Raw genomic sequence first — 68482 nt, 5'->3', positions numbered from 1 at the left:
CAAAATTGGAGCAGTCGCAGCTGCACGCTGCCGGAACGCTATATGGAAAGCGCCCAGCGTATCCATGCCTTTGAGACCCGCGACAGCGATGTGTTTGTGGTGACCTTTATGAAGTGCGGCACCACTTGGATGCAGGAGCTGGCGTGGTTGCTCCTAAATCAGCTGGACTTTGAGGCCGCCAAGAGCAGTTATGTAATGGAACGCAGTCGATTCCTAGAGTGAGCCGCCCACATTACAATTTATTATCCAATTACTGAGCATGCCTCATGTCCCATCTTAAAGGTATTCAGCGATCACGCCGCAGTCCTATGATACGATAACAGCATGCGAGGAGATGGTCAGTCCACGTTTGATAAAATCCCATTTGCCGGCTCAATTGTTGCCACAGCAGGTTTGGCAGCAGGGCCGCAAAATAATCTATGTGGCTCGCAATCCCAAGGATGTTGTGGTCTCCTCGTATCATTTTTTGAATGGGATCAAAATGTGGAAGGGCGATTTGGATACATTTGTGAATGAGTTTATGAAGGATGAGATTTTATACACCTCCTTCTGGTCACATATTGTGGATTTTTGGAGAATGCGCAACGAACCCAACATTTTCTTTGTAACCTATGAGGAAATGAAGCGGGATTTAAGAGCTGTCGTTAAGAGACTATGCAAGTTTTTATCTGTGGATGATGTTAAAGATAATCAAATGGAACAATTGCTGCAGCATTTATCATTTGACAATATGAAAGGTAAGATATGAGAGTAGTTTCCAAAAGACATACGTATTCAATGGACACTTTTCATGTCTCAGGCAGCAAATACAGCAACCTGACGGGTCTTTTAAGAACAACGCAAAATACTACCAAGGACTTTGAGTAAGTTCAAGATTTGATGTCTTATGCACTAAGATTTATACTCTATTTTGCGGCATTTCTAGATTCATGCGTCGTGGAGTTGTAGGTTCCTACAACGATGAGCTGAGTGCCGAGCATAGGCAAAAACTAGATAAATGGACCAGCGATTTTTTGAAGCCATACGATATTAGTGAGTCGGATATATTTGGTGAATTGTAAAAACATTTTAGAATGTTTGCTTTTCTTTGTGATCAGCACCAAAGATAATTTCAATAAATTTGCATAACAATTTGATTAAATATGCAAGCTTGTGCTGTTTTAATCTTTTGCCTTATCCGCATTACTCAATTTAGCTTTAGCTATTAAACTGTCGTAGAATATAAGATCGCATTTGACGCGTATAAGAGATATGCTTGGCGCTACGATTCGTTTCAGTTGCTCAGTCTTCGCCAAAACATGCACGGAGAATGCAAACTTAGGGGTCTACAATTATAGAATATACTTAGTATAGATCTAAAGTTCTACAATAACGAACCTCGTGTAGATGATCCGTATGTGCTATTAAGTTTGCTGCGCTTATAATCTGTTATCGAAGAACAATCTATTTGCCTAGCGAGTAGTGCACAAAAAAATAATTGATAGCATTTTCTTAACTAAATATAGTTTTAAGCTATTAAAACAACCAAACCAACCTAGGAGTGCACCGGCTATAGTCATGTACGAGACCGAACCTCTTCAGACGCAGGCCACACTGCCCATGGTCCGGATACGCTGCATGGATGGCGCGGTCGGCAAATGGCTGCCACTGCAGCAAAATTGGAGCAGTCGCAGCTGCACGCTGCCGGAACGCTATATGAAGAACGCCCAGCGTATCCATGCATTTGAGACCCGTGACAGCGATGTGTTTGTGGTAACCTTTATGAAGTGCGGCACCACTTGGATGCAGGAGCTGGCGTGGTTGCTCCTAAATCAGCTGAACTTTACGGCCGCCAAGAGTAGCTATCTAACGGAACGCAGTAGTTTCTTAGAGTGAGTCGCGATTCACAATTTTGTTTGCACATTACTATCCCGGTTTCATTCATCTTATAGATTTTCAGCAACCATTCCGCTGTCTGTTGATACGATAACAGCATGCGAGGAGATGGTCAGTCCACGTTTGATAAAATCCCATTTGCCCGCTCAGTTGTTGCCACAGCAAGTCTGGCAGCAGGGCCGTAAAATAATCTATGTGGCTCGCAATCCCAAGGATGTTGTGGTCTCCTCGTATCATTTTTTGAATGGGATCAAAATGTGGAAGGGCGATTTGGATACATTTGTGAATGAGTTTATGAAGGATGAGATTTTATACACCTCCTTCTGGTCACATATTGTGGATTTTTGGAGAATGCGCAACGAACCCAACATTTTCTTTGTAACCTATGAGGAAATGAAGCGGGATTTAAGAGCTGTCGTTAAGAGACTATGCAAGTTTTTATCTGTGGATGATGTTAAAGATAATCAAATGGAACAATTGCTGCAGCATTTATCATTTGACAATATGAAGGGTAAGATATAAGAGTAGTTTCCAAAATAAATGCATATTCAATGGACACATTATTTATTTCAGGCAGCAAATACAGTAATGTGACGGACCTTATCAAAAAAAGGCTAAATACTACCGAGGACTTTGAGTAAGTTCAAAATTTGATTCTCGACAAATCAATGTTAACATAAGAGTTTTAGATTCATGCGTCGTGGAGTTGTGGGTTCCTACAACGATGAGCTGAGTGCCTTACAAAGGCAAAAACTTGATAAATGGACCAGCGATTTTTTGAAGGCGTACGATATTAGGGAGTCGGATATATTTGGCGACCTATAAGTAGATTTTGAAAATGTTGGCTTGAGAAGATAATTTCAATCAATTTAAATAAAAATTTGTTGCAATAACCAAGCTTCTGTTTGAATCTTCTTATCCGCATAACGACAGCTTATAAACTTTCACAACGTATAAGATGACATTTGGCGTGTATAAGATACATGCTTGGCTCTTAAATTTGTTTTAGCTGCTCAGTCTTGGTCGAAACGTGCGCGGTTTAAGCCGCTTAAACTCGTGTTGAGTGTTTTTTTTTATGATGTTGGGCCGTGAGCTTTTATTAAGGCATAAAAAAACTATTTTAATGCTGTTGCTGTTCGCTGTAATTTGCAATGTTATCATTTATCTCTACATAATGGACACGAAAACAGAAGCTTCAACAACCAGAACAACATCAACATCAACAACAGCTGCAGCAACAGCAGCAGCAGCATTTGGCCCAAAGATGGCAACAACGCCACATGAGCTCATTCAGTCGGAGACGCTAGTGATGGCCGGTCTGGGCGCATTAGGTCGACCGGCGGAGAGCAACTGGACTGCTGAGCAGCTGCTGGCCATGGAGAGCAGCCAGCGCGAAACGGGTTATAATGCCTGGCTCTCAGAGCGCATATCGCCGGCGCGTAAGCTTTTCGATATGCGGCATCGCAGGTGAGTCGCGGCAGCCAAGTATAAGAGCTTCACTCTCATCAACTGCGCTAACTGTTGACAGCTGCAAAAAGCTCAAGTACCCATTGGAAAAGCTCCCAGCTATCAGTGTCATTATCACCCAACACAACGAACAGCCGAGTGTGCTGATAAGAACGTTGAACAGTCTGAGGAGCAGAACGCCGGCGCGCCTACTGCGAGAGATCATACTGGTGGATGATGGCAGTGACCTGAAGCAAGAGTACCTTGCGAGAATTCTGGACGTGCAGTTTCGGGGCTTGGTGCAGCAGCAGCGTCTGCCAAGGCAGCTGGGCCTGATGCAGGCGCGGCTGGCGGGCGCTGAGAAGGCGCTGTCGAAAGTTCTCGTATTTCTTGATGCCCATGTGGAGGTCACTAGGGGTTGGCTGGAGCCCTTGTTGGCACCGCTGCTCGAGAACAATAAGACCTGCTGCACACCCGTCGTGGATACCATAGACTATGAGACCTTTGCCTATAGGCGCGGCAAGCCATCGCGTGGCTTCTTCGACTGGGACTTTAACTACGTGCAGCTGCCGCTGCTCAAGGAGGAGGAGCAGGCGCTGCCTGCGCCACATGACAATCCCATCATGAATGGAGGTCTGTTTGCCATAGATCGCAGTTGGTTCTTTCAACTGGGTGGTTATGATGAAGGACTGCGCATTTGGGGCGCGGAACAGTTCGAGCTGAGCCTCAAGATATGGCTGTGCGGTGGTCGTCTGCTGGAGGTGCCTTGCTCCAGAGTGGGACATCTCTTCAGGAATGGCGGTTTCCATGCGCAGTACATGAAAACCGAAAGTGGTAGCAAGGCGGTAGCTAGGGTAAGGCCCTCCAAGAAAGTAGACTTGACCAAGTGACTAATCTCATAATTCCCATGTCCAGAACTACAGACGTGTGGCTGAGGTGTGGTTGGATGAGTACAAGGACAAGCTTTATGCGAATATGCCGCACTTGACCCACATCAAGGTGGGTTCTTTGAAGAAGCAAAAGGCACTACGTCAGCGTCTACACTGTAAGCGTTTCAAATGGTTTTTGGATCACCTGGGTCGCGACTTTTTGGAGCAGTATCCAATGGACGAGCCTTTGGATTACGCCTTTGGCGCTGTGCAAAGCTTGGCGGCGCCCACACTGTGCTTGGAGCGAACAGAGACTGCGGAACATCCGCAACTGCTGCCTTGCGATGAGGATCTCATGTATCCCAAGTTGGAGCAAAAGTGGTCTTTGAGCCATTTCCGTGATTTACATTCGAGTTCCCGTTGCCTGGAGCTGCACCAGCAGCATCCAAATGCTGAAATTTGGCTCTGGCAATGTCATCATCATGCTGGCAATCAGTTTTGGTCCTTCGACCCCAATTCCAAGCAGATTATCCATGGCCAGAACAGAGCTGAGCAACGTTGCCTCGAAGCTCTAGTGGAACAGCGCAAGGTGGTTGCCAATATCTGTGATACCAATAATCTGCGGCAGCAATGGAAGTTCGGATATGCAAATGAGAAACTGCTGGAGGACTTTTGGAAGAATTTACTTCAGTAGAAGAAGTCAAAGAAGGGCTGATTGACTGACTGCAAGACCTTTTACCTGACCATGATTTGAAGATACTCATTAGCTTTACAAATAATTGGCAAGTAATTCTAATAAGTCTAACAATACCCTGTCTCCATGGAAAATATACTAAATGGGTAGCTTTCTACCTGTCTGTCTGTCTGTACGTCTATCGTGCCGATCTCAGAGACTGGGTGCAGGGTATCTGCTAGTCGGCCATTGCCGAATAGAGCATTTTGTAAGTACAATAAAAAATTTATTTAAAATTTACTTAATTCCTCTTTGAGTTTGATTAACGGCATAGCTTTATTTTTGATGTGGTACCTTGGATTTGGCTTGGACTCCTTCGAGTTTTTCATTCCATGCTCTCGCTTCGGAGGCTCCAAATATCCTCACCTGATACGTTAGATAATAAAAGTTGTATATATGTGGCATATATTCGAATTTTGTGCAAATTAGGCGCAAAGAGGCTGGCACGTTGAGCTAAAAAGAGATTTTATTATAGCCGAAAAAGTGGTTCAGTGGCCGGAAAAAACTTACATCGACCACATCGTAGTAGAACCGATCGAGGAAGTATTTGTGATGCTCCAGCGATGCATTCAGTGGTCTGCCCAGGTGTTCTTTTAATACGAAAGGTATAAAACGGTGATCGCCCAAGTGATCTCGGCTATCGCCAGCTAGAACATTCACATTGCTGAGACAACGGCCCAATTGCTCAGTTGCGGCGTCGCCCTGTGGGCTTGAGCTGCAGATGGTCTCATTAGGCATGGCCTTCAGGACGAATTGCCTAAGTGCAGCGCTGCTAAAGACAATACCCGATCGCTGGTACATGAAGGTCTGAAAGTAGAGGGAAAAGCTGTTCTTATATGTATAGTCTCAGTTTGGGTCAGCACCTGGTTGGCGGCATTGCGCATCTTGCAGCCAAAGTAAATGAGCTCCTCGGGCCTGTAGGGCTGCAGCATGTAGCGTAGGTTCTCCACCACGACAAAGCTGCGAAGAGTGTTAGTCAGTGACGGACTTAGTCGTAGAGCTCAGCTCGTACTTATCATCATTGGCATAGAGAAACCAATCGCCCTCGTCGAAGTGATATTTGTACACGTACTCAAAGTGAGCACGCATTTGCATCCATTTATCATTCAAATTCAGAAAAACGGCGGGCTCCAGCTCCTCGTGGGCATCATCGCTGACAAATAGATACTTATCACAGTGCTTGGACCAGGTGCGTTTCACATGCACCGCCGTCGACTCTTGCCGATAATAGTAGGTGGAGATAATGCAAAAGATACGCGCTGCTGGCGGAGCAGCCCTTGCAGCTTTTGGCTCTGGAGCCCTTTGCAGCAACATCATGACCAGCAGACAGATCAGTCCGAGAATCGCCAATTTCTGGATGGTACGGAGTATGGAGCAGACCATCGCAGAGTAGCCGCTGCACGGATTTATGATGCTAATTTTATTTTTGCCACTCAGAAAGAAGCGTCGCGTGCCTAAGAGCTGTCTCATTTTAAAACTGGTACTGAAATCAGCTCGAAAGATGATGATGATGATATGTCGGCTGTCTCGGCTGTGAACCGTGGCTTGTGGTCTGTACTGGCTACAATTTAATTATATTGAGTGCTTTTGTCTGTCTCAGTTTCTCGGTTTCCGCCACCTCAGCCCAACTCTCGATTGGCTCGCCGCATACAAATTGCCTTTTTCAATTAGAAATATTAACTCACCTGCCGGGAGCTGTCTCGGGCAATGCCTTTGCGTGCCGCGCAAGTCGAAGCTGATGCAAAACTTTGGTTACGCTTCGTTTGCAGTTTGAAATTGAGAATTGACAAGTGCAGTTGAATGCGGGAAGCGTTAAACGAGCCAAAGGCGCAACACTAGTCAGCTGCTGGGCGGGTTGAGCTATTGGGAGGAATATCTCCAATGTTGAATTGGTAATGTACCTAATGGGCTGAGCAGCAGCTGGCGAAGGTGTTGAAAGCATGGCAACGTAAGCGAGTGCTGACAGTGAGAGTTGTTGGTAACGAAAGGGTTAAGACCGAAGTTTACATTATTGAACGGAATAGTGACATGCTAAATTTTATGGAGTTTATATAAGACGGAATATACATAGGGTTACATTTAAAGAGATTACTATAGTCGACTTCTTTCACTTACTGAATTTCCCATGAAATTATGCAATTTGCTAACGAAATTTGTAAACAGTAGTCGATAAAGGTGAACGAAGAAGTGAAATTTTATGGAAGCTTTAAAGATTTAAAAAGCTTACTATTTTAATGTTCTTCACTGAACTGAGCTTCTCTTCAATAACTACGATTTGGTAACGAAAGGGTTAAGGAAGTTGTTTATATGAGTAATCGAAGAATTGACCTTTTGAATTCATGTAGTTACATTTAAGAGTAAACTTTTTAAGAGATTTTAAAGATACTCAACTCCTCCCAAAAACTGCAGTTTGATTGCAAAAGGCTTGAGAGCGAAGAATATAACTGAACGAAACATTTACATTTACATTTTCTTTAATTTACTTCACTTGCCTGATAATCTGCAATTTGACACCGGAAAGGTCGAGTTTATTGACTTGCTGTATTTTATGGAATATTTTTATATAAAGTAATGGAAATACATAGTTACATTACTTCATTTACCGAACTTATCTTGAAAAATTGCGATTTGGTAACGAAAGTGTTAAGACGTAAGCTGATATAAGAGAATGCTGATTTTTACGGAAGATAAAAAGCTGACTATCTTCATGTCCCTCAACTCTACTCAACTCCCCTCAAAAACAGCAATATGTTAGGCATTTCATGCGCTCTGGATGTTATTAAGCCATCAGTCAGTTCGCTGAGATGTATGCCAGATTTGCATAGACATGTGTATCTTTACAAATTCCGTTGAAAAAAACACAGATAACTGTCGCATTAGATAACAAATGTCAGCTATTGTTTGATTTGAAGGTGTTTTGCAACCCAAAAAATAAAAACAACACACGATACAATAACTTATATAATAACATGTGAGCCGATTCACGTGAAACTGTCAAAAAAATACGTATAAATATAAGTAAAGGTAAGCGATATTTGTTCATATAGGGCATTAATGTCTCCATTTACGTGCTCAAATTACCAGATGAGTTGTCATTGTTGGCTAACAGGTTGGCAGCACAAAATGGTAAACAATAGGCCTACACACACACACGAGTACAGTGAGGCACAGGAAACAGCAGCCGGAGCAGCGGCAGAAAAATGCGCAATATTGCATACAATTTGCCTTTCGCCCTTTGGCAAGAGACTCCAATAGCGATTCGAATGCCGAGCCCGAAGACAGTGCCAGGCATGCTGCAACAATGACACTTTGCAGTTGCAACAAAACGGAAGTAATTTTGCGCAGGCAGCCAATGGAAACAAAGGGCTTAGGAAAACGAAGACCTGGCTAGACAGGGAGACAACTTTTCATTGATGAACACGTATCTCAATCCACGTGTGTCTGTCTGTGTGTGTGTGTGTCAGTGTGTTTGTATGTGGGCTGAGATTGTGGACCCGTATGTGGCATGAATTATGTGAGAAACTGTTGAGCTAAGTAGTTAGATGATAGATGATATGTGGGTTACACGGAAGTAAACGTCGCCGTAACCCAAGATGCTGCCCTCTACACGTAATTGAAATATCCGAAATACGGAAATACTTTGGCCGATTTATAGCCAACTGGCAGCTGCGACAGTTTTTGGTCCCTTTATTAAGACAACAGCTCCATGGAATTGCGCAGAGGTTTGCCAAAAATACGTACATGATACATAAAGTAATATAAATCAAATATTCTGGGTGGATAAGACACCTGGAATGTAATTGCCCGTCTTGATATGGGGACCGTATGCTGTTGTAAGTATTTAAATTAAGAATTCTTCAAAAGATTTTTCCAAAATACAATAATGAGCAATATTTACCAAATCCGTGGAGTGCCAACTCATATTCCGTAGCCAGGGAATATACTCGTAGCCCTTTATAAACAGTTCGCTTGTTACGATCGGTATAAAAGTCTCGTGACCGAACTCATCCCGAGTATCGCCTGTGACCACGCCCACATTCATTAAACAGCGTCCAAGCTCCAAATCCTCTGTGAAGCCCTGCATTTTCATGCAGTGCTTCGTATCTGGCTTCTCGGCCTCTACTGTATAACGCCTTAAGGCCTCTCGGCTCAGCACGTAGCCACTTTTCCAATAGTTGAAGGGCTAGCGAGAAGTATTCATAGACTTGGTAGGTCAATTGCTAGATTGTGGAACTTACCAGGTTGGTGCCAGGATACTTGAGCTCATAGCCCAGATAAATGGGTTCAGAGGCAGAAAAGTTTTGAAGCATATAGCGGAGATTTTCAACGGCTACAAAACTGTGGGCACAAATAGAAAGATATTTTATTTAATAATATTAAAACAATATAATAAGACATGAGGACAATCTATCCTACAACAGGGGTATAGCTACCTCTACAGGGGCATAATAATTTTGTGGTGAAATGATAAACTCATTATTATAATATAATAAGATATTAAGGATCCTAAGCTTATCTGATTCGAATTACCTTTGAGAACATATAGTTATACAAATGTTAGGTTTCAATATTTTTGAATTCTTTCACTTGGAACTTTAAGCGTATAAGTTCTACAAATTAACTATTATTTTAGCCCAATTAAATTGACTTATGAAAAAATAATAAAAATGTTTAATTTCAGTTCATTTGAGCTTGTTCAGTTAGAACTCTCAGCGGAATAGTTCGGCAGAACAAACTCTCCATTGAAGCCAACAAAATCATATTCACAAATATTGCAAACGCTGATCTGTTGTGCATACAAAGAAATCCATAGGTAAGACATCGAAGATAAAAACTACAAATAAACGTAAAGCCAAATGCAAACAGTTATTATTTGAAAACCGTGTCAACAAGATTCGGCAAGTGAAGATCCGAATATCCGTTTCTGAATGAATGGCGACCCAATGCAAACAATGCCAAGTTCAAGCCGCAAATGTGCGCGGTAAACAAACTAAACAAGAAGAAAACAATAAAAAAAAAAACTAAAAATAATAATAAAATGAGAAAAAAAAACACATTTAACACGCGTACACTTAAACAAATTCTATGCACACACACACGTCAGCTCGAGGTGTGTCTGCGGCTAATTGTATGTGTGTGTGTGTGTGTGTGTTAGTTGCCAAACAAAGAGCCAAAATAATAGTTGATAATGCCGATAAGGTGAGGTGCTTACACTTGATTTTAGTTAGATGTATTTTTTTTCCCACCATATAACAAACTAGAACCGGTTCGCAGCACATTTGTTTGAGGTTTCATTAGAGTATGTGCTCAGTTGCGATGAATATAGCTAATTAAATTTTGCACAACGATTTTGGGGGCCTTGCCCCTAACCCAGAAACTGGTAAAGGCTTAAGAATGAGCGCATAAGCTTTGGTAATAAAATATGAAAAAATGTTTTCATTAGAAGTCGATAGGTCGGCAAGACGCCCCATTTCAAGGTCCATTAAATTCGATATTTCATATTCCCTCAGCAACGCCCTCTCCCTCTCCCTCTCTCTCTCTCTATCTCTATCTCTCGTGGTGTTGACATCACTTGTAATAAATTTCCAATTATGTGTGTCGGCATAAATTAAACGAAGCATCCATTGACAGCGCACTAAGACTTAATTGACCCTTTAACACTAACTTTGCCTCGACAAAATATATAATAAAAAATAATCAAATAAAAATGTCAGCGATAAGCGCAGAATATGACGTCGTTAGTACATTAATCTTAAGCGTCGCTTATTTTACAGAAAATATACAAAAATTTAAAACAGATTAGAAATGAATGCTACATTATTTGTTGCATTTTGCATTGCAATTATTTATAGAAAAAATGAATGTTCAATCTTGAAATGCTCTTTATATGAAAAACACAATAAAATGATAATAATTTCGCTTGTAAATTATACTTATAAATACATTTTTTATTTGTGTCAATGTGCAACTCAACCGAAAATATTTGCATTTGCTGAACGTTAAATAAATGGATTAAGAAACGAATGTGCATATAATTATAGCTTTTAATATATGTATATTCTTCGATTTAATTTCAGTTAGTAGTTTTGCATTTTGCTAATCAACATAATCTTCATCTACTGCGACTTGGGTCTGGGAAAATGTTCAGTTTGAATTTCAAAGAGCTGACAAAATTTGTACCAATTATGAAAGAAAAACTCCCTGGAGTGCAATCAGCTAAGCGCATATGCATATACTTGTTGTTGTTGTTGTTGTTGCCTGAATATGACGACAAAAGGCAGATACAGATAAAAACTGCTCTCAAAAGATACTTCCTTGCTGCCGTGGCGCAGTTGATAAAGGAAACGTTGTGTGAGCCAAACCACAAAGCAGCAAAGGAAGCACAAGAAAACGAGAAAAAAGAATGAAAATAATGATACTGAACGGAACGGAACCGTAAACCCATAGCCAGAGGCTGATAACTTTATCAATGAAAAGTCAAATGCAACCGGAGTGGGGGGCAGCACATAAAGAAGTAAAACGAATGTTTTGAATGTCATAACATATGCAAGCGATAAAAAATAATGACAAAGAGTGAGCCGGCAATTTATGAATGCCACAATTTAAATAAAGTTATGGATACCTCCAGTCCCCGATTTTGAGAAACCAATCGACATCGTGCTGGTAGTATTCGAACGCGTAGATAAGGCCCTGCCGCACCAGCGTCCAATTGTCTGTTGTGTTGACCAGTGGCACATAGGGCTCCAGCTCCAGATCCGCCTGCCCACTAACCAGCAGCAGCACATTGCAATGCCTGCCCCAGGTGCGCTTCACATACCTGGCCGCATCGGTGTACCAATATTTGTAGGTCACCAGGCAAAGGACACGAATCTTATCGTAGAGTGGGTCAGCGACTATAGATTGTGTTGCTAATGACCCACTCTTGGCAATACGCCCCACCCTGGTGGCCTTCAGTTTCGCCTGGGTCTTCCAGTAGAGCGCGACCAGCAGCAGGAGTATAATGCAGATGTAGAACACATGGAAGCCACGTCTATGCGAAACCATTGCTGACAACTATACTAAATGGGCTTGTGATTAATGACACCCACTAGAGCAGCAGAGCAGCACATATGATAAGAAATTAATCAGACCTAACATACAAATTTGACATGCAGATATAGGTTCCAATTCTAGCTGGTTACTCGTCTAAGTTATCAGAAGTTCAGTTAGTTTCCTACCCAAGTTAGTTGGGCTTGGCGATGTGCTCAGTGTGGCGTGTTGTTCCCTCGCAGATTCTTACGGAAGCAGACACCGTAAATTGCAAACCGGCTTTCCTTTATGGCTGAGCTATTTCCTTAATTTCGGTTTTTATAACAAAACAATTGTGCTTTGTTGAAAGAACATTGAACTTTGTCAAGTGAACCTCATAATAACCCATTATAATGATGCTTATAGTTTTTATCTGCTTGGATTAAGTCTTATGTTTCCCAGCTAAGCTGTCAGATAATTTAATTTCCTACATTGTTTTTAATTGGCATATATTTTGTTCTTATAATATTTTGCAATAGTCAATGAATGATTTGCGTGCACTCAAGAGCATATCCGATTTGATGGGCAATTACATACATTTAAATTAAGTTTAAATGATAATTGGATCAAGTTTAAGACGGGTGGCAGCTTTAAGATACAACTTTTAGAATTAACACAACTAGTTTGAGCTGATTCTGTAAGCAAATGCTAAAAATATGTTACCAATACAATAAAAGCTAGCGGATCGTGCCCTTCTGATGTTCGCTTTTATTTTGCATTGTAAATATTATATAATCCCAGCTTAAACAGTCGACTTCATATTGTTCTCATCTGTTGTTAGTTAAGTCCAATATTGCCACAGCAAACAGACAGCTTAAGCACTACAAATAGATACAATTAAAGACCTGCCAGATTGGACCATAAAACCCAAATCCCTGAACCGAACTCCAACTAAACGGAGCATCGCGGCTTTAGTGTATTTCTCTTGAAATCTGGCAACTAAAGCAACAGCAACCTGCTGCTCCAAAGCAATCGGAGCCCGGCCAATCCAATTCAAGCCAAGCTAAACAAACATTAAGTTACAAAATAAAATCTTTGGGCCATAAAATTAAAACACAGCAGAAGAGAGCATAACAGAAAGAGACGGAGCGCGTGTGTCAGAGGGAGTGCGCAACACGTTAATCTTGCGACGCGAAGCTTATCAGCAAAACAAACCTGCAAGCAACCTACTTTATATGTGAATGTATCTCTATCTGTAGCTGTGGCTGTGGCTGTAGCTGTATCTGTGGCTGCATCATCTGTGTATCTGTAACTGTGGCTGTGGCTGTGTCTGCATTTGTATCTGTCTGTATCTGCAGCTACCTCGAAACCCTTTACCCCTTGGCCCGAATGCTGCGCTTTGATGTCTTCTGATGCAAGCGCCGAGATAGGAACAGTTAGCAGTTGGCAACACTCTTAAACCTTCTTCGACCCTCTCTCTCTACCTCTCACTCTCAATTTCCCTGTATAGTTCTATTTTTTATGAGTTGGGTTCACGTTTAGGTCTGGCGAGCATCTTGCTGCATGCCCATAACTTTGACTCTCATCTAACTTTTATTTGCATTTTTATTCGTTCTAAGAACTTTTATTTCGCTGCCGGCTGAATCTAATTTGATTTGTTGACTAAAACAAACAGTTTTTAAAAATGCCTAACTGGCATCTACTTTTTCGTTTTGTTTTTACTTATTTAGCATAAATTTGAACTTTATTGCGCTTGAGTATTTATTCGATATTTTTAGCGTTTATTTACATGTCAAACTTGATCCAATCCGAGATGATAATTTGCATATTTCGAGTGAGTAAACTTTCAAGTATTTTGCCAGCTGCATTTATAGCCAAGTCAACATTGTTCCAAGGCTTACCCATTTGCAATGCAGGGTATACAGTGCATTGCAGCTACCCACATGTATTAACCTAGCTAAATGCCAGTAGTAGAATTCAGTAGCCAGTTATATTTAAAAGTCAGGCTACTAGTTTACAACTATCCCGTATTCTGTTAATAATAATAATTAGTTACCTTTTGAATCTGTTGATTAATTCAACTATTTGCGAGATACCACGAGTGCTCGGGTTGTTACATTTGTTACATATGCATTAAGTGGTTTTTTGCATGCCTTTCATTAAAATGAATTTGTTCTTAGAAAATATTCTATTGCACTTTTAATATAATAAATATTCATTTTATATATTTATTCGAGCGCCACATTTGCCGTGGCACATTGCAAAGGCAAACAAATCAAATGGCAAAATCTTTATAGCCAATGCCCATCAATTCACGTTTACTTAGCAGCTTTTGTTTTTAGCCAAACCTTTCATTCACCTTGTGTGGCCATAAAATTTGAGTAGAACGTTAAATAAAAGCCATGTAAAATCAGCAGCGTCGTGTGTTCCGAAAATGTTTGCTCAAGTCGAAAGGAAAGAGATAAATATTTCAAAGCTGAATATTTAAGCACAATTAACGCAAGGCTTTTAAAAATATTAAATAAAAACAAGCAAAAGCTGACACGAGTCGCAAACATTTTGAGGCAGTGTGACTTTTAATGCGAATGCAAATAGCTGTGTTTAAAGAGTTTAGTTACTTTTGACACACGACAAGGCAGCGAGATAGACACAGCTGGATTCAAATCAAATGAAATGTGTAAACTCTGAAGAAACAAATCTCTCTGGAATGCCTTAATATTATTAATGTCAATATATCATATGCGATTGCTCAATTAACTGTCTATAAATGCATCGGGTCTTAACAGTAGTAGGTATGTTATAAATATTAATTATTTTAGTCAGCGTACAAGTCAATAGTCTTTTTAATTAAGTCAATATACTATTTAATAAGACCTTTTCGATTATATAATATCACATTTTATGCGGCTAACTAAGTTAAATATTTCGTTGAGGCTTGGGCCTTGGCAAAAAACGCAATATTTGTATTTTTTGCGTAACCTTTTCAACGAGCTTAAACAATTTATTAAATATTTATTATATATATTTACAGATGCATTTACTTGGATATTTATTTGCCAAAATACCATATGCACGAACCAAACTGACCCAATATAAATATTTGTACATATGTATGCATATATACATATATCTATATATTCATTTATTTATGCACCCGCTTCTAGCAAATAATGTGAGATAAAAAACAACCAAACTGGCTTGCCAATTTTTTGCGCCACCTCCTGAAAAGTGGGTCAAATGTTGCGTATGACGTAGTCGAATTTGGATTCGGATTCGTCGTCCGACCGGTTTTCACTTTCAAACATCGTCGGCGGCGGGGCGTCTGCAGCTATTCCAGAGCTTTGGCCAACGAATTTGGCGGTTAATTGAAAATTCATTCAACTAAATACCGCTGCCGTTGGAGGGACTGAGGCCAAGTTTTAGCTTGGCCTAAACCGTGGGCTAATGTGCATTTTATTAATAAATTGTTCGTTTCATTAGGCTGGCTGGCTAGCTGGCTGGCAGACTCCACAGGGCAACTTTCTCCCCATCTGCATCTCGTGGATGGTTTTTTAATAAATTGTTTGCCCTTTGGTTGCGCTTTCTTTCTCCCGCCCATCATCAACTGCCTCTGCCTCTGCCTCGGACTCGGCATCTGCATTTAGTTACGGATTTGGGCATTTTATTTGAATTGTAAGCTAATTATGTTGTTTATGTTGTATAATATTTTGATATGCAGTCCGGACAACACATGTTTTCTTGCTTTTGCAATAAACTTTTTGAGGCGTGCCCTATCAAATGCAAATGAGATCTCTTAAGATGATATTGTGATACGAGTCGATTTCAAAGGCAGACCCAAGGCGTGACTAAGGCATTAAGCCAGTACCCAGAGTATAAGGCAACCTTTATAAAACCATTACGCTTCAGCCCATTAGCCGATCAATTAGTTAGCATAAACCGAAACTCATTAGCAACTATTTCAAGTACACACTACAAATATTTGCCCGTTTTGTGAGCAATTAACTATTAGACTAAAACGCTAAAAATACTTGAAGAATTCTCATTGTAACACATGTTGTTAATAGAAACAGCAAAGTCTGTTAACAGATTGATTTAAGGCGGAGTTTTTAGAACAAAAGTAAGTTCTGGAACGGGGTTTGTTTTTTTAGAGCATAAGCTGGCAATTTCTTAAAGATATTTCAACTTCTGCCTTAATGCTAATGTAATAAGGTATTATGTATTAATTGTCAAAGAAGAAAGACGGCAATCGAAAGTTTTTCTCCTCTGAACTCCAAGTTCTTGACAGAGAATACAGTCTGTGCTCAAAGTAACAACACGGCAAATGACAGAGAATGCTTTTATAGATGCGTATGTATGTTGGTTCGAGAACTGGAAACTTAATCGGTTTTGGTAGTATATGGAGCCTACGTGAGAGGATTTGTTATGAATGACGGCAGACGGGAAACATAGTCCGGGCACGCATTGATAGGCACGCGCATGCGCAACATTTTTGGCATATTTTGCGTTGTTTGATATCGATGCCGGCTAATGAATTAATTTGCACACACTGCGGCACACTCTACAGTTTGACAAGTTTGCTTTGTTTTGGGGACAGCGAAAAGTTCACCAATCGATATAAACAGAAACAGAAAGCTAAAGCCCCGCCACCAAAGGAGGCTTTGGCAGTGAGTCATTTATCCATTTCAGTTTTTGCCCACTTAGAATGCATAGAAAATATCATCAAGTGTCAAATAAACTTACTGCTGTCATAAATTGCAATTACAATTAAAATATATTATTTGCGCGACTGGAACACACTGCCACACAATATGCAATATGCAAATGGCAAATGGCAAATGGCAGTTGGCACCTTTTCGCGCATGCATAGCAAGCGGATGGATACCCTGCCCCCTGAGTACAGGTGCGTCTGCTGCTGTGGCAGTGGCTGCACTCGTTTCAGAGCCGGCAAATACTATGTTGAATGTTAAGTTGTAAAGTGAATAATTTGCGCCATCCACTTTATAGTTATGGAATTTTATTTGCCTGCGCGCTCACCTGACCTGCCCCATAGGTGCGCTGGCTGGCGACCAAGCATTTTCGCGACTTTCATAGCAATTTGTTATTGCCATTTGCAGCAAACAAATAATAATTGCGAAACGTACGGCAGAGATAAGCGTGGAAATTGCAATTGGGCAGATAAAAATACGTTAGTAAAATAAATAACGCCTAGCCACAAATAAATAAATTAAAAGTGCATTCAAATGCATTTCGATTGCAAATGCTGCGATTCATAGGCACATATGTTTTATCCTACAGATAAAGTTGATTGTAAAATTAACTATATTTCTTATCAAATTATTTGCAAAGTCCAAAAGATATTACATTTTCCGTTAATTTCAGAGTGTTTCAGTTGAAAAGAAACCGGTTCTCGAACAAAACCACATTTAGTTTTATTCGAACCACTTAGGAGCAATAAATGTAAGCGATCTATTAACATTGTTTTTCACTTTGCCGCACGTTTCGTGCCCTGTGACTTGATTTTTTTGTTTACTCGTATTTGTTGCACACATCTTTACGGCTTCGAAAAACGAAAAAAGAAAAAAACACATTGTAACATCATTATTTATGTCCAAGTTGAGCTGAGCAGAGCACAAGTAAACAAATTTGCATAGCTGGACCGAGTCTGGCGAGCTTATCAATACAAATGACAGGAACAATTGCATTGCAAGTGCTCGTAGAAGCGTGTATAATAGCATATACTCTTTCCAGCTATATCCAGCTGGCTTCTCTATGCAGCTTATCACGTGGCACGTTCTTTGCCGAATGTCAAAGTCAAACTGTCTCCATCTGTCCGCCCGTCCATCTACTTGGGTGGCAACTATCTCAATCTAGTCGGGCATCCGTTGAGCTGTTGCCGCTATTTATAAAGCTCAACAAAGAGATGCCTGGGAAAGCCCTTGACGGGACACGATGGGGCTGATAGGGACTCGGAATGGTTTCTGATTCAGGCGTCAATCAAATCAAATGCAGCGACTGCAAATCAAGTTGAATGCCACTTTGATTGATAGCAAAATAATAAATGCGAATGCAAAGGGCGTTGATAGCAGCAGTTGAGGTGAGTTTGTGAACAATAGAAGACTAGCGATATTAAAGTATAATATTTGTATAATTTATTATGCGTCACATTGTTGTCTACTTAGAAGCTAATAACAATAAAGCAATAAAGCTGAACAAATCTTTATCGAGCATATAGGTATTTTTATAAGTACAGGTAGTTTATATCATTTGTTGCGAGTTGTCTTTCTTTCCTTCTTTTTCTATAATCACAGCGCTTAGTTGAATCTAAGTACATAAATATCATATCGCATCGAATCGCGGCCAACTAACTATTTAGCCACAACAGCAACAATTATCACAGAGCACATTTTGGTTGGTATCTTTGCGATCTTGACCATCCAGCTAGTTCAGATCTCGGTGTTACACACACCCTGGAGAGCCATATTTAGCATTTATCGCCTTGGCCTTTCGATGTCTCGTCTTTCGTTTGGTTTTGGCCAAGCGGAGATTTCTTCTTCTCGTCTATGGTCTTAAAGCCAAATACCTCAGCGTAGCTGGGCACAAAATTGGACTTATTGCTTTCGCATGTGGGTGTGGATGTTGCTGCTGCTGCTGTTGCTGTTGTTGTTGTTGTTGTAGTTGTTGGCAACAGCGGAGTTGTTGCCTCACACAAAGGCAACGTCTGTGACCGCGATGTGCTTGTTGTTGTTGTTGCAGCTTCTACTGCGTCTGTTGTTGTGGTTGTTGCCGTTGCACATGTTGCTCTTGCTGCTGCTCCTCTTTCATGCTTATTGAATATATTAAACACGCTTGGATAGACAATCAGGCACGACGATTGCGGGGTTTTTTGCAGCAACTCCAAGGCAGCTTCATAGCTGGGCAGACCGGAGACCAATGTGTATTCCGGCACCGGATCCTCCGCATCGGGCTGCAGTTTCAGTGCCTCGATATCAATAATTGTGCACTGCGATGAGCTATTGGCATTGTTATGATCTGTACACGGAGAGAAAGGCAGTTAATTAGTTGACAGACTTCATGGATGGCGAATTGCATGTGTGTGTGTGTGTGTGTGCCAAGTCGCTTTGAGAAATGATCCAGTTCCATTTAGACATTTGTATTTTGATGAAGTGTTTTAATTGTTGACTTTTATTTATGTGTTACCCAACAATATTAATTACAGGCACGCCGCACTGAAGTTTGTATATAGATTTGTGTGCATTTAATATTTATTTTAATTTCAACCTGTTTGCCGCTCACAAAATGCACTTGGCATGAATCTATTTTGTGCTTCACTTTTTTACTTTTATTCATACATTTTCTGCTTGCACAGCAAACATGGGTATTAAAAAGAAAAGAAAAGTTTAGAACAAGAAACCATGGCCTCGGTTCATGTGCCAATTCTTTTGAAGGCCGAAACAGTAAAAACAAATTAGAACTTGACGAGAATTCAGAGTGTGAATAGCTCTCAAAGAAAGTCAAAGTCTATTCAAATTAAAGCTTGCACGTGTCTAGCCTTAAGTAGGAGCCGAGCTAATTGCAGGCATTAGCTTGTGTTTAGGCCAACTTAGTTCAGGCCTATTAAAGCGGCTCGCAATAGCTGATGCGATTAGCATTTCAGTTGAAGTAAACTTGGTTATTAGCCTTACGATAATTCCCATTCAAGACTGTTTCTCAATTTCATGGCATTTCTGATTCATTCATGAATATCGCCCGAGAGCTGCTTGAAATTGTTCTCTACATTTTAGCACGTAGACCTCAGTCGATGTTTGTGTAACTTTCCGTGCCCCTGGACGCTAATCATAAATGCCAACCAAAGCAGGAAAAACCTTTAACTTAATACTAAGTTGTTGATGTTGATTGATAAGGCCTAATCGTACTTATATATAGTACACACCCCACTTCCCATTCAAAAAGCGATTGCTCTGGAGGCGGCGGCGACTTGTCACAGCTGTGGAATCCGTTGGGGTTTACTTACAATTTCGTTTCCAGGTGCGAAACTGATGGTACAGGAAGCAGGAGCATATGCAGAAGACCATGGAGATCAAGATAAGGGTGAACACAATGCCGATCCACACCTCGTTCATGAACTTGTCGTACTCCAGCTGCTGCTGCAGTTGATCCACGCTGCTGCTGTCCAGCACCACACGGTTAGCGCTAAAGTCGTAATCCATGGTCAGTTCGCTGGAATTCTGTGCGATCGCTTCGTTGAGCTTGTGATGCTTCAGCTGTATCGAGTTGAAGATGGTGGCTCCAATCTTTTGCAGAAAATCGCTATTGGCCAGCGCATCCAGTGTGCTGATCGTGGGTGTTGAGGCCTCCGCGGCGGCGGGGTTCTTGCCGTTCTCTAATATTTGTTGTGCGGCGCCGCCGAAATGATCGAAATGCAGATCGTGCGACAGTTCGTAGTTTAATGCGCGTGGCAGGCCCTCCATTGTATCTTATATATCGTTGTGTTCTGCTCGTTCTAGCTCTGTACGCACTCGGATCACGTTCAGTAATTACGAGTATCTTTTGCTGCGGCACACTTTCACTGTAACCGTATCGGTATCTCTATCTCGATCTGTATCTGTATTTGTATCTTGGCTCTTGGCGCTGCACACACACGTCCGGCGGCGGCTACGTCTGCAAATAAACTGATTAGCGCTCAGCACGCAGAGCACAGCCGAAGGCAGCTCGGCTCGATCGTCAAGCGCGCTCTGTTAACTCCACTCAAGAGCGAGAGAGCGGCAACGCATGCGATCGACCGGCGAGGGTGGGAGAGAGCGCGCTACCTGGCCAAAGATGCGCTCAAATGTGCTCAATGCGCTCAGCAAGCGGCTTTTGCTCATTTGCCGCTTCGTTACGCATCGCCAAGAACTGGGCCTGAGGCGTGTGCATATGTGTGTGTGTGTGTGTGTATTGGGAAATGATCTTCTTCTTCTCGCTCGTGTAATGCTCGCTCAGTTCGTCTTTTGTGCTCCAGACAATGCCTTCGAATTATGGGCCCATAATTGGCGTTACAAAGCGGCGCACATGTTGCCTGCCCAGTCTCAGTTCCAGCGCAGTCCCAGTCCCAGTTCCAGTTCCAGATCTTGTCCCAGTCGTACTGTTATGTAGCATCGATCTTCATTTCGGTTCTGTTCGTTCTGTTCTTTGATTTCGTTTTGCCTGGCAAATGACATATCTCTACATTTGTATTGTTCGGCCGTTTGTCTGAGAAAAGAAATTATTGCCGTAGGATAATACGCGTGTGTCTCTGTCTGTATGTGTGTATGTGTATGTGTGTGTGTTTGTAGGTTTCGGACTGGGCCTGAGACCATTTCTCGTTCTGTAGTTGTTGCTTTTTTTAATTTTCTTCTTTTTTTTCACTGGTGGGGTTTTAAATTACAGCTACGTGCAGATATCTTATTTCGGTATTTCGGGACTGAAGAGCAATTTGTGGGCGCACAAGCCTAAGCAACAGCGGATTCTTTATGCATTCACCTGGTGGAAGATCAAGTTTGGTGTTGCTGTCAGGTAGGAGACAGCAATTGGTACAGCACACAAAATGCAAGAACTGCTCGTTTTGGGTTTGATGGATATGTAATTATGTGACGAGTCAGTTGTAGATTAAAATGATTATATATATATATGTACATATTAGCGGGTATTACCCGGCCTTGCCCGTGGTAAATTTTGTGCTAAAATAAAATGATATATTCATCCGCACGAAGGGCGCATTCGAGATTGATTTTATCCGCTGAAACACTTTTTCACTAACTTTTTTTTGTAGATTTTTGAAAATGAGTTTTATGCCGATCGGATGGTAAACAGAAAAGTTTCATACAAACATTTTCGCCATTTTTCCACACATGCGGGTGGAATTCCGTCATAAACTTCATCACCAATCACTCACTCAGTTAGTCAGTCAATCAATCAGTCAGTCATTCAGGACAAACACTTTATATGGACATAAACTGGATTTAGTTTTTTTTTTTTAATTCACATTTATCTTAATGTATGATAAATACGCACATAAATCAACACTGATCATTGCCACTTTTTGTCAGGATACCGATAAGAATTCATATAGAAAACACATGCACTCATAACATATCCAGGATAAGATCAGTTTCTCATAGAAAACAAGCATTGAAATAGCCTTTCAACAAGCTTCCTCTATGATAAATTCCATTGCAATTTATAAAGGGTTGCTTGGCTCTGTTGTTAATGATGAGCTCATCGACTGCACAAAAGAACATTCTTATCATGATCAGCTAATCTTTACGGCCAGCGAAATGAATCAGCACAACAGACTAAGATGATGATGAGGCCCTTTTGCGGCTCTGGTCCAGGGAGGGAACCCAGCTGATTGTCTATTACGAGGGTCAGATTAGCAAATCTTGCCGGGTAGCTGCATCTTCTGTCACAATTGATGACGTTTTTTTTTTGCAGCTCATTTAATGCGAAGACTTGCGGCTCTTGCGGCTAACCATATGGGCCCAGATCTTGGCCAGGTACTCGCCTGTCTGTCGCTAGACCTATTGCAATAATTTCTGCCCAACTGTCACACGCAGTAAGACAATGGCCATCTAATTAGGTGAGCTAAGCCCGCGTACCCACCCTGCCCCGGGCTACCCATAAAGCCCTGTACGGTGCGGTAGCTGGTGGCAAGACGTGTCTTTGTTGCGCTGTCTTCTGCCGCTTTCTTTTGGCTTCTGGCTGGGCTGACCCTTGGGGCCCAGTTGACCGACTTGTGTTAGCACAGGCCAAGTGGCTTTAATTTAAGACCCTAATGAGCCATTTAGGCATTCTGCATTCTGGCTTTGTATTCAATGCCGACTACTGTGCTGAGCCCCACAAAAATTAATGAGTCCACGGCCAGACGGTGACTGAAGCCGGGCAAGCGGCAGAGGCAGAGTCTCCGAGACTCTGTCTTTGCATGCGGGTGATGGCACTGATAAAGCCGCTTAATTTTTCACTGGCCACGGGGTCCAAGTCCAATACCAAGTCGTTGCGCTGCTTTGCATAATGCAGCAGCACAACGACCAACAAATTTTCCATAGGTTATTCATTTTTTATATATTTATTTTAATCATTCCAATCCATTTGCGTTGGTCATTTACCTATTGGCTGCAGGCTTGTCAAGCGCTTCTGACATTCATAAATCGGCTTAAATTTGATCTTGAACAACGTATTTCATTCCTTAACCTCCCATAGCTAAATTGATTGTGTGAATTGACCTTATAAAGCCAGATTGTGTATCCCTCGCTTGCATTCCACTCAAATTTGGTTTCCCCCTCAGGCCCAAAAGCCTCATTTGCCGTAATCGCAAGAATGCAGCTTTAATTATATGAATAAAGCTGCCGCCGACTTTTTCTAGAAACAGACAATTAATCGCATCTCACGTTGTTTTTAAATTTAAATTTAGACTCGGCATATAAATATAACAAATTATAACATATATTGGAAATGCAAAAATTAAGCGATCATTGCGGAACTATATAGATTACAAAAGCCACTTATCCTGAGATGTCAGCTAAATATCTGCATCTACCCACCTCGTCCCAATTTGGCATGTTCTTCAGACATTTATAGATTTTCTTAAATAGATTTTTTTATATATTATACTATTGCATTTACTCAGCTGCACAGCTTTTTCCACTTAAGAACACAGCGTGAACTACTTTCCACTTAGCATATGAAAATTATTTATGACGGATACTTCCTCAAGTTTATTGTTTGTTTCCTTGCAACTCGAATCGAGTCGTCAGTTGTGCACTTTCGCACATGTGAAAATCTATTCTCGATTTCCGCATAATTACATGCTCTCAATGCATTTCACACACTCTAATTGAGTAATCAGCTGCAGCATCAGTCAGCCCAAAAGGGAAAAAATTGAGTCTAGGAAAAACTAGATCTTGCATTGCGATAACTCCTGCGGTGAACTGTGCGCCATAAAGTCATACCCTGACGATATCCTGCCTGGCTCTGGATAATGGAAGCACTTGTTCCCTGAGCCCGAAGATTCAGTATCGAAGCACAGCTCTGGGCTGCAGACCAGGGGCTCATTTCTTTTCTTTTTTTTTTTTTTGGTATGAAGCTCAGCAAGACGCAACGGACGACCAACTGAGCTGTGACGCCGGGAGGGATCTGAGGAGGAACAACAATAATAATAACAACAACAACAACAACAACAACAGTCGCATAGGCAGGTAATTGCTGCAGTCGGAACGCACTGATGTGAAACATTTGTCATATGGACCGAGACGTGCCGTGAGATGCCCTGGGAAAGTTGTCGTCAACGTCTTCGAAGTCGAGCTGCTGCTGCTGCTGCTGGCAAGCCTTGCCTGAGCTCTAAACTGTGATATAGGTCATGCAACCCTCAAGGTTCCGCGTAGTACCCTGCCTCAAGCCCCCGTTGCCGCATGTTGCATGCCGCATGCCTCTGCATTGTCTTTGGCTTTTGTAACTGCTCTTTGAATTCGTAGAAATTACGCGTGAGCATGCAGCACTCGAGGCAGCGGCGAACCAGCTACAGAAAGTAGCCTAGTCCTGGTCCTGGTCCTGCCACTAGCCCTAGTCCTTATTATGTTTCTGCCTGATGATTCCCACTGTGTGTGTCTCCTCTGTGTCTGCTGTCTAACAAGTGCATTTTGAGTGCCGCTTTCATTGCATGCACAATTAAAAACGCAGTTGCACAAAACAAAACACAATCCAACTGGAGCTCTCTCTCTCTCTCCCTCACTCTGCACACAACTCCCCCGAACGAGCCAAGATCCGACGTCAACCAAACTGTCAACCCATTCAATGTCAATGAACCGCAGCTGTAATGACACACACAGATACACACACACGGTTGCAGTCCACCTACCAAGAACGTTGTCGTTCGGATTGAATTTTTTCCTTATTTGTTTATGGTTTTGCCCGTCTCAGATAATCTTGGGGCGCGTTAGCTTCAAGTTCGTTGCGCTTGGCCAGGTTACTCGTGCCCGCGCCTAGGGCCCATACTCGTAAATATGTATCTGTATCTGTATATAGTACTTATGATGTTATTTCATTTTATTGTCGTCTTCAGCTTGGCTGTCGTCGTCGTGGTCGTCGTCGTCTGTCATAGTTTTCAACAATTTTGTTGGTTTATCGCTTCAAAGGTTCCTCAATACTCGTACAACAATTCATTGAACATTATTAGCACTCAAGCATACATTTTTTCGACATTCTAGACCGCTAAGTGGCTTTATAAGTTTGTTGTTGTTGTCAATTTTTTATTATAGGTGCAGCTAAACTTTGCAGTCCCTCCTTTTCAGGGGGCATGGGCTACCATATGGGTCTTGATTGGTTCGGCAATTCGTGTAATCGATTTGCGGCATAGGTGAAAATGTCGTAATGCAACATTAACTACTGCGTATATGGATTCGATTGGTCATACTTCAGATAGCGCAAGAGTTAACTTATCAAATTTCAACAGAGTGCTAATCGCAGAATAATACATAATAATATAATAATCTGATCTAATACAAAAATCGACGCCAAAGTAGTTATCAAACTTGTTCTACCTAAAAATATATAATTCTAATCAAAAAATTAATTTCTCAATAAATTTCGACTGATTGTTCCTTTTGTTTTCACATTATATGACATTCTTATATAAGTAAAAGATAACATGACTGATTTGCCTTAACATAAATTCTAATTTACCTATAAATATATATGTACAAAACGACTTACCCAAAAATTTACATAGTACAGAAAACAATATGTTCACATATCTGAAAGAAAAATAGAAGTAAAAGTAAGTTCTGGGAACAGCAAAAGAAATAAAAATATAATGAGATATACTACAGGAGAGTAAATTAGCGTAAGAGTTAGAGCAGAGATTAAGTTGTTAGATTGTCACCAAGACTGGTAAATATAATGATCGTAATAAAAATATTAAGTCTTTATGGGCTTACTTGAATTCACGAGAATCGCATAGTAGGGTGGTATTTAAAAACAATTGTATTTATATTCTCAGCACAGTAAGAATTAAACTACAATTCATGAGAATCGCATAGTAGGGCGGTAGTTAAAAATAATTGATTTATATTCTAAGCGCAGCGAGAAGTACAATGCGCTTTCTGCATGCATACATACACAAATAAGTACACACATATATACATACATACACACACATTCATGCAAAAAGTGGCTATCAACAATTTTCCGCCCATGGGATGGCATAACTGAGCACATTAAACCGAGTATTAAATATACAATTATTCATTTCAGTTTAAAGCCATACGTTCAAGTTCAGATCAAAGATTAACTAAATATGGCTTAAAGGCTTTAAACGCCGTTGTTGACCACTTGAATAATCGACTGGAAATGTTTTATAAAAATAAACATCTGGTTGAAATCTGCGGTATACATATCTTTTATTGAGCACTTGCTGACATTTACATAGGCAGAGATAATTTGTATCGATTAGAAATTGATCGTTAATATCTGACAATGTGCGAATGTGTAGAATCACGCTATAAAATCGAGGAAATAATTGAATAGCTATATATACATTAGAGTCTCGGCTTATAGCTATGCAAATGGCAACACGATTAATTAGAAATGCTCGCGGTAGTCGTGCTATAAATCTAACAATAAGCGGATTATTTAGACACCGTCTGATCATATCTTACTCACTGTGCATCTATAATAGTCGTGTTTATAGCCAAGAAATGCAACTGGTTTTCGTTTGAATTTTTTGATAATTTATCTAAATTTTCAAATATGTTCTCCAAACGCGTGTGTGCTAATTAAGTTTAGTCCGGGTGTGGATTTTGCCAGTCATTGAAGCTGACCTCATGTGGCCCATTAGCCCCGTAATGTGCAATCAACAGTTAGGTTCTAAAAAGCTTTAGGATTTTCAAGTAATTGTCTATTAAAAAATATATCTCAATTAACCCTAATTTCGCACTTGGCGCCCAGCCCCAACCGATCGAGGGATTACTTTGGCGACCTCAATTGCCTTCTCTCGATACCCGCACAGAGAAAAACAGGGTACAACATTGTAACTGGCCAATCAATAAATGCGTTTTATGATTCATTCCAGATATTACGCTTGACTTGCATTGGGAAACCACTCGACTGGCTTATCGGCGCGTTCTTATCGCTGCGAGGGGTACCCTAAAATGATATGCAAGGTGCTTGGACGGCTTTCTGGTTGGGTAATTCATCAAATCCATCAGCCATAAACTTTCAATTTCGAGAACTGCCCGACGACGCCTTGTCGGGCTTGTCATTATTGACATTACAAATGTTATTGATTGTACTCCGGAGAAGTGTGTAAGAGTGTCGGGTGGAGGGGGGGGAGCTAGTCAGTTGTGGCTCCATTTCGTTTCACTTTTCCACGGGCTGCTTTTCTTTTCGGGCCTCCAGACCTCAAGTCACGAAATCGAAAGTACATGTTAATTATTTCCACATACAAGCAACAATCACCTGCATTCATTGTAGGAGACGGTACGCTCGCGTAGGCCCGATCAATTTTCACTGATAAGCGCATTAGTTTTCGAGTGTTACCTTGTACAATAATTTCCCCCCGCGCCTGCTTCAGCCACGTTTGCTGTGCATCTTGGTGTCAATCAGTTCCAATTCGAGTCCCAGTCTGATTTTTTTCTTTTTTGTTGACATTTCTTTCTGCCTCGTCAACGTTGTTGCATGCAAACAATGAAATCGGTTTTTTTTAATACACTTTTGTGGGGCAACAAGGGTTGGGGCGTCGAGTGCAGGCAACGGGGGCAACATCATCAGACTGGCGACAGTAGCATTACAAAGCGTTTGCTTTTGACTTTTCGAGTTAGCAATTCTGGGAAAGTGTCACAGCGGCGCTTTGTTTTGCGCTGTAAGTGATATGGCCAAACGACACTGGAATGGGGTAAATGGGGCATACAAAGCCTTCAAATTTCTTGCACGGCCCCAATGAAAGTAAATACACACAGTGTAACATTTCTAAGAAAAAGAATACCTTTATATCAAGGCATAATGTTTAAGCATTCATCTCTAATTCCCAAAAGGTTTGGGCGCAACAAGCTAGATATAGACATAGACTTGACTTAATTGCATTTGCCACTATAATAATAATATATTCGTCTTTTTTGAGCTGTATTCTAATTTTTGTATTTTTCATTTCGGTCATTGTTTGAAAGCCCACATAATTTGCATTTCAAATGAGGTTAGCAGCCTCTAGCACTTGGCACACGCCCGCTGCACTGCTCTAATTACATGACTTACATGTCTTGGGTATCAAAGCAATGGCTCCAGCCACCCTACTCATCCATCCATTCCACGACATCCCATTCCATGGCACTTGCTGGCGCTGAAAGCATGTCGAGCTACAATTAATTGCACGCCAAGTTGTTGACGCTACCTTATGAAAACTCGTGTAAGGAAAGACTGCCCCAGGCAAAACAGCAACAGCCAGTTGGAGGTGGCGGCGAAATGAGGCAGTCGCGTATTTAAAGTCCAATCTGCAACAATTCAATTAAGCCAATAACAAAACCAATTTGTAATGCGCTGCAGCTTTTTAGCTACTGCCACAGAGAATGGCAAATGACGAAGGCAATGGCGATGATGATGACGATGACGATGGCTCCCAAGTCTTGGAGGACTGGGGGAAAGTAAGAGTAAAGCAACGCAGCCGGGCAGAGACTGGGACGCCAGCAATGGCAAAGCTAATGCCAAAGACAAAGACAAAGGCAAAGCCACGCGTCAGCGGGGCAAATCCAATTAAAGTGGTGACAACGATGTTGCAGCCACTAAAAAAGGGGGCACTGGAGCGCCGAGTGCGGGGCATGGTATGGGGTGCGCATAAAAATTGAATAAAGCGCAATTTCAAATGGCTCTGTGGACCACGGACTGGCGGCCACGGACCACAGACTATGGACCATGGAGCAATGCCACCTGCTGTTGGTTTACATTTGCAAAAGTCGACTTCAAAGCAATTGCGACATAATTAAGTTGACAACAACAACAACAACAACAACGACAGCGACAACAGCAACAATAACAACATCAAGCAGAACCAGCTAACGATTGACACCAGTGACCCAGTTAAACGGGCCGGATAAAACTGGACGTGACTCCAACTCTGGCTCTGGCTCTGGCTCTGCCTCCTTCGCTGTTTCCATCTGCGACTGGAGCTGACTAAAAGGCGAACCGTGTGACGTCGTCGTCGCCGTCCACATCCACGTCGTCGTCATCGTTGTCGGCCCCATTGTCCGTCGCAGTTAAAATTGAAAATTAAAATTGTTAGACAGCGTGTCGCGCTGTCGCCTGTCAGAGGCATTTGCTCAGCATATTACGTATACGTATGCCCTGCTTTGAACTTAAGGCAACGATTTTAGGCCTCATAAAAAAGGCTCAGTTTAAGAGGAGCTCGAAGTTTGGAAAAGAGCCTACAAACGTGGCCAAAACAGGAATTAGATTTAAGTTAAAATCGAAACATAATATTTAGCAGAATAGGCTAAAAACGTAAACAATTACTAAATACAAAGTGTAATTAAATTTATTGAAATTTTTCAAGAATTCCACATTAATAAATTACAACTAAATAAGAGCCCGTGTTTTAGAATTTAAAGAATTGAATAAAACTTAGCTGCAGCGTATGCCGCTGTTTATGAGACTGAGCCTAGTCTCAAGTTGTGTTCATTTTTTTTTGTTTTGGGCGCTATTTTAACGGGTTTTACCAGCTGCATGGTACACTGTTCACTGTCCACTGTCCGTCTGGCTGTCTGCTTGTCTGGCTGTCTGTCCAATTGTCCGGCTGTCTGGTTGGCTTTTGTTGTTTTTTTGCTGGCTGCTTCTTAATTTCACACCGACGCCGCCAAATGGCGAATGTTTTTGCGGGCGCTTTTAATGCGCGTGTTTGTAGCCACGGCGACAAAATCCAATTAAAGAAATTATATTTACACAAACAGAAGTAGTATAAGAAAAACCTGGTCACATTTGTGGTAAATTGTTATTAAAACCCATTACACAGTAACCGGGCAGAGGGGCAAGAGGCAGCGGGGGCAGAGCACAGCACTTAAAACGTTGACGCCTCAACCGCACGAGCAAGTTGCAAGCATATTTTTTCAGGCAAGTGGTTTGTTAAGGATCTGTGATTGTTTTCGGAGGATGTGCTGCTAAAAGCAGGAATAACATGCAGCCGCATCTTAAATAAATCCACATCCACACATGCTTAACTTGAGAGATGCTCAACAACAGTTTTCAGCGTAATTCCTATGAAAACACACAGCAGCGTTCGCAAACAGTTTGCCAGCTCTCCAGCACGAGATGCCAGATACAAGATACCAGATACTATTCACTGGCCGCTGGCCTCATATTGTATAAGGCAGAAGGTTTGCTCGCAGCGTTGTTTATGAAAACAAATTGCTCAAATTACAAGAGGTTCGCCTTTTTGTCTTGCCAACGCTTCTCTTTTGCTTCGCTGCTCTCATGTTCTTGTAGTTATTTGTATCTTGAGGATACATGTGGGAGGAAGTGAGCTGCTTAAGTGCATTGTGGTATGGATTACGCCGGAGCCAAAGGACAATCGCATGCGCCACAAATGGGGAAGTTCGATTACCAAAAAATAGATGCAAGTATGTCAAATGAATCAAAAGGCGAAACAAACAAATTGTTAACATATCCAAATAGTAACATGCATAAGATTATTTTATCTCCTTGTGATTCACACACTAAATTCTGTAAGATTTAACACTTAGTATGAAATATGCATAATAATTGTAGATTGCAGACACATGATTCATGTTGTCTAGAGATAAGAATCAGGAAACGCAGATCATCCGCAGACGTCATTTGGCTGCGTAATAATTACTTAAGGTATTTCAAAGTATTGCCTAATCTTAAAGTTAAAGATTCACTTCACAAGTGCAAATATTGTGGAAATGTATTTTTATACTTTATCCAAATTTATCCAAAGAAAAGTCAATTAGTATTTTATATAATCTGTTAATGCACAAGATACTAACTGAGCTATTTTATATAATCTGTTAATGCACAAGATACTAACTGAGCTTCGTAATTGGCTTCAATATTCCTTGGATACCCGGCATAAATTGTATATCTAATTACCATTTACTGACCCCAGCCAAAGGACGAGCAGCATTTGATTTTTACTGCCCCAGTCCCAGTCCCGGTTCCGGTCCCAGTCCAGCCCCAACCCTGTGACCGCCATAAAATTGTAAAATCTCCGAAAACGCATAAATCTAATTTGGCTCTGGGTCTTTTATGATGGCCGTGCAGCGGATCATTTGAAAAACAGAATTGCCAAATGCTATTCATGATGATGATGGCGATGGTCTATCTAAGCGCCCAAAACGAAAAGTACTCAAAATCCATTTACACACCTGCGCGTAAAATAACAAGCTGCACAGGATACACTTAACAATGCTCAACTGACAAATACCCTGCATTCACAGTTCAAATTCATCTAAATGTACTTTTGTATTATTATTTAAGCAATCAAATTGTCAATGCCAAGACCTAGACTCGCAGCAAATGATTCTTTATTGCAGAGAGTAGAGGGTACAAAGGTTAAAAGCCATTCAACTTGGCTGGCAATAAAACGGCAAATGCGAGCGCGAAAAATGTTCAACGTGCACACGAAAATTATTTTATGATGCTTTTAAACTAATTTTCTGGAAAAAACAACGTGCGAAGGCACTCAAAATTTGGAAAAACAGTTGACGGGACGCGTGAGCACGTAAAAATTTTATTTACCTGCAACCAAATTTCGGGCCAGCGAGCGTGGCAGTCGCGAGCTTAGACTCGTGGAAAGCCAATTTAATGCCCACATGCGGCTGGCGTAACAGGTTAGCACAAGGACTCCCTTCTAGTCCTAGTCCTGGTGTTGGCTCTCGTCGAAGTCATAGTACAGGTACTTTTTGTGCTCGGCCATAGTTTCGGTCACGAACTAGCCATAAAATTAGCAAAAATGGTTGGCTTTCTTGAAGGACCGCGCAAATTTGTCGCTTTAATTTTCCAGACACTTTCGCTTGTCCTTGGGGCCATATCTAAATGGCCATCAATCTATATTACCGTGCGAGCCGTTCAATTTCTTTTAAGCCGCTTTTGGCATTGACTTTGGAGCAATAACAAAAATATTTTCTATGTATTTATGCCCTGACACTTGGACGACAAATTGATTTATCCGAGTTGAGTTGCTTTGATAGATCTGTGAATTGTCCTGCAGGAAGTGAGCAGTTGCAACATTTTAGCTCAGCCAAAGCAAATTGACATGTTTTATGCCATAATGAAGCGATCAGTGGCAGGCACAGGCCACATCCTGAGCCAAAGAACGAACGCTCATCCTACGCCTATTCATAAATTTTTGGCCAGCCTGCTGATTTGTCAGCACCAGAACGAGGCAGGGAATTGACATTGACATTGTCTTAGGGCCGAATACTGGGTAACTGGATAAATGCCAAGGCCAACAACTGAGTTGCATGTGGCAGGTAGCAGTAACTCGCATCCTACTTATAGGCATTGTCTTGCCCACAGCTCGGCTTCCAACTCTGGGCTTTTGTTGTGCTCATTTTGCGAGCGTCTGTCAAGACTTGTGTTTGCTTTTGCAATTGACAAGCAGCCAGCAAATGGCAAGCGTGAGCATAATTATGGTTTTCAATCTATTCCCAGAATTTCGAGCAATCTCAACTCCAACGCAATAGCCACACACTGTGTGCTGCTATCTGGTTTAACTGGAAATATGCCTGCTGCTTGACAGGATTCATAATCGTCGATGCCATACATTTGAGCCAAGGTCTCTCTCAAGTTGATAGAGCTGCTGTTCCTGTGGCGCAGCGCAGGAGTTCTAGAGTCCAAGGCAGGTTGTTTCATGAATCAAGGGTCAACAGTTGAAAATTACCCGTTCGCCCTATCATACTCTTATTAAATTTGGAATACATACATTTCTTTTCACTTTCACTGATATAAATAACCTTTTGAGTTCCATAACTTATCGCAGGTTTGCTTACCTTTGCGTTTTATTTACCCAACAGTAGCCTGTCAATGACATCCTATCTCAGGGTTTCTGCGACTCATGCCAACGCATTTCCTTTGCAAACAAGACTCTAATTTCCTTTATTATTTATTTACTTTTAAGTAGTCGCCCGGCTACATACACACATTCATAATAGTCCATTCCCGGACTGACTCCCCTAAAAAGTGGCGCATCATGCCGTGGAAAATATCCTGAGAACAAACTCATTCATAAATCAAGGCTACAGCGATTGTTAATTTTCGATACATCCATGCCATGTTTTTATTTTTTTAAGGGAAACCTCTTAAGTGTTGCTAAGTTGGACGAAAAAAAAAACTGCTTCCTCATGGTTATTTCAGCATGGATGTATTGGAAATATGATAGCCCATGACTTCAAGCCACGGACAGCTGACGAATGCACAAGCGGAGGGGGACTTCTTCGGGCACTTCTTACGCTGCCTGCAGTTGCCTTTTTATAGCTCCTCAAGCAGTTTTATCTTTAGAAGCAATTGGAATATTATTGCCATTTGGTATATAGGTATAGGTAAATATATTTGAAGAGTGTCTTTTTTCATTCTTAGTTATTAAACAAATAAGGCTGAGTCTAAGCGTCTACCCATTTCCTAGCTCTGATTCACGGACTTTCTTCTTATACTCTATAGAACCATTAAGTTTCGAGCTTAACGAATCTTCCACATTTAACAAATTGCCAATAAAAATAAGATTGGAAAAACAAAGTTGTCTGTTTCGAAAATTTCAAGAGAAAAGTTTCTAAAACGTGTTCCAGCAATAAATATCAATTAACTGAGATATACCAAAAGCGAGTCACGGGCTACGATCCGAATATCGAAAAGCAGGCTAATTGCAGCTAGCCGGTGGTCTGGACTCGGGAAAAGAGCTCTGAGTGGCGAGCGCAGGCCAGAAGGAAGTCGTAAAATTGATAAGGACAAAGAACGAAAATGCGCTGCAGGAAAAACTAAGCGATTATGGAATGTCACCAAGGTGCCAGGTCACGTTCCAGTCGTGGTCGCCGTCGTGCTGGATGAGTCACACAGGGCCACGGCATGTTGCGGGCACAGCCTCAGCTCTTTGTGCTCTGGTTGAGCTTATCAGCCGCCGTCGCCACCGCCTGCCTGTTGATAACCAGCTACAAATTTGATGACGCAAGCCAACGCATCTTGCCTAATCCAGGGGAATTTCTTGGTAGTTGCTGCCTCTAATTTGTTGCTCACATTGTTTGATGATGTGACGACGTTTGTGTCGCCGGCTCTTTGAACTTGGCCAGCGGCATCTTATCATCGCTCTGCCCTACTCCACTGGCATAGTCTCTGCCTTATCACGTGGCCCAGCCCTGCCCGGTGTGGTCCTTATCTGGGCATGTACCTCACTTGTCACTGGCTGCCTGACTCCTGCCTGCCGCTCCACTTCGGTGTGGCCTCTACTCATATTTGCATTAGACGAGGTTAAACAACCAGTTGGCATGAGTCGTTTGAATGCCATTGTTGTGATTGTTTTGAAATGCAAGCAACAGTTTTGTTTATCACAGCTCGACCCTGACCTACGCTAAGTCTTTGTATGCTTATCTACATAGATGAGACATGTGATAACAATTCGCACTTATCTCTAACCTTTTATGGGCAGTATTTAAAGAAAACTAATTTAGTATGTTGGCATAAGTCTTAAGACTATCTAGAAACTATTTCATAAGAAATATTTATAGCAGTAGTATGGAATAAAATTACAGACTCAGTCTCAAAGCATTAACAACTTGGTCCCCAATCAATGCACTTATCCCACCACTTTTTGTAGATGCCAAATTGGGGTAGAGATCGAATTTAGCCCACAGCTTCTATATAAAAATATCTACATTTTGCAATATTTTCAGTCGAACGGGTAATTTTAAATTAAAAATTGTTATACTCGAAATTCAGAATATCCGACAAATCAAGGCTTGAACCAACACATGAGTTCAAGGATGCGTAAAATGGGTGTTATGAGCGGCACCCAAAGGCAGAGAATAGGTTCGAACCGCAGCACTACTGAGTACATACGTAGGCGTTGTTGTCGAGTTGTTTCGATGTTGGAATTGTAAATATAGCATATATACTTGGAGCTTCGAGAATGAAGGTACTCTTAAGCGTTTGAGCTGACGATGTAGTTGAGTGTTGAAATATTATTATTATTCTTATTATTATTATTCTTATTATTATTATTATTATTATTATTATTATTATTATTATTATTATTATTATTATTATTATTATTATTATTACTATTATTATTATTATCATTATTATTATTTTTAATGTTATTCGTGCTATATAAATTTATTTATCTTAAAAAATAACAATTTATTATTATTATTTTTTTATTTTTACTATTTCCATCAGCTAAGCCAACTCTACATCCATGCTCAAACCCGGATCTAATTATCTTTGCACTGGATCTTATTATCTCTGTAAAATTCTATGCAATTCCGTAACCTGCTGACTTTTTGTTATTTCAAGCATTTACTATGCCATATTACTCTGGCAACATGTTATAAACTGCATTAGAGGCTTTCGAATGAAATGTCGGCAGCAACAGCTTCCATTTTACAGCCAAATCATAAACACGAACCGAGGCTGATTAAAATTTCATTTCGCACTTCCGACTGGGCTGGCTGTGATTGTTCTATTGGGTGTTGGGCAGTGGGCACCCTCTGCTATGATGGTAGCCAGCGGGCCAGACGGCCAGGGTTGCAAATGCCCCAAATGTAGTGCTCGTAAAAACTGCAGCGACAACCGCAGCACGACGTCGGCACTGCAATGCAGCAGCAAAAATGTCAGCGGTGCTTCAAGTTTTATGGCGCTCCTCGCAAATGGCTATGAGAATGTATCTAAGCCGACTGGCCCGGACCTGGGCTTGGGCCTGACTCTGTTATGCTGCCTCTAAATTCGGTTAGGGCTAAAACGTAAAACTGGCTGGGGCATCGCGCGCATGGAAGAAGCTCAGCAAAGGCAGCGCCAACGTCAGCATCGTAAATAAATTTTGCTCGTAATTAATTTTGCATGCAAGTCAGCTAAAGACAGCGAGATGGAGACTGAACCTCCGAGACAGACTATATAGTGCCCGGCACATAATTTGTATATAGTGCGTAGTCGTGGTATCGCCAGTTCTCAGTTCTCGGTTCTCGGTTGTCGGCTGTCAGTTTTGGGAGTTAATAAACGACGCACACGGCAGCTGATTTTGAATGCCGCTTGACGTTTCATGATGGACCCGGGCATCCAATTTTGATATGCCAAATGTGTCGCTAAATGATTCTTTTTATTGGCAGCGGGTTTGCCCACCTGTCTGCCTGGCCCCCTCCCCCAGCGCCGCCTGCTCACCTGCCTGTCTAGGCGTGTGCGGCGTGCGTTGCGCATACGCCCCGTGTGACGACACAGCTTGTGACTGGCATTAGCTTACGACTTGGCTTCGTTTCGGTTTTTGTATGCAAATGGGGCTTCAATCGGACGGTGGTAGGGGCAAGAGTTGCGGTGGGGGCGGGAGCGGGACTGTTGGTGTTGATTGCTTTGGCTGTTTGCATAAGCCTCATGGAAAACTTTTGCTCTGGCAGATCGAGAGCTGCGTACGAGGTTCAAGCTTTGAGTTTGCATTGCATTTGCCAGGCAGCTCATTAGTGTGCTTGTTTGTTGTTCCTGTTGTTGTTGTTACTGTTGTTGTTGCTGCTCTAGCATTATTTGTTTGACATTTTTAACACTTGACGTTGACAGTTCGCCGTGTTTTTGTGCCTTTACGTTAGTCACATTATACGTACTCAAATTTGCCAAACAAGCGTAAATCAGTTTGCTGCATTTACCAAAGTTGTTCTTGTTGCTGTTTTGCATCTGCTGTTAATTTGTGTTGACTTTATGTGTTAGCTTGTTGTCTGCCTGCCCTTGCTATTCCTTTGTTTGTCAATGCTTCAGTTGCAAAAATTGTCTAGCTAAGTCTCGCAGCTGTGCCGTGAGAGCTGATGATGAGCTTCAAATTAGCTGAGATCAGCGGTAGTTGCAAATATTGATTAAGACTTGGGCTTAAGACGTATACATATTAATACTCTTGTCGAGGGTGTTATAATTTTGTCATGAAATATGTATCGCATAACGGAAGATGTTCCCAAACCCATGTCGAAGTCTACAGGATATTTACTTATAATAATGCAGCTGTTGAAATCGGATTGATTGATAAAATGATTGATTGATTTAACAAGACACCGGAAAGATATTTGGATAAGAGCTATGTAAAGATTGAAGTTAGAAGTAAGGTGGGAAATCAGATAAATTTCTTCTCTTCACAGAGAGGCGCCTCCAAACAATAAACCTCTGCGACCTACTAACAAGGCGAATTATTTAAATCCTATTAGTTTATTAGGCTATGCTTACATAGCAAATACCCTAAAGCTACACTATACCCTACTTTCATGGTCTTTGGCTAGGTGGATCACAACAAAACAAATTCAGAGACCAACTTGACAAATTGAGAATTTTAAAAACAAAATCAGTGAGCAGTAAAATCAAGTCTGCTATGACTTTAAATAGGTGTAAAGTGAATAAAAAAAAAAAAAACAAAAAAAAAATTAAAAAAAAATAATAATAATGTTTTCCATACACATAATACACAACATAATTGTTAAGTTTCATATATTCTGACTGCACTCTTAGCGGATGGCATTAAAGTTGAAGTGAATGTTGCATTTGGTTGCCCAGCCCAGGGACAAAAACTATGTACTCCGCGCATAATGTCTACTATGCATATAGGAGGGCTCGAAAAAAGTTTTCGGTGAAAACCTATTTATTGTTGTTCCTATGGCTAATCCTGGCATTGGTGCAGTGGGTGGTGGTCTGTCTAGTGTAAGTGCAATCTAGCGAATGGGGCATTCTACAGCTGACTCGAACTGCCCGATCACAGCGATTCTATAAGGGAAATATTCTGGAAGCACTATTACATCAGCATTGCGGCTTTTCTGATCGCCATTCTGCTCTTCGCACTGTTTCTGTTCTTTGAAAACCTGCGTTTCAATAATGTGGTGGGCTTCATAATGTCGTTTTTCATTGTGAGTATATAGATTCCATTTCCATTTGCAAATAAAATCTCTTTCTTCCATCTAGGTAGAGCTCCAAATCATTGCGACATTCGCGCTGGTCGCCCGCGCCTATTGGGCGGAAATGCTCATGTACTTTTGTATCTGCGCCGTGCTCCTGTTCATATTCGTAGCCATAGGCATTGCCTTGCCCAGGAAGGTGAGTAGCATTCGTCAGCCCTGTTGCTAAGCGAGTTTCCAACAGATCATGTGAGTTCGCTTCAGATGGACCTTACGCTCCATGTGGCTCTGCTATTCATTCTGGCCTTTCTCTTCTTGCTCATCGCCGTCTTCTTCCTTATGCTGCATCTGATAGTGCCCGAGTGCGAGGGCTATGCGTACGTACTCGTCCAGATACCCATCAGCATAACTATGTTGTTTGTAAGTTGCTGGGATTAGTCTGCCATCATCAACAAATGCATTCCAGTTTCCTTCAGTTTGTCATGTATCATGCGCAAACGATTCACGGGCGGCGCTTTGCGGAGATGCGACTGCATGATTATTGCCTTGGATCGCTGATTCTGTTCCATGACTTTCTTATCATATTTTGGCTGACAATATACTGGCAGGTTTGGGGCAGACTGGTCACGCCCTCTGATTGGGGCACGACCGAAGCTAAAACGACCGCTAGTGCCAGGGCTTTAGATCTTGGAGATGACGACTTCGCTGTCGATTACGAGAGTAAGTCAAGCAGATACTCTAAAAACTCCTGGCAGTCTCTCAAATGTACTTCTTCGCTTTTTGTAGCTAAACCGATGTATATGCCGAAGAGATTAAACCAATTTAGACCGACGTCAAATTGCGAAACAACCGATTTGACGATAACCCACGATTTTATGCCGAATGACAATAAACGCCTTACAGCAGTTCCTAAAGACAGCAACTGGGCTAATATATGGGCTGAGTCAAGGCAGAATCCTGCTCAGAATTCTCCAGCAAGTGACGAAGGGATTCTAGATGCTAATATCGAAGAGCCCAGCCCAAGTCCAGCAAATGAAGCCGACGACATGAGTGCAGCAGATAAATCCTCGACAGCTGAATATATTTTCGATGAATGAGGACCATACCAATAAAATGAGGCAGAAAATAAATGAAATGATAAGGAAAAACATTAATTCTCTCAATATATTCCGTGTATCTTCTTTGTTTGGGGGCTAATTCGAATAGTTGCCTTTGCCAGTTTTGCTGCTGTCTAAACAAATGTCATTCGATTCGGTTTTTTTTTTAGGCAGATTAGTCAGAATTAATGTTAGAAATATTATTAATGTCTTGTGTTTGTGAAATTCGCAGTTGATAATTGTCTTTTTTTGCTTGTAGTTTATTTTCACACAAAATTCTGAGTAAATGTTGAGCCCTACGTAGACAGTACGTCTACTGATTCCTGTCCTATAAATGGAGCGACATGAGTGCCACCTACGAGAACTATGTTTATTACAAGAAAGCGCGCCGAAGGTTTTCCCTTAAGACCTATATACTTTTGCTTGTCTGGCAGATTTTAGCCATTGTGCAGTGGGCCGTCGTTTGCCTCATGTGAGTAAAATTACTTTAAATTATTACCTTACTGAATTGTTGTGTATCCTACATGCAGAGATGAAATACGGGACTTCTTCGTTGAGTACTATTATATCTGCTTTGTGGCATTTATTTTGGCAATTCTCCTGTTTGGTATCTTCATATTCGTTGAGAAGCTGCGTTACATCCCGGTATTGAATTTTATAGTCTGCTTAATAATTGTAAGTTTCAATTACCAGACTCTATGGCAAGCAATCTGTAGCCATGAAATACCCTAACTTTCACATGATTTTTTTTCAGGTCGAGCTGCAAATTATAGCGCTGTTTGCCTTAGTCGCTCGCACGTACTGGATGGATCTAATAATATTCTTTGTTATATGTTTTGTGCTTCTTTGGCTGTTCATTCTGATTGGTTCGGTACTTCCGAGGAAGGTGGGTACTTGTATTTGTTTATATATATTATCGCAGATCTTGCTGTATTTAATACGTGTAAATATCCTTTAGCTTGACCTGACCTTAGATGTGGCCATATTATTCATTGTCGGCTTTCTGTTCCTAGCTATTGCCATATTTTTTTTGATGTTTCGATTCTTGGTACCCCAAGTGCAGATACATTCATACATAGTCTTCGAAGTCGCAGTGACCATAATTATTCTGTTCGTAAGTTTCCATTTATTTCTAGATGATCGGAGCCCGGCTAATTCCAGACATTTTCTCAGTTTGTCATGTACCATGCGCAAACCATCAACGGCGGTCGATTCGCCGAGATGCGTCTGAACGACGCCTTACTGGGATCGCTAATTCTTTTCCACGACTTCCTTATTATTTATTGGTTAACTTTCTACTGGCAAATCCTAGAGAGGCCTTTCTCGCCCGACAATTGGGAATATCTTTCCACAGTGACCGATACGACCTCAACGGCCAGGACTACTCCTAAAGACGATAAAGATAAAGGGGATGCTAACAAAGTACAAGACGAGATTCATATAGACGAGGAGCAAGATGATAACGAAGATGAAGTCGAAGATAAGGACGGAGACGGCGGCCAAGGGGATGATAAAGAAGAAGACGTTGAGAAAGTAAAAAGCCGAGCCCAAGATCGTGGTCAAGAGCAAGAGGAGGACGCAGAAGAGGACGAAGGGACGAATGCAAAAAGAAGAAAAAAACCAAGTTTCAACACAGGTGGGGACGATGATAGGGGCACTGGTTCCAAGAGAGGCTCTAAAAAAGAGTCCAGGAGAAGGTTGTATTCGCCTAAAAACCCCAAGCTACACGCACAAGGAAACCAGGATGCGGGCTCTGCTGCCGACGCGAGCAGCGGCCATGTTGCTGGTGTAGTTAGTGGAGACAAGGCAGATGGGGCTGCTGGTGGCGTGGTCATGAACGAACCTAAAAGCGCCAGAATTAATGCTGTGGGAGACAAATCAGCTGTCGATGACACCAAATCCTCCAGTGTGACCACGGTAGAAGGCGCAGAGCCAGGTGCAGCGGCAGATGAAGATGGAGCACTGTCCGTTGGAGCCTCTGCCGAAGAGCCCAAAACAAATGATGAAGCAGGTGAAGATGCTGAAAGATTGAATGTAGATTTTGCAAGCGGCGCAGTTGAAGACGGGCAACACGCAGGAGCTGCTTACGATGCTGGTCGCGCAGGCGCAGACGCTGATGGGGGTGAAGTGGACGGTGAAGCCGGAGAAGACAATTCAGTTGGTAAGGATTCTGTTGATCCGCTGGGAAGAGACCAGTACTCAGGGAATATTAATGCTGGAGATGATCCCGGTGGTGCCGCCGGTGGTGACGTTGGAGGTGACGTTGGAAGTGTCGCTGCTGGTGACGATGGAGGTGACGTTAGAGAAGTCGGTGGAGCCGCCTATGGTGCCACCGATGGTGCCGCCGGGGGTAATGCAGATGGTGACGTTGGAGGTGACGCTGGAAGTGTCGTTGGTGGTGATGTTGGAGGTGACGTTGGAGAAGACGTTGGAAATGTCGGTGGTGACGTTAGAGGTGTCGTTGGAGGAGACTTTGGAGGTGTCAGTGGTGCCACCGGTGGTGCCACCGATGCTGCTACCAATGCTGCCGCCGGAGGTAACACCGGTGGTGACTTTGCAGGTGATGCTGGAAGAGTCGCTGGTGATGTTGGAGGTGACGTCGGAGGAGACGTTGGAAATGTCGTTGGTGGTGAGGTTGGAGGAGACGTTAGAGATGTCAGTGGTGCCACCGATGCTGCCGCCGGAGGTAATACCGGTGGTGACTTTGGAAATGACGTTGGAGGTGCCGTTGAAAGTGCCGTTAGTGGTGATGTTCGAGGAGACGTTAGAGACGTCAGTGGTGCCACCGGTGGGGCCACCGATGCTGCCGCCGGGGGTAACACCGGTGTTGACGTTGGAAGTGACGTTGAAGGTGATGCTGGTGGTAACGCGGTTGTTGGCGGAGGCCCAGTTGTTGGTGCTGCGGACCCCGTAGATGGCGCTGGCTCAGGCGCAAGGGAAATTGAGGGCACAGGTGGTCATGGTGGTGGAGTTATTGAAGGTGACTCTGGCGCAAATGCAGTAGCAGGAGCAGGAGTCAATCCAGACATATATTTAGGGCCAGAAGAAACCGGCAGTGCAGGCGCAGATGGAGACACTGGGAGCTACGTAAATAACGCTGCTGGTGCAGATACGAACGAGCCTGCCAATGGTCATGTAGATGGCCCTGATGGAAACCCTCAGTACACTGGTAAAGAGGCAGATGGAGTGGGCGATGAAGGTGTCAATGCTGATGGCGCAGCTGGAGGCGTAGGTGGCTCTGAAGGAGACTACGACGGAAGAGCCGAGCGAAGAGGAAAGCGTAAGATCTGGAGAAGGAGGTGAAGCAGTTGGAGGTCAGATGGAAGCTGCCACAGGCTCGATTTGAAAGTGCAAATGTTTTGGATGGCAATGTGAATATCTCGACTATAAGAGCTTAAGATCCTGATAACGTTAAATAATATCTAATTCTACTTGAGGGCAACGAATTTACCCTTCAAGCATACACTGTACATACGGAAAGCCAATAAACAGATATTTGTGATTGTCAGTTTACACATACAACATATCAATATTAATAACTAATAATATTTACGCTTACAATGTAGTTGTCTTTCTACTAACAGGTGACTAAAAAATGACTAAACCAACGATTTATCACTCAAAAGTCAAATCACAACAACACCTGTTCAATGAACTCCACCTGTGAAAAAGACAAAAGAAAACCGTTCGACCAATTACGACCAGAGCACGTGCAGACCCCATAAAAACGTACGAGTACAGCAGATAAATATATTACCCGTAACACATACTTTAGCGTACCTATCCAGACCCACATCTTGGCGAACCTTAACAGTTCGAGCATACTTTAAACGAGAGAGGTATGAGTATTATGTCCGTTCTGGATGAGACCCATTCGAATTTGTACTCAACCTATTTAAAATTTATTTTTATAAAAGAAATTATAAATAGTGAAATTTAAGAAAAATTCAATTAAATTAGGAAAGTGTAAACAAAATTCGTATTCAATATGTTTCCCTTATCAAATACAAGTTTGCATCCAATAGTAAAACATCGTAAGGGTATTTCAATTAGTTAAGTGGCATTCATTGATTTTAGCAGTTGTTAAAGCTTAAAGAGTATCTGATTGTCGGCTACTAACAACTTGTTTGCCTGCTGTGATATTTTTGTTGTGCATTACAGCAAATCATGGCAAGAACGCAAAACACGACCGCGACACAAACCCAACGCTGACTGCAACTGCAAATGCTGCTGGTGTTGATGTCAGTGCCAGGTTCCAGACCCACTCACCACGCCCCGTTCCCCACGTCCCACGCCCCTTTGGCCAGTTTAGCTGGTAGTCACTCATGACTGTGACCTGAACCAGATACACGATGCACGATAATATAATTTATGGCCCTGTTTTGGTGTTTGTTGCTCCGCTGCGTTATGGTATGTTTGATGTGGCGTGTTACGACGTCCATCCGTCTGTCAGTCACTCAGTCCATCCGTCCATCCGTCCATCAGTCGGGCAGTCGGGCGGTCGGTCTGTCCCATGTCGACTCATCAACAAATCGTACATTTGAATACAAATTGCAGCATTAGCAGCTGAGGCGCAGAAGCTTCAACAAAAGTGTCAAATTTGACATGAAATTATTTATGCTAACAACAACACATGAACTTCACCTGGTTATGCAGGTAAATTGAGTTTCCCCCGAGTCAGCCAAATAACAGTTAAGAGAGTTTATTTTGATTTTCATACTTGTTATATTTCTTTACCATATTTGACAATATTTAATTATTTATTTAGTTAATTCATGAAGTTCTTTTAGCTATAGATTTTTAGCTTCAGTGTATATGTTTATGTAATTAGTTTCTGTAATTCAATTATTTTTCTTTTCTAGTTTTAGTAACTGCAACATTTTATGAACTAACTGTGCTTGATCAAGAGGTGCCACTGTAAATGAAACCAATTTTCAACAATTTGATTGCTTTCATAAAATCAATAAATAAATAAAGAAATATTTATACACATGCAGCCAGTTGCAAAACTCTTTGAGAATTGCAAGCATATAAATCATAATGTTGCCTGCTTGGGCGCAGCTTGTTGATTTTCCGGCATTAAATTATGCAAACAAGCTTATCCCAGGCGCACATCATGATTATCTTGGCCAGTTATTGTTTTTTTCGGGTTAGATTAACTGGCTGTTAGTATATGCTTTGGGCCACAAACGTGTTGTTGCTCTAAGCCAATCTCTGCCGCTTGGGCCAACATCACGTACGCAATTTTGAGGCGAACAAACAAAACTCAAATATTTCAGTTGCTGTAGGGCAGACTTGAAAAAGGATTTGGCAGCTGGTGCATTGCATGTTTAGTTGCCAGGATTTAATATCTTAGGCAAACAATGATCAAAAGTAAGAAATAAATAAAATAAAAGTGTTGTATTTAAATATTGATTGCTTGAATCGTTTTTTCTAGCATAATTTTTAATATTTTTATATATATATTTTGTTTTTTCGATATTTTTCATTAACATTTAGGCTTAATCGATAGGCAATTTGTTTAAATTACTTTATTTAGATACAATAAATAATACTCAGTCTTGCATAATACACGATATAACAAATAACTAAAACGAAATTAAATCATTTACACGTATAGGAGCTGTAGTTGGTGAATGTGTGTGTGTGTGTGTGTGTGTGTGAGTGTGTGTGAGTGTGTGTGTTTATAGGTGCCTACTTAGATTCATCCAACTTGATGGGGGCAGCTGATGCAGCTATTTACAAGTGACTAAGCATGTAAGCATGATCCCTAACCCCAATCCAAAATCAGGCCCAATTCTCTATCCCCAGCCCCATCGCCATCCCCAGCCCTAATCCCTGTCCCCTTACCCTTTCCCTGGCCCTTGTCCCAACCCCACTTTAGTTGCTGGCCAATCACGCGGCAACAACAACAACCAATGAGGCGCAATCATCATCAACAGCTGCCGCCGGCAGCAAAGTTTCTGCCGCAGCTGTCGACGCTGCACTGGACGCCCCATTTCGATGCACCAGCTCATTCCGCTGCTCCAGCTCATCCGGCATGTTAATGCAAATGGCTGGCGAGGCTTTGTCCTCCAGTGTCTGTGTCTGTATCTGTGTCTGTGCCTGCGTCTGTGTCTGCGTCTGCTCGTCTGTTGCTGACAGTTTGCACTTTTGCAGCTTATTCAAACTGCACTGCTGCACTGCGTCCTTTTCCCAGCTGCTAATGCACGCACGCTGATTATTGTGACTGTGACTGTGATGATGATGATGATGGTGCACAGCCGCCAGGCTGGGATACACAAACTTCATGCCGTAGGCAAAATGACGCGGCTGATGATGCAGCGCCTCATCGTAGCTGGGCAGCCCGGTGGCAATTGTGTAACAGGGCGGCGATTCAATTTGATAGAAGGCCGCCTCATTGCCCCCGGCCGTTGCACTGCCGGCAGCGCTGGCGACGCCGCTGCCAGCGGCAGGCTGCTGCAGGAAACGGCAGCTGATCAGGTGATGACTGGCGCCATGCGAGGAGTAGGAGTCGTCGGCGGCATGAATCTGTGCGCGTATGTCCTTGTCTGCAAATACGAAAACGGGTACAAAAGTTGTTTAGTTCCAGTTGCAACAGCAAGCAGCAAAGTTTTTGTGTTTTTCCATTCTTGGTCGGCCCTCCAACTTTGACTTTGATTTTGACAGACGTCTCATTAGTTTGTTTGTCGAATCCCACACACACACACACACACACACACGAAAGACACTTGTTGGATTGGATTGGAGGCGAGCGAAGAGAGAAAGGACTTTGGCATTAAATTCAATTTAGCGTAAAGGCGCAAACGGTTGAACTTTGTCAATGGCAGGACATGAGCAGGAACCTCTGCATCTTTTATTGAAAAGACAGAAACAAAAAAAGACGCAAAAAACACAACAGAGAATAACTGCGGGTACAGGAGGAGAGAGAAAGTTTTTGTGCCGACCGGAAATGCCTGTGAGCTTGGCCGGACAGCCAAAGTTGGCCATACACAACAACCCGCCGTCTGGCTGGCTGACAGACAACAACAACAACAACAGCAACAACAACAACAACAAGTAGGCAATAACACGCCGGAAGTGCGCGCGTGGCACAAATGAAACGAACGAAGCGAAAAAAAGGAGAGAGAACGAAATAAATATTGAAGAAGTTGCAGCAATGCAGAGAGAGAAAAAAAGCCGCCCCGAGAAGTATGCAACGGCAAATGTTAAATTTGTAACATGCCACAAGCCGCAAAATGTTTATGCTTGAAATTAAACAAAATCGACTTTAGTTAAGACTGTAATAACAGCAGAGAATTATCCGTTAATATCCGAATTTATGCAGAAATTATTCGAATATAATACGAAGCTCGTTTACAGTACTTTGGCAAGGACTTGCCAGAGAGAAAACAGCAGCTTATTGAAAAAATATTCTATGGAAATTGTAAGCTTATAGTTCTTTTGGCTTTTGTTGTTTGCCGTGCCGCAAATTGTTGCGGTGATTAAATGCAATTTAAGCTGCATTTATTAAATGAAAGCCACCTTGTGCTTTATGCAATTGAAAGTCTGGACAACTTTTTAATTGTCAGCGCAAACGTTTTATATTTTCACTTTTGTTTTGTGCTCAATTTTAATTAATTTATTTGTATTATTTGATTTTTGTTGTTTTTTGTTTGTGCTTTTACAAATATTTCGGCCAAATGGCATACCATTAAAGCGACTGGCCGCCTCTTTGGGCGGAGGCGTGGCACATGTTGTGAGCGAAAAAAAATGTGCACATTACAATATTAAAACAGAGCAGCAGCAGTCACACGGCCAGTACTCGTACACATACTGGCAGCAGTCACTGTACTGCTGTTGCTGGCAGCGGTTGTTGATTTATTGTTATAACTGTAGCGCAAGCTCGTATATTTTTGGGTGCTGTCTGGTCGAGGACTTTCACAGAGTCCCCATTTGACTTTTGTTTCATTTTTTGATAGACAGACGGCAAACACGGCCAACAGGGGCAGCAACAATGCGGCCGCAGTGGGCGTGGCACACACACACGCACACGCACTCATATTTTATGCAAGTGTTCGAAAAAAAGACCAAAAGCTGAGTGTGTCCCATGGCCAGGCAAGGCGTTGGGGATTGGGCGGCGCAGCTGTAACGCAGTTGGCTGGGTTAACAAAAAAAATTAGCACGCCATTTGTTTTTGGCTTTTGTTACATCGGTGGCAGTTGGCAGCTCCTTTTTGCCGTTGCGCCCGAATGTATGCAACAATTTAAATTCATTGCAATGAGCTGACGAATGCTGAAGGACCAACAATTGAGCTCGACTCGCTGAGCGCTTTTTTTTTGTTTATTTATTTATTTGCACAGCCGCGCACATTCTATATATGGATTGTTGTTTTTCATAAATGTCTGTTAATTTTTTTAACACGCTCGCTGGTTTGGTGGCGGGTTGGGGGGAGGGGGGCCGCAGTTTTATTACATTTAATCGGTTTTGCAGGTGATACCAATGAAAGCTGAGCGTTGAGTGAGGCTCAAATTAAAATTTGCGGCTATAGTGCTTTATTTAACTTTGATTCGAGTTTATCCGGCATTATCCGAATTTATCCAGAATGCACAAAACGTTTGTGGCATGAGAAAACAAGGTTCCCTTGTCAAATTGCAGCCCCAATATTAAATATTACTCTATTTAAAAACAAGCAAACAGTTTTCCAGCCAGCACTAAACGCTGTCGAGCAGCAAAACAATTTGGTTAATTACAACTCTCAATTTGCGTTGGCTAAATGAAAACCAAAGCGCCAACAAACATTGTTAGAAAAAAAACTATATATATATATATATATATATGGCTGGGGAAAAGTCAGAGAACAGTTTGGTAGTTTTTCGTGCAGCCACAAAAGCCATTAAAAATTGAAAAGACTCGCAGAGCTAAGAGCAAGTTTTGGCTGTTAGTTTTTGGCCGGGCCAAGGGAAAATGTGCTGCGCTTAATTACATTTTTAACGGAAGTAAATTATGCACAACCTATACAACATAATAAACAGTGGCAGCAGCAGGAGCAGCAGGTCCTGTTACGTCCTAACGCTTTCATTTACAACTGCCTGGCCCCGCTGGCTGTTGTCCTGTTAATAAATTCAGTTGTGTGCGGCTCTAATTGATAACAAGCCAAAACTTGCTACACGCTGAGTGCTTGCGCCATGCGTGTGTGTGTGTGTGAGAGAGTATCTGTGTGTGTGTGTGTGTATCCTGGCTTAATAAATAAACTGTAAGACCAGGCAGAGGCTGCTTGGCATCTCAGGCTCGTTAAGTATTTATAAGGTAAGCACACTGTGTGAGCAGCGACAACAAAGCACGTGCAGCAGACGGGGCAAGGCTGGCAGAAGGGGCGTGGCGTGGCGGAGCATTAAACGCAGAAAAGCGTGCTACGAAAATCGAGCAAACTTAAGCCAAAGTTGCTTAATTATAAATGACACACGTGTGCGGCAGAGCCAACCACAAGCACATATATTTATATATATATACACTGCCTAGGCCCTATCTATGTAGGCCAGTCTAACAACACGTAACACGGTAATACGGCAAAAGCGAAAAGTAAAACCTACACGACACTAACGAAACTAATTAGACGCACAGGCGCCCCAAAAAAATAAAGCGACCAGCACACATATCGCTCAAATTGATATTTTACGTAGTGCCCGACCTGACCCCCCCACCCCCGTGTCACTGTCTCTTTCTCCTGGCCAACATTGTTGTGGGGCGCAAAGTTTTTAAGGCTCGTTAGCACGAAATTGACAGTTTGACAGTTGAGTTGGCCATACTTTAATGCCACGGCCTTTGGCCCCTCACAGCTTGTGCAACACTCTCTCCCTCTCTCTCTCTCTCTTTCTCTCTCTCACTCTCTTACTGTTTCTTTCCGGCTCTGGCCTAAATAAATCATTTGGCTAAATTGGTCTGCAAAAAGTTTGACACTCGAGTTGAGACTTGTTTAGTTTCGTACTTTCCTAGTTGGCCCAGGTTTTGGCCCAGCTTGTTCAAGTGTTTCTCTCTCTCTCTCTTTCTCTCTGTGTGTGTGTGTGTGCACAGCTCGTTTGCTTCTAATTATGTGTAAAGTGCCTAAGCATATGATTTACTTTTCGGTATTTGTTTCAAGCTCTTAAACGCACAAGCTGCACAAGCAACAGGTTTTGGCCAAGAACTGGATTTAGTTCAAGTTGAATTTTTAGCCAGAATTGATGTTGCTTTTGCTACAAAAATTTCCATGCTAAAAAAAAAATTGCCTCAAAAGTTGACAGCTGCTAAGAGTTATGGAATTTTATTTTCAATATATTTTGGTATTTTCATGCTGTGGCCCTTTTACAGCTAGTTTTTGGTTTTTAACGGCATAATTTCCTAACTGTTGCTGAGCTAAGACAAAATTACCCCCATCACAATAATAATGCCCATGCATCAGCCGTCTCACTCCTACTCATTGTGCACACACACTCTCTCTCTCTCTCTCTCTCTCTCTCTCTCTCTCTGCGTCTCACGCTATCAGCACAAAAAGTCACAAAAACAACAAAACGGTAAAAAGAGCAACAAATTTCGCACAGCTTCCACATTATCACGCTCATAAAAGAGGCGTGCGGCGCGGTTAGGGAGTGGCTCTGATAGGTGCCTGGGTCAATTTAATATTATAAATATGCAGCACATATATTTTGTGGCATCATAAACTTGTGTATCTAAAATTACAGCAGACAAACCATGGGAATGCGAAGCGCCTGACAATTTCGAAGCGCGCCAAAATTTATGAGACTGTCGGCCATAACAGTGCTGAGTGTAGAGTGGGGGGGTGGGGGTGGGAGAGTGAAGAGAGGTGGGAGTTGGGTTTTATTCTGCACTTTATATTGTTTAGCCTGGCAGCCAAAACAGCTGGATAAATGGCCGTTGATAAGGTCGCACCCCAAACAGGGAGACAGAAAAAAAAAACAACGACAACGACAACATTTTGATGAAAGTCACAAGGTCTGCACATAAAAGGGGGGGGGGGCGGGCATGGGCAAGGGGCGTCTGTCCGTGAATACTTACTGCATTTTTTCCAGGTCCGAAACTTGCGATAGAAATAACAGCTGAACATAATGAAGACCAGGGAGAGCAGCACCAGCGAGGTGACCACGCCAATCCACAGATAGTTGACAATGGCATGCATGTCCGCATCGCCAAAGATTTGCTCCCACACGGAATTGGCGTCCGCATCGTTGTGCTCGCGCAGATCCGCCAGATCCAGCACCACCGAATTCGACAGCTGCTCCGTGCTGATGCTGGCCGGCGGCGACGAATCGTAGCTAACGGCCGCATTGCCAATCCGCTGCAGCAGCGTATTGAACGAGTGCAGTGCGTCAATGTGGCGCAGATCGTGCGCTGTGGGTATCTCGAATGTGATTTGGTTCTGCTGCATGTGCTCCGCGATGGCGGCGGGACTCATGCTGCTAGCCGGTGCGGAGATGTACTCGGCGTATAGCTCCCCGCTGCTGACCGTTGTCTCCGGCAGCGGATAATCCGTAGTTGTGATGGGTAGCGACATTTTTGGAATCTTCTTCTTTTGTTTGTTGTCGTTTTCTTTTTTTTTATTTTTTATCACTTGGAACACTGATTCGCGTATGTTATTCTTGTTGTTGTTGTTGTTGTGTAGTTGGCACACGCGTCACGAGACGTAAACAAAAGGCAGTCTATAAATATGCATTGGTCGAATTGAAGTTCGATATGGCTTTTAAAGTTGGCCCGCGCAGTGCGTCCGTTCGCTGTGGCGGTTCGTTGTTGACTGAATTGACTCGCACGATGCGAGCGCTAGGTAAAGTTGCTGCCCGATACGCGACAAGGGAAATGCACTCGGAGAGTGCCGGCTGCAGCTGAGTGAGTGACAAGTGCTTGCTTGCTCGCTCGCGCTCTCTCGGGGATATATTTACGCTCACTCAGACGCTCGCCTTCTCAACTTGAGTGCACTGCCAGCTGAGTTCTTATGTTCAAGTCCTTTGGCCTTTAAGAAGCGTTTGCAATTTTTGCCGCATGTTTTTTGTGGGTTTTATTTTTTGAAATGTTCAACGTCCTCATTGCTGACCCAGTTTGAAGCGGTTGCCTTTTTGGCCAGCAAAGACAAAAGACGTCGTCGCATTGGTTAAAGAAAACTTCGCCCCGGTCACGTTTTGTGACGCATTTCGCAGCGTTTAAAGTTTTCGAGTTTTCAAGTTTTTCAAGCAAAAACCAAATTGCAGCAACCAAAACTTCCACAACGCTTATAATGAAAAGTGACTCGCTCACCTGCGCGGGGCTGCGGGGTATTCGATAAGCTGCAGCTCGGTCGGGGATTTATGGACAGGGTGAGCCAAACTAACAGCAGGAAAACATGGTTCTAGTTGGAGGAAACTTTCGAGCTGTTCATTGGTTTTTACGGTTATGCTGAAGAGTTTAGAGCGCACACAAATTTGTGTAGCTCTAAATTGTGCTTAAATCATTTTATTAACTGTTAAAAAAAACAACTATCAAGAAACGTGTGCAGATATCTTCAAGCCTCCGAGACTGACAACAAATATACATAATTGAAATACTTTTCCCATAAAACTCAGACATTCTTTTGAGGTATTTTAAGTATTAAATCTCTCAAATTCAAAACAGCTTTAAATGTCCGGGAAAAAGAACGGTGAATAGTTGAGAGCTGCAGCTCAAATCTCAGCCATTATGTGTCTCTTGGGCGAGGGGATGCCGCAATGCTGCCTGCCCAATGCCGGTGGCAACCAGGACAGGAACGTGAATGTCCTGGGCACGCCTCATTTCAAGTCCAACCCAAATGCTGACCAAAAGCCGGACAGCATAGCTCAATGCACAAAGGTTCCTCTTGCTGTGTTGGCCGAAAAAACGTGCTCAGAAAGTGGCACAAATGCATTGCTTAGCTGGCAGCTCACCTCTCCCGCAGGCCCACATTCGCTCACTCAACACACAGCCACAAACGACAGTCACACTCAATTGCTTGAGTGCAACTCGAAAAACCGGTTTGTTAGAGCGCGCATGCGCACTCGGTGAGCATGTCAAATGAGTAAAATTTCCCTAAACTCTCGCAGACGAAATGCACGACCCAAAGTCAATTTGGCAGCATTCGCCTTTGAACTGCGCCAGGCTAAAGGTCGAACCGCGTGGGCGCTACGTGCGTTCCACATCCATGTAAAAGTATCTACGTAAAATCAGCAACTGGTTTCGTCTGTGCCGTGGTGGCGCAGGGGGCGGAGGGCGTGCATGCTTGTAATTGCTGCAGGAAATTGAAATAGATGCCCGATAATATGCACTTACCAGAGTCATTCGATAAATGCATTAAAACTTTTCGACTGCTGCAAACTTGGGCCTTGGCTTAAGCTTCGGGCAACAGCCAAACGCTTATCGTTAATTAGCTTTCGACTAATTTTGAACTTAAACATAAGTTTAACAGCAACCGGCTTAACGTAGATTGCCTAAGAGTCGATTAAGCTGGCAAATTGCATACGTATGAGCCAACGGGCAAAATAAAGTTGCTTTTAATTGGGAATTCAGGTAAAAACAAAAAAACATTCACATGTTTTCCTAATCACATATAAGTGTGAAATAAGTGTATCTGTATAGCTACATGTTTGGGGTATAAGAGATTTTATGACAAACTATATAAAGAATATAATTTTCTAGGTTTGAGGGATTTTTAAAAATGTTTTGTAGCAGATAGTTGAGAATTTTATAAAACTTGTTTATATTAATATAAAACGAGAAAGAAAGGCTATCCTCGGCACGCCGAAGATCTAATACCCTTGCAGACCCAACCTTTTCATAATGCTTATAGTGCTTTGCCCGTATCTAAGAAGCATAGGGAAAATATTTAATGCCGAGTTTGGTCAAGATATCTTGATAAACAAAAAAGGTTTTTAACCAAAAACCTAGTTTTCGACCGATCGTTCCTATGGCAGCTATATGATATATTGGTCCGATCCAACTGGTTTTGACATATGTGCTGCGTGCAACAGAAAGATACTTCTGCAAAGTTTCATAAAGATACCTTTAAAACTGAGGGACTAGTTCGCATAGAAACAGACAGACGGACATGGCTCTATCGACTCGGCTGTTGATGCTGATCAAGAATATATATACTTTATGGGGTCGGAGATGTCTCCTTCTATGCGTTACACATTTCAGGACAAAATTATATTAGAGGGTATTAAAGTATTTTTTTAATTAATATAATAATAGTAATAAAAATGTTTGTAAATTAATATTTAATATTTTGATACGTTTAAGATATATATTAAATATAAATCTCTATTAAATTTCACATGTAAATATATATTCTATTGAACATATGAAAATATTTTCTTAATTAATAAATAAACAAATATATTTAAAGTAACACATGAAATTTCATATGTAAATATATATTCTTCATTTGATTATATGAAATAAATAGAAAATATTTGAGAAAATATTCTAGGCTAATCCAATTTTATCATCATGTCAACTTTCAAGCTAACCTTTGACTTCTTCCACTTGCTTACTTCAGTTCTTGGTCAAATGAACATTTTATTTACATATCGTACGAGAAATAGATTTTATCGAAAAAAGCAAAGACTTATTAATATTCAAATGGATTTTTAGCTATTCAGTTGTCAACACTTGCTTGTATTATTTTCCTTATTCTTTCATTTTAATCTAATTCCATGTGAATGGAAATTAAATTCACAACACTTGACTTGTCGCATTCAATTTGCAAATTTGCTGCCTTGTGCCTACCTTGGCACGCTGCCCCCCACCCCTCCCCTAACCCACCTTTACGCCCACAACATGACTGGCACATCTATGACAATAGATGCTCCGTCATGTCCTATCTTGTGCATCTCGCCAGAGGAATACAAGAAGCCTGACGAGACGTGGCTAGTGAGGCAGAAGTTAACTTTTATAAACAAATTTACACCTTTCATTTTGTGCACGTTTTTAATATAACATATATACGTATATATGCATTTATATGTGTGCATATATATTCTAAGAAAATATGTAAGCTGTCAGTGCTTATGAAGCCGAGGCATTCATGCTATATTCCATGTATGCAGATGCTGTGTGACACCAAACTAAAAGTAAATTCATTAAAAATTCCATCATAAAGAATACCTAGACAGTAGCTGCCTGAACCGCAGCGGTGCGAGAGAGAGAGAGCGACAGAGAGACGGAGGTAGAGCGAGAGAGATGTTAAGAAAAAGTTGTATATATATTTTTCGCTAACTAACTAAAAAGTAAACCATAAAAGCTGTCAAGTCAAAGACTAGAGAGAGCAGGCGGGGAGGAGAGCAGACTAGAGGAGGGTCGAGAAGAGGAAGCAAGGCTAGGCAGGCGAAATACTCCAGACCAAACACAGTCCTAACTATGTGTATCTCACACTTTCTATGCAACTACTCTGTGCTCTTGTATCTGCGAGCTTCCATCACACTTCACTTACACGCTCTTTAACATGTCAACATGTCAACTCGCCGCCTTAGTATGTGTATGTGTGTGTGTGTGTGTGGGGGTGGGTGGGGTAGAGTATCTGTGTGACATAGTGACATAATAAAATGTTACTTTATTCGTTAGTTTCAAGTTTAGACAGCGTCTGAAGTATGCGTGTCTCTTAAGTAAATTTCAGTCAGCTCATAAGCAACAAAGACATTTTTGCAATGCCTGCGGCAGACAAAGCCTTATTTATAATCATATTAATGAAATATGCAATTGGCATGCCTTTTACTTTTGTCTGCATTTGCATAATTGCCCAAGGATTCGCAGGATTAGCATAAATCAATCAAATGCCAACCTTTGCGAACCTCGGCACCTTTGAGAGCCCGTCAGGCGAAAGCAGGCCTGTGAAATTGTGCAGAAAGGCTGAACGACGGAAAGAAATGCACAGAATGCCAAGGATGCAGGCATGAGATGGACCGCAGCCTAAGGCAGACTGAGGCTGAACAAATACAATTGCATAAGTCCTGGCAATTCAGCCTTTGTCTGAGCACACACACATACACACACACTCATTTATATATATGTTTGCATAACTATAGAGTTGTGTGTTTATCATATGTGCGCTTGATTAGCGCTGACAGCATATGCAGGCAGGCAGGCAGGCAGGATGGCTGGCAACTAGGCAGGAAACTAGCCAGGCCACAAAAGGACTGCACAGGACAAACTGTTGACAAACAAACAAGTGCTCATTTTTTTTTCTCTTATTTATTTTTATTTTTTTAGCCTGCCCTTGTTTCTTTTGCTGCATATTTTCTTTTGGGATACTGGCACAACAAATACGCCGGACTGAGGTCCTGTTTGTAGTTATGCTTCAGCTCTTGCTGTTGCTCTGGCTGCTTGTGGCATGTTGCATCAGGGCAAAGCAAAAGGCAAACTACATTAAAGCAGTTTAAAAGGATTTGTTGCCTGAAATATGTGCAGCACATTGCTTAAGTTACTTACATACAAACATTTACTCAGACGGATTATGCAAATAGAAGGGGACACCAGTGAAAAGAACAATTTGATAGCAAAAGAAGCTGAGCATTCAGACAAAAAGGATAATTGCGAGCTGGAGCTGTACAAGCAACCGATTTAAGCTCCTCAACAATGCATTCATTAAACACAGACATGACCCTAAATATATCCTGTAACTACTTCCCTTCCTCTCACCTTGTATAAATTCGTCATATCCATAATCTTTTGTCTTCCACTCACAAATCTTTCCTCTTTCATTGCAAAGAAACTTATTTTATTTTATGAACATATGGATATATGTAAATATAATGAATTAAATATGTAATAAAATGAATTTATTTATAAAAAATCAAAAATATGTGTATAAAAGGTTTGAGCTTACATGGAAGCCAGGCTCACGAGCTTATAGGCAAGAAGTTGATTTTAACTCTTTGCCGAAGCAGCGAAAGTTTTTGCCGCCTTTATTATAAAACAATTTAAAATTTTTCATTTCCAAATTTTTCTTTTTTCCGTATCGAATGAACTTAATTATCATCAGAAGTTTTTTCTTCCGTTTTGTTAACATATCAAATAAAAATATGCAAAATAAGCCAGCAATAGTTTTTGTTGGGCCTGCATACTTTAGAATCATACAATTCGTATACCCTTGTGCATGGTTTTAAAATTGGTCGTGAAATATGTAACGCATAAAAGGAGACTACTCTGATCGCATAAAGTATATATTTTAGATCAGCATTAACAGACGAGTTGTCATCTTGCAATGATCGCTCCTTTTTCCAAGATATTTTCAGCCAACTCAGCATTTACGAGCTTTACTATTTTCACATATCTGCAAAGGGCACATGTCTGCAAGGATATTAAATCTTCGGTATGGCAAAGATGTCCTTACTTTTTCGCTAATTTTCATTTTTCGTTGAGCATGCAGCATGTTTTATAAGCAATTTTTAAATTTCATTACAAGGATTTCCTACTACTTTTCGAATTGAATGAACTTAATTGTTCGCAGCTTTTGCTGCCATTGTGATAATATATCAAACCAAAAATTCATATGCAAAATAAATAGCTCTCAGCTGCCACAGAGGCTATTTGTGGCGGAGGGAAGGGGGGAAATGGCAAGGGGCAAGGGGACTGGGGACTGGGGCGCTGCGGAATGCTCAACAATTTCTCAGAGCCCCAAAGTGGAACTACTCGTAATTAATCTATTTCAGTTTCAGTCGCATGCTTTGCCATTTCGACCTACATTAATTTTGTATTCATTGCTGGCTTGCAGCATCAGCTGTTGTGCCACCCGCCAGCCCTTTCCCTGATACCGCTGCACCCCCTCTGAGCTGCTCCGCTGGCCTATCGCGTGCCTTTCGCGCATATTTTGCGCACTTGAAAAGTTTCTGTGCCGTTGCTTATTAAGAGGCTGCGTGCAGAAAACAAACAAACAAACCAACAAAACTGAAGGGCCAAAAGAATTTTTAGCCATAATTCAAGTGCGGCTCAGAAGCACCAATACCAATGCGAATACAAATACAAATACCAAATACGAATGAGAATATCCACAGCCGTGACATGGTCCTGGCTGTCTCCGGTTTGGGGCTTGTGGGCCTTTTGCTAACCGGAAACTGGCTGCACGCTTCCGTTTTGTGCCTTAAAATTAATGAGCTGACAGGGCAGCGCAGGGCAGAGCAGGGCAGGGCATCGGCGGTATGCGTGCCAGAGTTGCCACACTTTTCGCAACTAATTCTGAGCAACTTGTTATACAGGCGCGCAAAACTTTTGCAAGGACCTGAAGCAGGACGACCTTCGTGCCAGTTCCTGCCGGCGCATGACGCCGCACGTATCCGCATCCGTATCTCTTTTTGCAGCAAACAAACAGCAGCAACAACAACAGCAACAGAAGAGAGAAAAAAATGTAAAGCCAACATTATTTGCGCAAAATTTTCGCTTCAAAGTTTGCTTATTGTTTACGTGCGTTGCTTCATTAAGAACTGACGGACAGAGACCGAGAGAGAGAGAGAGAGAAGCAAGTAGAGACGAGCTGGACGAGGTAAGCCACTTCAGGGGCGTCACATTTGCCGCGAGGGTTACTTGACTACTCTTACATTTCCACAGACTTAAATTGGGTCAGACAGTCCACCAAATGAATGTTGCAGTTGTCGTTGTCGTAGTCGTAGTCGCAGGGTAGCGTAGCGGGGAGTTGGCACGGGGGAGCAGAGTGTAGGGTTGCTTTCAAGAGGCGCGTGTTTATTTGCTTTTGATATAGATTGGATTGTTTAATAAGTGTGCAAGGAGATTATGTGTGGCTCAAGTTATGAACTGTTCCATTTAGTTTGTGAATTCAATGGGAAACTTCGCACAATGTGGCAAAGGAAAGAACTATGTGAGAACAGCACGTACGTATTGGTATATGTGCAATAGTATTAGTGAGCTTTTACCAGCAAAGGCGTTTTTATTGCGTTGTGCTTTAAGCTTTAAGACTGATCGCATACGTGTGCAGCGTTTGTGAGCTTAGGTTATTTGTAAATATAATTAGTTAAGGCTACTTTCTATTCACTTTAATGAGCAGCTGATTATTGTGAACAAAGTTCTAAGCTAATTTCGAGGTTTTTAAATACCCATAAAGAGCTTCCCTGTTCAAAGCAATTTAATTTAAAAATGTAAAAGCCAATCGAGAGGAATCGTTATGTTCAATGAAAAAAAAGAAAAGAAACAAAAAGGCAAAAAGGAAATTGAATAAACAACTGAAGCAAATAATCAAAAGAAAAAACATTAAATAAAACCCAAACGGGCGAACGAAAAAAAAAACTGACGCCTGCCATTCAAAACTAAATCATTCAAATCAGCAAAGTTCAATTCGGTAGAAACCGACGAGAGGGCAGTCAAAAGTCCAGAAATTAACATTTCCACCAGAGTAAACAATCTGAAACGGCCCCAAATCACTGAAAACAAAAACTCACCCAAAATTAAAAAATACATTAAAAAGCTGTGCAAATTGCTTTGCCAAGCTGAGCAGCAGAAGGGGAAGCTGCCAAAGATAACCAATGCCATGCCAGGAAAGGAGGATGGGCTGTGAAATGGGGAGAACTCTTCTGGCAATATACGCGTATTAAACAAATTTATTCGATATAATTAGAAAACTTGGCGACTTCTGAAGTAATTCGCTTAATTACTTTAAGTGCGCAAATGACGACAATGCCGTCGACAGCCAAGTGACTCAGTGGCCAGCCTCAAGCTCCAGCTTCAGCTTCAGCTCGACCAACAGCTGGTGTCGCTGCCTGGTGACAACATAAAAGGCGCCACAAGCCAATAAAAGTTGCGCCAACTAAATCGCAAAATTTGCTCCCAAGTGTTGACTTGGACGGGGCAACAACAATTCCGAAAGCAGCGTGAAATTAATTGATGCCTGAAGCAGAGCCAGGCCATATTTAAAGTAACCATAGTAATAGAGTCTGATTAAATGGTTTCTGTAACTAAAAGCTCTGAGGTACAAGTTTTAATAAAACAAAACAAGAGTTTGATCAAATTACAAAGAATTTAAATAAGTAAGAAGTCTGAGCGTAGATCGCTTTGTCTATCAGTTTCTATGAGCAGAGATTCTCAGCTACTCAAAACATAAAGTAACTAAATGATTAAGCTTTGCTTTCGAAAAAAAAACAAAGCGAACGCCAATAAAGAATCTTTCAAAATCCTAATATTAATCCAGTTCGCCGAGCTCTGGCAATAATACATGAATTATGCTAAGCTATGCTATCAAAAACTGACCTTTGGCAATGCAAAGAACATGCCCAACTCCAAACGGGGCCCAACTGAATCGTTACACAGTCCTGACTTTTACTACGACAGCCGTGAAGCGCCAAAGTTCCGGTACAAACTTGAAAACATAATCCCACATCCGGTAGCCACAATTTCCGGCAATATGAAAAGGCCACAAGAAGCAGCTACAAAAACAACAACAAGAACAGGAACGCTAAGTCCAAAAAACAAAGCTCTCTGCCACATTGAGCGATAGCAAAAAGCATGTCCTTTGGCGGGCCGGACTTGAGCAGAAATTTGTGTAAATTTGATGGCGGGATTTGCGTGGACAGGAAAACATGGGGAGGGGTGGTAGCAAGCAGCCGACGGGCCGCAGGAAAGCGCGTCTCTAATAAAGCTGAACGAGCAAAAATGAAGATGCTCTGGCAATAAGGATAAAGCAAGGATAAGGCGCAGCTACTTATGTACATGGTAGATGGTAGATGGTAAATGGTCGAGGCTGCATTAGGCATGCGGCCAGCCAAGTAGCCAAAAGGACGACAATGATGGCAATGGCTAAAAGCAAAGGCGTTAAAAGCCAGAACGAGGCGCAGCCTGGCTAGAACTTTGTCAGGCTAAGCTGGCGCTCGCCCAGCAATAGGGGGAGAGGGGGAGGGAGAGCGAGAGACGCCCGATAATGATGTTATTAACATAGAAATACACATTATAAGCCACAGGCAGCAAATCGAGCTGACAGGTTTTTGGTAAGCCGGGCAGGAGGGAGGGGCGGGTGCAGCTTAATAAAAATTAATGTTTATTTCGCGCGTTTGCTTTTAATTAAAAACTGTTACGCAAGCAAATTGAAAATTAAAATCACCAGAGCTCAGCTGACCCAGAAAATGTGTCACGATTTGCGTAGAAAACTTTGCGATCATATTTCGCACCTAGGCCCCGGCCCCCATACCCACACCCTCCGCCCACTAGCTACTACCCTGTGATAGAGCTGGGGCGGCTTTTTGGCGGGTGTCGTCCTCGTAACTTGAAGTGTTTTGGCCATAATGCAAAGCTTTTAACATAAACTTTGCATTACTGTGGCTGTCCCCCACAACTCTCGCCCTGTGGCTTGGTTTTTTGTCTAGCCCTGTCGCAAGTGGCAAAAGTTTCAGCTTTAAATAATTGGCGAGCGCCAGGGTGAGCGGAAGGCAGCGGAGAGTCCTGGCAGTTAGTTTTAAATATTGTTGCTAATTTGCCACATTGTGCGTGAACAGCAGGCGGCAGCGGAGTAAAAGGCTGAGAGCTGGATTAAAATTATGAGCTTGCCATATTTTTTGAAGTGTGCGCGACAAAAGTGCCACGCCCCCTGCCCATCACGCACAACCAGCGCCTGCCGAGAATGATGAAAGCCTCGCCAAGCGTTGAATGCCTGGGCAAAGGAGGCAAAAGTTGCCTGCAAGTGGACAAAAAGAAAGATGAGCAGAAACTGTAAAGTGCGAAAAATTACTTCAGCGATATTTTTTATACCCTTGTAGAGGATATTATAATTTTGTCATGCTCCATATATTATATATTATATCAGCATACACAGCTGAGTCGATATAGTTCATCTGTTCGTCTGACTGTTTCTATGTGAAATAGTCGATCAGTTTTAAAGGTCAGTCTTGCAGGCAGTACATATTTCGGAACTGGCCGGATCGGACCACTATATCATATATCATAGGAACGATCAGTTGGAAATTAAATTCTTGTATGAAGAGCTTTTTTCCTTATCAAGACATTGTAATTTCTCTATGATCTATATGTAATATGCAAAATCCTATAAACATCAGACAAGGATCTGTCGAAAATTAAATTGGATAAAAAGCTTGTTCGTTTTCCCAAAATATATTGTTCAATCCCAGTATTTAGTTTAACCATACTGCTCATATATGAGCCAAGTCTCGTACTACTATATTAGCTCTATAGGAAGAATCGATCGAAAAATGTGTTTTTGCATGGTTATTTTTGGTTTTCAAGATATTTTCACCAAACTCAGCATTTATGAGCTTTACTCTTCTTACATATCTGCAAAACCGTCAAGAAGAAAGGGCATTAAATCTACGGCATGCTGTGAATATTTGTACTTTCTCATTTTTCTTTTGCTAAATTGACATGAAAGCCAAGTGACAGTCACACCAAGGCAGATGACCGACTTAGAAGTACTGTGGTATTATAATTTTAAAAGAAATACTATTTAAGTGCATTCCCTGAGAGTAGCAAAATATAAAATATGACATATAATATGTTAAGCACATTTATACAAAACAAAAAAAAAATACCCTTAAAAACATTTATATTAGTTAATGTGAAAATTACATCTTTTAAACATTTTTAAAAAAATTATGTCCCATGCCGCCCTATTTTAACAAGCGTGGTATAAAAGCTCATTTACTAAAAAGTGCGGAAGTTATTAAGTTGCAGAAATGGTGTTAACGTAAAACGTTGAGTAGTTAGATGCGCTTAAGAAAGTTTTGAAACCAAGCAACGCACGAGCTGAATAAGCCAAACAATCCAACGAATTGCAAGTTACATTCAGTTTATTAGCCAAATGTAAAGAAAGCCTCATTTTAGATTAAAAAACCATATTGGAATAATACCAAAAACCGTTTTTCAACTTGATTGGCTCTAATGCTCTAATACTCCATTCAATATTAGTAACTGCAACTTAACCACAAGCAAAGCTCACATTTGATGACTCAGCTCTCTCTCTCTCTCTCTCGCTCTGATTGAGAACTGCATCGTGTTTGGTGTTTGCCTGGTCAGCCTGTTGTTATCCTACGGCCTGGGGCTAGCCGTTGGTGAGGCCAAAAACCGCACAACTGTTTTGGCATCTTATTATGGCCAGGCTGACAGGTGCATGACATTTTGTGGCTGCACGCACTGAGTGGACAGCTCCGACAGCTGGCGACGCATGCCAGCCACTTCCACTTCCTCGTCCCCTGCCAGCTGCCAGCTCTGATTCTGTGCGTGTGCTCCAGTGCTTATATGCCCTGGCCAGAGGCGTCAACGTGCAAAAATAAAAAAACACAAAACAAATAACAAAAACAACGACAACAACAGAAACCGCAGTGGGCAACGTGCTGTATCCTGTTTGAGCACTTGTCACTGGGCATTGGCAGTGCTATCGATTGCCAGCGGCTGGCATCAAATAACATTATAACAAAGTAAATACATATTGCAAATTTTAATATAAATTGTTAAATTTATATATATGCATTTACTTTATGTGTCAATATATATATATCAATATTTTTTTAACAAAAAACTTTTATTAAAATCGGCAAACACTTTGCCAGCTTTGCTGCCAGCCACTCGGCTCCAATTTTTTTGGCTGCAATCTGAGCGCCATTTGGCGAATTGTTGACAGCTGCCATGGGGAAAGGGTAAAATGGGCATGAGAGGATATGGCAGCAGGCTGGTGCATGTCTGTGTCTACGTACAGTTTTAAGCGCTTTAGTCCTATGTGAAAACTACTTTTCAATGTGGCGCCTGACAACGTGGCGTGAAAATAAATTAAACGACAAATTCGAATTTAGCAGCTGATCGACTACGAAATAATCTAAAGCAGCAAATATGAGCTATAAAAAAATATATGTAAAAGTTACTAAGAGCTACAAAACACTCCCATGTTGATTATCTAGTAATCGATTCTATTAAAATTGTATCTGATATTTTTTCCATATATTCTCAATTAATCAAAAGCAGAGATCTGTACTAGATCTTAGATAAAGTATATTTTGTTTAAGATAGGAAGAAATAGAAATATTATATAGTATTTTATAAGGAATTCCTATTCTTCTTGTAGGTTTTGCAGCATATGCGTGTAATCTTCTAATATGTAGATGACATTAGAATGGTTCTCACTGTGCAGTGTGCCATAGTTACCCCTAAAAGTAATGCAACCACTTTCATATTGCAGGGCAGAAATTTGTGCTGTCGTGCAAATAATTTCAAGTTCAAAAATTCAGACTGTCATTTGCCTGACAGCCTTTCGGGCTACCCATCCTGTCGAGTCTGTCGGCGTCCTTATTTGATTTCTCACCACTGCCGAAAAGTTCATATACGTTGTGCAACTGCCTCTAACCCAAACCTGAGAGCTGAGCTGTTGTCTAGAGTCTGTAGTCTGCCGTCTGCCGTCTGTCGTCTGTGCTGCCTATCTTCATTTGAGTTGAGTCGATTTCCTGGCAAAAACGCGAACCAGCCCGACGCTACGACATATTGACATAAGTCAACGGATTTCACATTGGTCACGTAGTACGCCATCTGCCACGTCTGCGTCTCGGGCCGAGATGTGTACCGAATGCGCCGAGCATTGAAGAGGCTCTGCCCAATGACAGGTTGTGCATGTGTTCATGTTTTTGGCATATATGAATTTAAAATATTTGGGAAAACTTAGACGTTTTGATATGTGCAACACCCAATTAAAAAGTTTTTTATCACCTCATGCACATATGACAGTTGGCAGTTGGCTGCCCACAGGCCCACATTCGGGTCTGGCAGACCTATAAACACGTCAACTCACAAGTCAACCCATAAATATGCAAATTTTATGGGGTTTTAAATAATTTTCTTGTTTCGAGGCGTTTTTCCGGTCGCCTCATTGGCAGCCCACGCCAAATGATGCGTTTTGATTTCTATTTTCGGATTCAGTTCTAAACGGGTTAAAAGTTTAATGTGATCATCGATCAGCAAACTTTTCATTGTTGTTGTTCGTATTTAGATGAAAGTTTTCTCTGTTTTGGAAAGTTTTTCAAAATGTTTGGGCTGCTTTTATGGCATTTAGATTGGGCGTTTATGTGTGCATGATTTGGAATATGTTTACGATACGATTGTGAATAAAACAAATCTAATCAAGAAACATGACTTGAATCGTTCGCATTGCCGAAAAGATTTATGGTATGTTAAATGCGCCGAATGGATATTTAAAATATTTATAAACAAATAAAACCAAAAGTTAAAAGAGCTATCAAAGCTATATAAAAGCGCCCAAGAATATTTTAGCGTATATAAAATATTGAAAAACTTTTGAACTTGTTTTTAAAACCGTGAAAGCTCACAAATGTTGAACTCAAGATCGTAAAGTTCAACTTTATAGCATACTAGTATTATCCTTGGCACCCCCTACTCGGCCGCAAGGCGATTTTACGATTATTATTTTATTTTTATTACAAGCCACTAAAAAAAATTACATCCGAATGCAAATTCTTTTGTTTCCGCTACAAGAGGCATTCATGAAATTAATTTTATTTTCATGATGACGCCACCGCATTAAGCAAACTTTTGGCAAGAGCCCAGCCCAAGCCCAAGTACTCGCAGTCCTTTTTTCTGTGGTCTGCCTTTAATCAGGCAGCTGGAACTAACCGAAAATATTCAAAGTGCGTACTTGGAGCCAACACATAATTAAGCTTAATAAATTTCTAATTATCAGATGGCCCGAGCATTGGGCAGCTAACTGAAAAAAGGGTCCAAGGACTCACTCAGCGACAACAGGAATAGGGCCAGGCGCAGTTGGCGGGCAGCACATGGTCGTCCGTCCCTCTTGCAAATTAACCCTTTTTTTCAGTTGTTGTACGAGGTGCGGACTCTCTGGTCTTAGGACAATTAAAAGTGCGCTCATAAAATGCCCGTTTTATGGGTTTTGAATAAATTGTACAAAACTACGGCGACAAGGAGCTGCTCCGCGACTGGTCATAATGCTTCCCACGTCCACTTTTTACGACCTGACCAGAAATTAAAAGTTTATCTTGATTTCCCCCAACCTAAACTGTTTGATGAACAAAAACAAAGGCGAGAGAGAGGGAGAGTTGGAGAGAAAGAGAGAGGGAGAGAGAGGGGCAGAGATAGTGAAGGTATTCACAAGTCAAGCTGCATAATTAGACACCCGTCGGGCTTAGTCTATGTCCCAACTGCAAGATGTCCAACTACATAAGCAAATGGTCAGACGGTCTCTCTCTTTCTCTCCCACTCTCTCTGTCACGCTTAGTTGACCACCTGTGAGCGGCGTGAGACAGCTTTGATAGACTTCTCGTTACGGTAAAAAAAAATAACAGAGAGACCAAAATAAATGGATACTAAGCGCTGGACATTGTCGTCGACTTCATCGCGTCAAGAAAATTAACATAATTAAATGAAGCATCGATAAGCTCTTCGCCCTGATATCATTAGCTGCTGTTGCTGTTGTTTTCCCCAGAGCTGGCAACCCACACACGCAGTGGCAGCTTGCGTCACACAATGCTCATGTTTTAACTTCATTAATTTAACATTTGATAAGCCAAAACTGGTAACTGGCAACCGTCAACAGGGGGAGGGGGTGTGGCTCGTAGGGTTTGGTAAATGCAAGTGGCGGCGTAATTGCTAAAATGTCAATAAACGTTTCAGATTTTTTGGAACCCTTTTTAGTGGCGGGCACATCAAAAGCACCGCATAGAATTGATTAACCAGGGTTGTCAGGCAGCACAAAAAAAAACACTTAAAATTAACAGGGTGACTTTGGAGTGAAGTGAGAAGAACGGAATATGCCAAAAATATCGGCAGTATAAAATGTTGGTAGAAAAATATATAGACCACAAATTGACCGTTAGAAAGCACAAGGAGAATCAAACTTCATATATTAAATATATTTCTTTGATGCAACTTTAAGCACAGATTTTTAATAATATGCCTCTCTCTTGATACACGGATATATTTGTGTATTGCATTAAAGATTAACCTTAAGCGTGCACAGACCACAGAGCTACAATTGGAAATGTACAACCCTTTAAAGTGCTTCACCTGGCAACCCTACCATGCAAATTTAAGCGCTTAGCACACACCCAAACCAGGCCAAACCAGTTGGCTTACAAGTGCACAGCCTTGTCGTAAGCCAAACAAACAGACAGAGAGACGGCCAGACAAATATTTGATATTTAATCTTATGAAATAAGTAAACAATACTGAAGGGAAGCCCTTGCTGCAGAGTTGGGTGGAACTCGGCGAGGGAGTCCGTCAGTTGGATGAATTAAGCAGCCAGCGCATAAAATTGTAATTAATTAAATTTAAAGTCAACTCCTGCAGTCAGACAATTGGCGCCATAGACTGGTTGCCCGGGGGCAGAGCAAGGCAGGGAAAGGATTAACAAATACGACAACAATAGCCAACAATTTGACGCTTAAACTGTTCCCAAAAACCGAAGACAAAATGCAAACAAAAAAACAGAAACAACAGCAGATAAACAATGGGCGGGTGGATGTGGGCGTGGCTTTGGCCCAAAAGTGCTTTTAACCTACTTTCGTGTAAACACACTCAAGCACACACGCACACACACACACACACACATTTATTTGACTGTATATACATATGCATAAATAAACTTAACCTCCTTCCGCGCAGCCCCTTTTCCACTTGCGAGCGCTTTGAATATCTGTGGAAAAAAGTGTGCACCGCACTTTGTCGCCCTTCGCTCTGCTTTCAACAAAATTTAATCTCATTTACACACCAACACACACACACACACACACACACATACTCTTCAGTACGTAATCCTTTAAATGAGTTTAGCGTCACGTTCGCACTTATGCATTAAACACGTGTTTTTGCCCAGCATTATCCTTGCATAGCACACAGCACACAACAAACGCACACACACACACATACACACACACACACACACCTACATGCACCCAGTGCGATATGCAACGCTTTTTTGCACTCTGCTGTTGCACAATTCAAAATGTCAATTGAGGCATGCGGCCATGTGGCAGTCCAACAGCACTTGAGTGCCACAGCAGCCAGGGTATGCCCCCATCCACCTGCCCCCGCCCATCTACACACTTATGGCATTACCCAGACTACCCTGCTGGTGCCCTGCTGCGAATTGTGGACGTCAAACATTCACGACATGCGCCGCGGGCCGTTCTGAGTTTAGTCCACGTCGTTGCACCTACAACAACTGCCGCGCGAATCGCTGCTATGTGGGCGTGGCTGTTGGGGCACAAAGTGAGGCGGCACTCAGTGCGCAGTGCTGGCTCATTAAAGTGGCATATTTCACACATAGCCCCAGTAACAACAGCCAACCAAAAACAACTACACCAAGTCTGCATAGAAGCAATTTTGATGCCCTAACCCTATTTTTTAGAAGACTTGTCAGATATATATTCTGAAATATCTTAATTTTTTAAATTTTAATCAAGAAGATTTCTCCGAGATTTCTGCTGCTTTCATCAAAGTCAATTTTGGCATCAGTTAAATAAACTTTGTAATTATCTCTGATCTCTGATGTTTGTTTAGAAATTTTCGAATAGCATTCACCTGATCAGCTGAGCTTTCCCAGCTTTGGTTAGGGTGTTTAGAAACTTGCACAAGAGTAGCACACATTTTCCCAAACGTTGACGTCAACCAACGGCCGCCTGGCGCTTGCCTAGGCATCTACAGCATGTTCGGAGCCATGTCCTGGCCTGAAAGTACAGTTGGACACTGTCAGAGTTAAGTGCTGGCAATTTTAGTCTTTGAAAAAAAACTTTGTTGTTGCTGTTGTTCTTCTTATTGTACATAGTGCATTGCGTCGAGGGACGATAAGAGTATGTGGCAAATTATTTTAATTGTTTGGCAAGTGCTTAGAATGCCGCCCAACTTAATGGACTTCTAGAGGCCAGAGGCAGACGAAGAGCAGCGCAGGTGGCAGGATGTGGATGTGGGTGCGTTCGCTGTTGAGTTAATTAATATCAGGGGAGTTACACTTTTCGGCTAGATTAATACTCTTTGTGCGGGCTAATTTTGGAAAGAGGTTTTAAGTGCGTCATAGTTAAATTAATTGAAATAACCAGATGGAAAGTGCGCAGCCAGTGCTGGTAAGGGCTCAATGGAATAATCACACAACATCTACTTTCATTTATAGTTATGGATTATTCGTGCGTTTGAAATATTGATTAAATTATATTCTTAATTGAGCGCAACGAATGTCGATTTACCTTTTAATTACTATGCATATATATATATATATAGATATATTTTTCCATATGAAGCGTGTGTGCGCATAAAATGCGCTTTTAAATTTACAGCAAAAAAAAATAATTTCACAATTCCATTGAAAGAACCCGATGATGAAAAATATTAAATGCGAGAACAAAAAACAAAAACAAAGAAAGAAAAAATACAAATGAATAAAAATGTGGGCGACATGCAGCAAAATAA

General features: G+C 41.7%; 9 protein-coding genes across 17 annotated transcripts in view; 5 read left to right on the top strand and 4 right to left on the bottom strand.

Annotated features, from left to right (window-relative positions):
* Positions 1-1128, top strand: part of LOC115765793 (estrogen sulfotransferase-like) — a 5104-nt gene extending 3976 nt beyond the window's left edge. For 5 of the 6 annotated variants that reach the window (XM_030709520.1, XM_030709509.1, XM_030709537.1 and 2 more), the window contains 4 exons: positions 1-218; positions 283-737; positions 800-863; positions 926-1128. The exon at positions 1-218 is cut by the window's left edge. In XM_030709520.1, coding sequence (XP_030565380.1) covers positions 1-218; positions 283-737; positions 800-863; positions 926-1061 — 873 coding nt within the window. In that variant the 3' untranslated portion in view covers positions 1062-1128. The remainder of the gene's footprint in view (positions 219-282; positions 738-799; positions 864-925) is intronic. The other variant, XM_030709496.1, reaches the window with a different exon arrangement.
* Positions 1129-1542: 414 nt separating this feature from the next.
* LOC115765822 (sulfotransferase family cytosolic 1B member 1-like) lies at positions 1543-2715 on the top strand. The gene is made up of 4 exons (XM_030709549.1): positions 1543-1871; positions 1932-2386; positions 2449-2512; positions 2565-2715. The coding sequence occupies exons 1-4, from the start codon at positions 1558-1560 to the stop codon at positions 2698-2700; spliced, it is 969 nt and encodes a 322-aa protein (XP_030565409.1). The 5' UTR covers positions 1543-1557; the 3' UTR covers positions 2701-2715.
* A 424-nt stretch (positions 2716-3139) lies between these two features.
* On the top strand, positions 3140-5108 carry LOC115768832 (polypeptide N-acetylgalactosaminyltransferase 8). Its single transcript, XM_030713532.1, has 3 exons — positions 3140-3342; positions 3404-4175; positions 4237-5108. Exons 1-3 carry the CDS (start codon positions 3140-3142, stop codon positions 4882-4884), a joined length of 1623 nt encoding a protein of 540 aa, XP_030569392.1. The 3' UTR covers positions 4885-5108.
* Positions 5109-5183: 75 nt separating this feature from the next.
* Positions 5184-14030, bottom strand: LOC115768821. Its single transcript, XM_030713523.1, has 9 exons — positions 13988-14030; positions 9162-9261; positions 8822-9106; positions 8616-8751; positions 6609-6783; positions 5936-6484; positions 5787-5883; positions 5434-5730; positions 5184-5376 (listed from the first exon to the last, which is right to left on the bottom strand). Exons 2-9 carry the CDS (start codon positions 9231-9233, stop codon positions 5200-5202), a joined length of 1788 nt encoding a protein of 595 aa, XP_030569383.1. The 5' UTR covers positions 9234-9261; positions 13988-14030; the 3' UTR covers positions 5184-5199.
* Positions 11005-12858, bottom strand: LOC115766640 (glycoprotein-N-acetylgalactosamine 3-beta-galactosyltransferase 1). Its single transcript, XM_030710619.1, has one exon. The coding sequence runs from the start codon at positions 11965-11967 to the stop codon at positions 11536-11538; it is 432 nt and encodes a 143-aa protein (XP_030566479.1). The 5' UTR covers positions 11968-12858; the 3' UTR covers positions 11005-11535.
* A 4054-nt stretch (positions 14031-18084) lies between the features above and the next one.
* On the bottom strand, positions 18085-21155 carry LOC115766619 (protein commissureless 2). Of its 2 annotated transcripts, XM_030710618.1 has the most exons (3): positions 20739-21155; positions 19943-20589; positions 18085-18960 (listed from the first exon to the last, which is right to left on the bottom strand). In XM_030710618.1, exons 2-3 carry the CDS (start codon positions 20397-20399, stop codon positions 18413-18415), a joined length of 1005 nt encoding a protein of 334 aa, XP_030566478.1. In that variant the 5' UTR covers positions 20400-20589; positions 20739-21155; the 3' UTR covers positions 18085-18412. The 2 variants fall into 2 exon arrangements, with proteins under 2 accessions (XP_030566478.1, XP_030566473.1); XM_030710613.1 differs by lacking the exon at positions 20739-21155 and having other exon boundaries at positions 19943-20631.
* A 16381-nt stretch (positions 21156-37536) lies between these two features.
* Positions 37537-39149, top strand: LOC115767041. 3 transcript variants are annotated; one of them, XM_030711173.1, is made up of 6 exons: positions 37538-37812; positions 37871-38015; positions 38071-38202; positions 38268-38423; positions 38480-38723; positions 38790-39149. In XM_030711173.1, exons 1-6 carry the CDS (start codon positions 37685-37687, stop codon positions 39098-39100), a joined length of 1116 nt encoding a protein of 371 aa, XP_030567033.1. In that variant the 5' UTR covers positions 37538-37684; the 3' UTR covers positions 39101-39149. The 3 variants fall into 3 exon arrangements, with proteins under 3 accessions (XP_030567048.1, XP_030567033.1, XP_030567040.1); XM_030711188.1 differs by lacking the exon at positions 38790-39149 and having other exon boundaries at positions 37537-37812; positions 38359-38423; positions 38480-38495; XM_030711180.1 differs by lacking the exon at positions 37538-37812 and having other exon boundaries at positions 37935-38015; positions 38075-38202.
* Positions 39150-39261: 112 nt separating this feature from the next.
* On the top strand, positions 39262-42638 carry LOC115767033 (uncharacterized transmembrane protein DDB_G0289901-like). The gene is made up of 5 exons (XM_030711162.1): positions 39262-39572; positions 39631-39775; positions 39855-39986; positions 40059-40214; positions 40274-42638. The coding sequence occupies exons 1-5, from the start codon at positions 39445-39447 to the stop codon at positions 42401-42403; spliced, it is 2691 nt and encodes an 896-aa protein (XP_030567022.1). The 5' UTR covers positions 39262-39444; the 3' UTR covers positions 42404-42638.
* A 2287-nt stretch (positions 42639-44925) lies between these two features.
* LOC115767091 (protein commissureless 1) lies at positions 44926-50837 on the bottom strand. The gene is made up of 2 exons (XM_030711242.1): positions 50135-50837; positions 44926-45651 (listed from the first exon to the last, which is right to left on the bottom strand). Exons 1-2 carry the CDS (start codon positions 50628-50630, stop codon positions 44996-44998), a joined length of 1152 nt encoding a protein of 383 aa, XP_030567102.1. The 5' UTR covers positions 50631-50837; the 3' UTR covers positions 44926-44995.
* Between the last annotated feature and the right edge of the window lie 17645 nt (positions 50838-68482).

Source organism: Drosophila novamexicana, unplaced genomic scaffold, assembly GCF_003285875.2.
Source record: "Drosophila novamexicana strain 15010-1031.04,08,12 unplaced genomic scaffold, DnovRS2.1 tig00000009-arrow-pilon, whole genome shotgun sequence".
Lineage (NCBI taxonomy): Eukaryota > Metazoa > Arthropoda > Insecta > Diptera > Drosophilidae > Drosophila > Drosophila novamexicana.
Note: the sequence above shows the minus strand (reverse complement) of the source record. Positions and strands in the feature narration are given on the sequence as shown.

Excerpts from the sequence above, each read along its gene's own strand:
- LOC115768832 (XM_030713532.1), top strand. The coding sequence starts at position 3,140 with ATGGCAACAACGCCACATGAGCTCATTCAGTCGGAGACGCTAGTGATG. Across the intron at positions 3,343-3,403 it reads TTCGATATGCGGCATCGCAG|CTGCAAAAAGCTCAAGTACC; the intron begins GTGAGTCGCGGC and ends AACTGTTGACAG. Across the intron at positions 4,176-4,236 it reads GTAGCAAGGCGGTAGCTAGG|AACTACAGACGTGTGGCTGA; the intron begins GTAAGGCCCTCC and ends TCCCATGTCCAG.
- LOC115767091 (XM_030711242.1), bottom strand. The coding sequence starts at position 50,630 with ATGTCGCTACCCATCACAACTACGGATTATCCGCTGCCGGAGACAACG. Across the intron at positions 45,652-50,134 it reads TCGGACCTGGAAAAAATGCA|ACAAGGACATACGCGCACAG; the intron begins GTAAGTATTCAC and ends TCGTATTTGCAG.
- LOC115766619 (XM_030710618.1), bottom strand. The coding sequence starts at position 20,399 with ATGGAGGGCCTGCCACGCGCATTAAACTACGAACTGTCGCACGATCTG. Across the intron at positions 18,961-19,942 it reads TCGCACCTGGAAACGAAATT|ATCATAACAATGCCAATAGC; the intron begins GTAAGTAAACCC and ends CTCCGTGTACAG.
- LOC115767033 (XM_030711162.1), top strand. The coding sequence starts at position 39,445 with ATGAGTGCCACCTACGAGAACTATGTTTATTACAAGAAAGCGCGCCGA. Across the intron at positions 39,573-39,630 it reads TGGGCCGTCGTTTGCCTCAT|AGATGAAATACGGGACTTCT; the intron begins GTGAGTAAAATT and ends TCCTACATGCAG. Across the intron at positions 40,215-40,273 it reads TGACCATAATTATTCTGTTC|TTTGTCATGTACCATGCGCA; the intron begins GTAAGTTTCCAT and ends ACATTTTCTCAG.
- LOC115766640 (XM_030710619.1), bottom strand. The coding sequence starts at position 11,967 with ATGGTTTCGCATAGACGTGGCTTCCATGTGTTCTACATCTGCATTATA.
- LOC115767041 (XM_030711173.1), top strand. The coding sequence starts at position 37,685 with ATGTACTCCGCGCATAATGTCTACTATGCATATAGGAGGGCTCGAAAA. Across the intron at positions 37,813-37,870 it reads TGGGTGGTGGTCTGTCTAGT|CGATTCTATAAGGGAAATAT; the intron begins GTAAGTGCAATC and ends GCCCGATCACAG. Across the intron at positions 38,724-38,789 it reads CTTCGCTGTCGATTACGAGA|CTAAACCGATGTATATGCCG; the intron begins GTAAGTCAAGCA and ends CGCTTTTTGTAG.
- LOC115768821 (XM_030713523.1), bottom strand. The coding sequence starts at position 9,233 with ATGCTTCAAAACTTTTCTGCCTCTGAACCCATTTATCTGGGCTATGAG. Across the intron at positions 5,884-5,935 it reads CTCTATGCCAATGATGATAA|CTTTGTCGTGGTGGAGAACC; the intron begins GTACGAGCTGAG and ends CACTCTTCGCAG. Across the intron at positions 5,731-5,786 it reads TGCGCAATGCCGCCAACCAG|ACCTTCATGTACCAGCGATC; the intron begins GTGCTGACCCAA and ends CTCTACTTTCAG.
- LOC115765822 (XM_030709549.1), top strand. The coding sequence starts at position 1,558 with ATGTACGAGACCGAACCTCTTCAGACGCAGGCCACACTGCCCATGGTC. Across the intron at positions 1,872-1,931 it reads GAACGCAGTAGTTTCTTAGA|ATTTTCAGCAACCATTCCGC; the intron begins GTGAGTCGCGAT and ends TTCATCTTATAG. Across the intron at positions 2,387-2,448 it reads ATCATTTGACAATATGAAGG|GCAGCAAATACAGTAATGTG; the intron begins GTAAGATATAAG and ends TATTTATTTCAG.